This window comes from Synchiropus splendidus, chromosome 14 (genome assembly GCF_027744825.2).
Source record: "Synchiropus splendidus isolate RoL2022-P1 chromosome 14, RoL_Sspl_1.0, whole genome shotgun sequence".
Classification (NCBI taxonomy): Eukaryota; Metazoa; Chordata; class Actinopteri; order Syngnathiformes; family Callionymidae; genus Synchiropus; species Synchiropus splendidus.
In genome coordinates, this window is record NC_071347.1 from 6,344,981 (window position 1) to 6,417,069 (window position 72,089).

General features: G+C 43.5%; 1 protein-coding gene across 2 annotated transcripts; it reads left to right on the forward strand.

The window, feature by feature from the left end:
* The first annotated feature begins 555 nt into the window (after positions 1–555).
* Positions 556–53,412, forward strand: LOC128770687 (PDZ domain-containing RING finger protein 4-like). Of its 2 annotated transcripts, none has more exons than XM_053885466.1 (8): positions 556–859; positions 35,502–35,755; positions 37,721–37,823; positions 44,072–44,170; positions 46,392–46,454; positions 47,971–48,072; positions 49,270–49,398; positions 50,865–53,412. In XM_053885466.1, exons 1-8 carry the CDS (start codon positions 791–793, stop codon positions 52,320–52,322), a joined length of 2,277 nt encoding a protein of 758 aa, XP_053741441.1. In that variant the 5' UTR covers positions 556–790; the 3' UTR covers positions 52,323–53,412. The 2 variants fall into 2 exon arrangements, with proteins under 2 accessions (XP_053741441.1, XP_053741442.1); XM_053885467.1 differs by lacking the exon at positions 556–859 and adding an exon at positions 30,799–30,891.
* Positions 53,413–72,089: the final 18,677 nt, after the last annotated feature.

Sequence of the window (72,089 nt, forward strand, 5' to 3'; positions counted from 1 at the left end):
ACAGGTTGTCATGGGGATGGACAGCCGCCTACTTTCACTCCTATATTTGGAGTCTCAAATTTCATTCTCATCCATAAATGTAGTTTCATTTTTTACTGATTTCTCAGTCTGGAAAGCTTTCTGGATAGCTCTGTTTGGTGGAAACTACTAACTGATGTGCTGATGTTTAATTTCTAGTTTAGGTTTGTATATTAAAATTGACATTCTAATTTCAAATCCCTGCTGAGAGACCATCCTTTTCATCGTCCGCATGCCTGAGCATCGTAGCTGGAGCTCTTCACACAAAGGATGTTGTTGTGTAACTGCACCTCAGTGTCAGTGAGCTCTCTCTCGCACATACACACTCCTCCCTCTCCTCCTGCCTCCTCCCCTTCTCCCACCTTCCTCATGAATATCCCAGCGCTACGCTGCCACATTCATGAGCTGCTATCAGTGTGGTCATGTGCTCCACCACTCGGGAGTGAAAAGGGGGAGTGTCTCAGCGAGCGAGAGTCACAAATCCAGCGTGCAAGTGTGTGCATGTGCGAGTCTGTGAGAGCAGAGAGGCGGGAGAAGACTCACCGGCTGATGCTGAGGCTGATTCCAAATCTCAACACTCATCCCTTCGACTCCGTGGGAGCTCCAAAACTGGGCTGGTTGAGGTCTCTCTGGCTGCATGTGTGAACGGGACACCTGACAGAGATGCTTGCCCAAGAGTGACTGATGAGAACCAGTGCTCCAGTGTGGAGGGTGACCCTCTGTGTCCGCGCACCTACTCGGGGAGAATTGGACGCCTGGCACTTCCACAATAATGGGCTGCAATCTGTGCACTTTACAGAAGCGAGAGGAACACTACAAGCTGCTGTATGAGATTGCTCAGGTGAGCTGATGCCCGTCCTTGTTGCTGAATGTGACTCGGTGCTGTGTGATTCATGTGTGTGCAGTTTGCTGATGCAGCTGCTTCTTTGGAAAGGTGCATCATTCAACACAAATCTGATGAGGATCCTTCTTGTGTATATGTACCACACAGTCTCAGGCTGTGAGCTGTGTTTCTCTCATAAGATGCTTTAAAGCTCACAGGAGGGAGATTTGTGTGCAGTGGTGATCTGTGCTGAGAGTTTCTCAATGAAGGCTGTTGAAATGGCTGGAGCTGGATGAGAAGGTCTCCTGGGAAAGGTTTGCATTGGTTTCATCAGGGTGACAAGACTGCGTTCTGAGATCCAGCCTCAGGCTACTTTCTGATTTGAACTTGAACATGTTTACCCCCAAGTCAACACAGTCAAAGACTAAAGATGGTGTTTGTTGTTTTAGTTCCTGTCACAATACTATAAAAGATTATGTCTGCGATCGTAAAAGTGTTCATAGCTTGGTCTGGTGTTGTTTCCTTCATAGTGAAAGTCCTTTATAGCCTGTGTAGTTTTAATGCAAAATCAATGGCTATTGCTCCGTCTAATAAGAAGCACAAGCGGACGACCAAACATCCCATCACTTCAAACACTAGTCTGTGTGGTGTTGTGAACATACATTGTACCAGGAGCCAATAAAACGTCATGTCTCTTCATAGCACCTCACTGCACACTGACTACACTAGTACAACAAAGTAACTCTCTGGTCTTCAGAAAACCCTTGTATTTGCATGGCTTTATGTCTTTACATCAAATTCATGATCCTCAGAGCTGCAGTTTCGCTCCACGTACTGGCTAATGGACTGGAAACAAGACAGATGTTTGACAACACAGAACCAGTACGCCGTGATTTAAAGTCATGGTTTGCCTTTTCATTGTGTTCTTCCTCTCCAAATGATAGAATGGTCATCCATTTTTATTTATTTATTCTAATACTTTGCGATTTGAACATTGTGTCGAGGTTGTGTTCGAGAACTTTGGTCATGTTCAAATTATTGCTGGAATCCTATGTGACAGCAACGTAAGCATCACCGGGGGAACGATGGTTTGAGCTCGGTTCGTCTGTCATTGGGCTGGAGAAATAAGCGAGAGCCTCCACGGTCCGTGCCGCAGTTGGAGGGATTCCAGTGTGTGTGAAGTCAGAGAAGAAGAAGCCAGCAGGGGGACGCTGAAGTTGGTGGAGTAGTTTCCTGCCGTGATTTCTCTCTCAGAAGATAAATAAACACGATAAAACCCTCTCAGTGTGCTGAGGGGTCTCCACCGTTTCTCCTTTTGTAAATGAATATGGAAATGATCCAGTTAAATCACTAGGACACCAAATGTTTAATTTATCTTACCTTCCAATGGAGTTCAAGCCAGAAAAAACTAGTCCTTTCTAGTCCATCCACCGCTGGGAGACAAATATTTGTCTCTTGTTGCTAAGCGAGTGTCAGCTTCAGCCGAATATTAATTTGAAGATTAATTATTAGATAACGTGTGCACTCCAGTGCAAGAGTGGACTTTTAATCCTGACACGTAAACCTGATGCTGCTCCTCTGCAAATCACCCTCCTCTCCAACCCAATATCTGACACTCATTTCTCTTAATCCTCTCTCCACACCTACACGCACCGTCCACCGGGCGATAACAGCCGCTGTCACGCTGCTGTGATCACAGCCTCATTAGGCATTTTATACAACCACCCTGTGCATTAATTAGACGTACAATGTCTCTCTCTCCGCTTGTGAGACAACAGCAGAGACACAAGAAACTAGCTACCTTCCACCACAGCCTGCAGCTCAACCACAAGTTTAGCCACTGCAGAACTCCAGTCCAGATATGTGCAGCTGCACAGATGGTCAGAGGGGGCTTCTATATCTGCTATAAATTCTGACGCTCACACTTGCAAACACACAGAATGGCAGAGAGACCCGAAATGGTCCGGTAATTCACTCACGAGGAGCATAAAAATAGTGCCGTCTCTGTGCTTATCCTGGCTTTTTTGTCTCACTCTCGCTACACCAGTTGTTAGGAAATAGTGCCGACCACTTTTTCCTGTGGTTCAGTGAAAGGGATCAGTATCTTTCAAGTGGGCTCGTCTCCAGAGCACACTGGCTGTTGACAGGATCTCTCAGGCACGTCTGTCCACCCACTGATATACCAAGCTACTTGATATGGAAACCACAACATCAGCTCCGACTTTCTGAGCATCACTGTGGGAGCGCAGTCGGGCAGGATGTGGAGAATAGAGGATAAACACCAGGGTGGGAATTGGTGAGGCAGCAAGGTGAAAAGAGCAAAAGAGGGATTACACTTAAGGAGCGAACAGGTGGAATGGTCTGAGGGACATTCTGACCTTACAGCTGTAGTGGACACAGGATTAATGTGTGAAAAATGCTTCTCTACTTTATTGTTTGGTGGTATAACAAGTCATAGGTTTTGAATGAGAGAACTGTGAATTTGAGTTTGTCTACATGCTTCTAGATACAAGTGTCACAATCCCTGTTGACTAAAACACTTCATCATCTTGAAACAGTCTCTCCTAAGGTGTTTGGATGAGTAGCTCATGCCTAATATCTATACAACCTTTTTCATAATATGTGGGCGTCAGTTGGTACTGGAGTCGCTTATAGTGGACACTTTCTGTCATTGTTACTCAAGGATTCCACAGGAGGGCGCACTAGTGTGGGGTGGCTCACATCTATTAGTGTGCTTTTACTGTTGCCACACTGTATGATCGTGTGTTAAACTGTGAGGATTTTAAAAAATAGATTTTGTGGAAATCCTTTGTATATCCTCTGTTTAATCAGTCTTTTTCTTTTATTTATTTATTTTTACAGTGTGAAGCTTTATCTGACCGCCTCTCAATATGTGTCTGCACAAAAATTTACTTGCATTTATTCATTAATTTAGTTTAGTTTGTTTCTACCATTAAACACAGAACGTAAGGGTGTCACAAAAGGACCGGAGTAGACACAATGCGAAGTGGTGGAATTTTCGCTGGAAGCGTCTTTCACTGAGAGCAGCAGTGAAATGGTTTCTCTTCCCTCAGCTAGTCCTGTGGTGCGCAGGCAGGCTGCAGCGGTGTCACGGAGGTCTGATCTTGGTCTGAGCATATGTCATCTGATGGTCCTCACTGCTTCCCCCAAGATTCTATCATCGTTTTCATGTGTTTCTGACTTGCGTTTTAACGCACGCACCCACCACAATAGTGCCGAGTTGGCAAAAGTGTAAATGCAAATGAGGCAGAAGCGGTTTGCCGGTGTCACAGCATGACTGACCGGCCTTGCAGCAGGTTGATTTGAGGCGCAGAAGTCAGTCGCAGTGGTTGGTTAGCCTCCTCCGCTCCCCTTCTTTTCACACCCAGAAACAATTTTGACACTCTTGCCGTCACCCTGACCCCACGAGCTGTGGGAGATTTATGAGGAGCTGGCTTCTCTCCTCTCGGTTCTCACGGCCGTGGGTGTTCTGCATGGAAATGTGCTCACCTTCCTCAGCTGGCCCGCAAAGCTATCTCACAGCGCTGACATCTTTTATTTATTGTATCAGCCTTTGTGCCTGAACAACAAGACAGGAGGAATACTCCTCTGTAGCCTTTCCCCTTTTGTCACTTTCCAAACTCCCACTTTTTCCATTTTCCTTATTTTTCTGCTCTACCTCTCCTTTATTTCCCAACAATTCCTCTGACACTCCAATCTCCTGTACTGCAAGACTAGTATTGGATTCCACTCCAGTCAACTTTCCAATCACTGTCCAGGGTTTTTTTTTTTTTCCCCCCATCAAGAATGAAACTTGTTGACCTGACTAGCACTTGATTTTCACAGGCAGTGCGCCACTCGAGTCGCTTCACGGACAACAACACGCCGTAGTTGATTGTATGAACACAGCTCTGTCATTCCCATTGTGTCTGCGAGTCCCTCTTGTTGGTGTCACGCCGTCCCTGCGCCACTGACACCCACTGATGTGTGGCTTTTTGGGGACCAATTAGCAGGACGGCAGCTGTTGATGAGCGGAAGGAGCTCCGGATAATTCCTGCAGATTTCCCTGCAACGTGTTGATGTATTAATGCTCTCCTGTAAAGTGGACCACTAATCAGTCCCTGCAGGAATTCAGACTTTTTTGTTTTATTGTTGCGGCTAAAATGCCTGATTTTGCGGCCAAAAAATCGCAGTGAAAGTTGTGATGATTTATAGTCCAGCAAGGACAGGACTGGAAATAAAGACCTCTGTATATAAGCTTGGTTTTTAGCCTAAAAAGCTCCAGGCTGAAATGATTTCGTACAAATCTGCTTTACTTGCGGAAGCAATGAATATGTCAAGTGTAAAGAACACTGACTGTGTGCACTTGTTTTGTTATGGCACGCCTCACCAGGGCGGACACTGAGAGGTTAAGTAGAGAAATGTTTGTGGGTGTGTGTACCAGCATAAATACTGAAGTAGGAGCAGTTCTGTTTATACCATATTCAGGGTAGACGTCAGAGTCACCTGATGTGACCAGCTCCCTCCATGCAGTGATAGTATGGCAGATGGCAAGTGCAGTATCCTGAGATTGGTACTGTGTGAGTATTTTTGTGTCTTTAAAGTTCCATAATGCCTGAGAATAATATTTTTCTGCCTCATTTTAGAAAGCCATGGATAGCGGGCTCTTGGCTCAATGAGGTGCAGACAACTTGCTGAGCCGTGTGAATGAGAATGGGGCTCTAACAACATCCGCACTCCGATTTGCCTGGTGTTTTAACTGGAAATTCATGAATTGAAGAGTGCCTGAGCGCTCATTAGGCTAAACGTAATGAATTCTTTAGAGTCGGACGACGAAGGCAGCATTAGTGTCACCAGTTTGACGGCAGTGAAATGAGGCAGATATGGAATCCATTTTCACTCGGGGTGGGGGGGCAGGAATATCCTTCAGGGAGAGGGTTATTTGGTTCTTCCTCATACCACCTGAAACCAGCAGTGTGCAGTAGGTCTGCGGTGGACTTGGCAGACTTAATGCTGCTTCTGTGAGCCAGCTGACCATGTGTGAAATGGATATGCATTTAGTAAAAGGTTGAGCAGCTATCACGAGCGGCAGGTTTCTCTGGAACTCTCTGCATGGATCACGGCCTGCTGAAATGCTGCCCCTGACGGACGATGGTGCAGTGGCATTTTATTTGCTGCTTAGTTAGATAGCAGAGTCCTGAGTGATGTGGATACAAAGTGCAGAGAACAGTTACAATGTAATTCAAAATTCGGAGACATTTTCCCGTATTTTCTGCCATTCTCAGGTTCACGTTTAAAGATGGTCTAAACACGTCTTTCGACATACATTTTCAAAACCTATTTTTGAAAAAAAGATTGACAGGAAGCCTTTTTTGGTTGATATTCAAGGCACGATTTTCTTTCGCTTCTAGATGTGTAGGAAACTTATTTTCAAGGGGGAAATGTACTTGGTAATCTTCACCACCACTGTGACCAAGTGCTTCTGGCTGATGGTTTCATCGGCACATTAGGGCTGTTGAACCCTCTTTTCATCCCCCCCTCCTCTGCGTCCTCAGCCGGCCTGCACCTTCTTCAGACTGTTGGCTACAAATGTTCTCATCCATCTTCTTGTCCCATTATGTCTTTTGAAGGATGTCTCTCAGCCATTAGAATCGATAGGTGTGCAGCGAGGGGGCGAGGCGAGGAAGGAGAGAAGATTCATCTTGGCTTCACACCAGGAGAAATTAGCCCTGAATTTAATCTTGACTTTCAACGCTGCGCTCTGTCAATTCCAAAGGAATGCAAGCGTCCATCATTTTTGCAGCTCACTCAGGCAGGAAGATGGACATCGTGTTGAAAACACAAATAGATGACGTTTGCGACTGAACCAGGTTTATCATCAGCCCAGCCTTCACTGTGGCCCGGTGACAGCTAATCGGATTTGAATCCTAACTGAGCGTCCACAAGCGTCTCTCTCAGTCAGTTCATAGCTTCGTCTGTCTCAGTGCTGGGAGAGTGATACCTTCATGACACTATGACACGCAGGTAGTTTCACAATCATTCAGTCATCTGCATGACTTACAACTAGTGTTCGCACAAAACACCCGAGTCTCAACCACAGCACAGCGTAAAACAACACTAAAAGAGGAAGTAGACTTTCGTCTCGGTTTCTAAATTGAGAATAGAGTGGAATAATGTTATTTTCCTATCAGGGTTGCCACAGCTTGTCTTGCCTTTTCCTCATCTTAAAAATATGAATGGTCGTGAACGGTAAATATTCATTTATCCAGTCTCTGGCAGAGGATATTCATTTGTGTGAGTACATCCTCACTGACAAGAATTCTGCTGCGTTTGTTTCATCCTCTGCATCAAACGGTCCTTCCTTCCTCCTGAGAGTTGTCGCCGCGGTTGTTGTTGTGAATGTCAACCTTGTATTCCTGTGAAAAATATCATTATTTCACACTGAAAAATCCATAATTAAGTATATCCACTGCAGCGACTTCCATTCCTTGCATTCCTGTAACAGATTGATTCTGTTATGGGTGGGCCGCCTCTTGATCAGTTTAACTGGGAGTCAGAGAGGCAGAGATTATACGTTTCAAATGTGTGCACTGTTAAAATATGGAGTCGTAAGCGAGGTGTCCTCATATCACAAGGAAGGTGCACATACTGTATACTGCCTGGCCATAAAGGAAAGTCGCCACCCAGATTTAACTGGGCAAAGAGGCTATATGAGGTTAGAGTCCAGCAACATTTGGTGCAGATAGAAGACAAGGTCTTCACTGAACACAAAGATTCCATCTTGTGGCATTGCTGAAGCTTCAAACTTAAATCATCGATCTAATGGTCCCCATCTGTTACTGGCCTGTAGATCTTCCGGGAAACTGTTCAGGTTCATTTCCAGTCATCGTAACTGAGTTTATTGTTGAGAGTGATGCGCCTTACATGCAATAATGTGTATGTGACGGCGACCTCGTTTCATTAGCTGCGCTGAAGTCAGGAAAACTTAATTCAGCTGGTCGCCATGGTTTCATCGTCCGCCGCGTGGCATTCAAGCATCGTTTGATCTACCTCAGTGGTCGAGCAGTAGATTGCCATCGATGCAATGGACGCCCCTGGTTTAAGATGTCATTCCCTACAAAACAAAATAAGGTGGCAACCGAAATTCCCTCCTTCTGTCTCTCTATGCAGTGAATGAGGTGCTTGAAATGATAGTCATGTAGTGTGGTTTTTTTTTTCGGCCTGATGGACGGTGAACTCGTGGATCCCTCCGCAGCACTTGGCAGTCCAAAGGTGAACTCCGTGGATGAAGCCTCAGAAAAGAGCTGGAGTCAATGATTGTTATCAGTCAGTCCACTAATGCCGAGAGTGGAGGAGCAGAGGGGATTCCAGAGTGCTCTGATGAAGTGACCTTTTCCCTTTCATCTGGGCCTTATCTCAATAAGAACCAGCTGACCTTTCCAGCTGCATCAAATCTGCGTCTACTTACACTTCTTCAGTCATTTCAACAGGGCACTTCAAACTAGTTTTATCTACCACATCGGCTTCCTTTGGCTTCTTCCATGCGAGTCTCATAAGAACACATTCCTGCCCGTCTCACTGTGTAGGATTTATCTTGTTTGCCGCCGCTGATGTATTCACCAAGGTAATCATCTAATGCATGTGCTGCGAAAATGAAGCCAGTTTCCGAACCAAACAAGGTCTTTGAGGTTATGAAACTCATTCCCCTCCCCCCCTTTTCAATTTCTGCTACCTCATTAACTCATCAGGATCAGGGGAGTCTGACTTGGCCGTATCTCACCGTGGGGATCAGGATGACATCAGCGTGTCGTCATCTCTGAGTAACACCGAGGGGTTTATTGTCGTGAGCTCATCAAGATCAGTCAACTTGAGTCACACAAAGGGAGCGAAGGAGTAAATGAACTGCATGCCTGAGTGTTTCACCTCCAGTCTCTGGTGAAGCGGCTTGTCAGTCACACCAAGTCCAGCGAGATGACTCGGTTTTAAAACTTCAAAGAGACTTCAGGGGCTTCTCTGCTAAACTAGTCTGACTGACTAACTAGTGGGATTGAAAACTAGGGCTGGCTATCACCAGGTAACCCACGATACAATACTATCTCCCCCCCACTTGTACTGGCAAGAGTCACTCAGTAAATTGGGAACTTCACCCATTGATGGAGGGCCGACTTCACTGGGACCACTGGTATTCCAACTGCTTACTAAAGACTGCTCCTTTTAGGTTGTCTCCTCTCTGATATTCTCATGTGAAGGCAACTTGTGAGCTTCCCTTTGACTGACAGTCATACCACCATGACTTGTATTCTGCTTCTTTCACTTGTGATAAATGTTTCATGGTCATGAAAGCAACAGACAAATACTGGCTGTAAAAGGGATTGAGGCACATGAAGTTTTTCCACAAAAGACCGACACCATCCTACCGTAACGTTCTCAGCAAAAGGCAGCTACACGGAGGGAAATTAAACTTAAGAGAGCGCGAACATATCGACATCTACCAAAGTGATTTGCACTTTTAAAAATAGATTATTTCTCCTGCCAGTTCTGTTGGAAATATCAAAGAGGCGAGGCTGGCACTTCATTATTTTTAATTTAATACACACAGTAACAACACCTTCTGCACCCTCATGATGAATATAGGTACTTCTACAACCCAAAAAATATACTTTCAAACTGAACATCGCACCTGCCATTGTCACAAAGATAGCCGCTCACTTCATTTCACACTCTATTTATAGAAGCGTGTTTGAGAATCTCGGGTGTCTGTCTATACTGGTTTGCATCTGTGCTTGTTTACTGTAAACATGAATGTGTCTGTGGCCTGTTTTGTGGGAAAATCTGGACTGTTTTTGTTCCCAACTTGTGTCCGTAAGTGTGTGTTCCAGCGCGTGTGTGTGTGTGTGTGAGCGAGATGAGAGCAGGCGTGACAGCTTGTGCTCTTCACAACAAACGCTGGTGAAAATAAAGAGCTGGGGGTTTCACAGCAGGCCGTGCATCTGCATCCCGGCCGCCTCTGAGCTGATTATCTGTCTTTAAGCAAACATAAGGCTGCTCATTAATTCATTTCTACTCACCAGAACGAGATTCGCTGGCAACTAGAGAGGGAGGTGGTTTATTCCGGTCACCCTGCAGGGGATATTGATATTTCAAGTTGAAACAACTTGAATTGACTAGCCATCATTAAGTCACTCGGTTGAGTCATCCTCTTCAGCGGAGGCCACGTTGACAATGGAGATATTGTGATGTGCTGCTGTGAAGAGATGCTTGAAACCTTTACCACCAACAGACACACAAGTTGTTCAGACTGCGGCGGTTTCTTCTGAACCAAAGAATTGAAACTATTAAAAGCAACCGAAGGGATACAGAGATGTTCTCCTATCACTTCATCGCCACTTTGTTTCCTCTCTTCTTCCCTCATTCAAGATCGTTTTTCCTTTCTTCAGCCAAAGACAACAAACATTCTGATTAACTTGTGTAGCTTGAGGGGTCTCTGCCAAATGTCTGCGTGTTACTACCGCGAGACAAGGAGTGGGCAGAAAATGAGGGTTTAGTTTCGTTGCCTCTGCAGGATGACAGAAGGCCTGACAGGCGACACAGGCTTTCTCTTATCTGCACTATATACAATGTGTTTGGCGTCCACTTTCCCCGAGCCGTTAGATATCAGCTGCAACATCGCCACTGACATTTGGAGAAATGGGATGGTGTCAGCCGAGGTGCTGCCTGGGTGATCTATAGCTGATAAAAAGGGTGACAAAGCCTCGGGTTCATGCGTGCGGATGCTCCCAGCAAGGCTACTATTTCATACTCTCTTTTTTCAATCTTTCATTCTCCCGCGTGTCTTTTCTTACTTTCATTTTTTAAACTCGGTGTGTGTCTTGTGAACCCAGGAGGTGAGGTCTTCTCTGACAGGTGTGTGTGTTTGCTCATACTGATTCGGCTGAAGGTCGAAGGAGCTTTGAAGGTGTGGCGGCGTGAGAGGAGGGAGTGGGATGTCACACAGCCCCCTCAGGTGAGGTAGACACACCGGATGTTGCACCGCGGGTCAGCAGGCTCCCCCCACAGCTCCAGTGATGAGTCTGGCCTGACAGCAGTGTGATGGGGAGGGTGACAAACTCTCACATTAGAGCATCTCTGAAGACCAAAGTGAGGGGAAGCTCGCTGTTGTAGCTCCACTAAAGCCAACTCCAAATTTAAAACTGTACAAACATTGCATGGTGAATGTGTTTAATGAAAGAGGTGCAGTGTGGAGATCACATGGACAGCTTCATTGTTCCCACCAGTGCCTCACTGACACACTGACACAGTTCCGAAGGCTTCACTTATAATGAGCTGCTTTAGCAATGAGACTTTCCCCAACAGCTTCTGAAACCTCTGCCAGTGTGAGGTCGAGCACAGCAAGCAACCTAATCCAAGTGGATCCTCTGGCAAGATCCATTATGTCCATTGATTTACTTGTTCCTTCCAGGAAATAGTTTGATGAATTTTAAATTGCAACATGACTGTTGTTCATCGCAGTCAATCTCGAACGTGTCATCCTGGAAGACGTTTCAAGAGCATCAACGGGAGCTCAAGAGAGGAGCCAAACTATTTTTACAACACATCCCGTTGTGATACGCTCTCTAGCACAGTAGGAAATAGATTCAATCATTGTGAGGCGGCAGTGTTTTCTCCCCCGCAGCACCGTAGTCAACCCAGCACCTCCTACACAACCCAGATTCTCTCACAGTCTCAAATCTAGCAGACTGACATGCTGAGGAGGGGCACGTCTGCCTGCCTCATGGTGCTGACAAACAAGTTAAATTTGGGTTTGAAACGGGTAAAGACGTGAAAATGAGTTGATAATGGCTTCGGCTTCCAGTGAAGCTGAAGGTGGTGCTGAGGTTTGCATTAAAAATAAAAGCTACCTGAGAGCGTGTTTCTCATGAAGGATGGTTTCCCTTTTGTTCAGGTTAGAAAGATGAACTTTGGCAGTCAGAGTACATGTCCATGAGGGCGATGGTCGCCAGTAGAGGGCACTGTCTTAGCCATCAGTTTCAATCCGTTGTGTTGCATTCAATTTCAAATGTTTTGGACTTTGATGATCATTTTATATTGAAATTTATTCAGCACTTTTTTCTCTAGCGACGCACATTTCTCCGCAGATCTGCTTCAGAAGGTAAACAGGAGGTCAGTGCACCAACAGGCTGATTCATTAATACAAGTCAAGGCAAACTTGCATTCAAACACAAACACATGAAACCCTTGGAGGACTGCTGTTGTCTTGGGCAGTAGACAGCTGTTTTTAAACAGCTCAGAAAAGCAGGTTACCAGCAAGGTTAGCGCCTTAGTGAGGGCCTTCCAGACTTCTTGCTAAATAAGTTGGCTGTCATTGTCCCGTCTGCTACTTTGGTCCTTGATAAATGTTTTTATTCAAATTAATATTCATTGTTTAATCAGATTACTTTTTTTGAAATTCAACCTGTTTTTTTTTTTTTTTTTTATGGAGGCAGAGCCGTGAGAACAAAAGGAAGCCCAAACCTTTAATAAGGGTGTGAATATCTAACTAGTTCAGAAAGGTTACCACTTCTGGATTTATTTTTTTTTATATTCTGCTGACATTTATCAAAGGTTCCATGTCACACTCAGCTGGTGGATTGCTGTAGTAGCTTTCTTTTTGCACTCCACTGAAGTTCTTCTTCTTTTCCTCTCGGCTTCTCCCTTCAGCGGTGGCCACAGCGGATCATCTTCCTCCATCTCACCCTGTCCTCTGCTTCCTTTTCTCTCAAACCTACAGACCTCATGTCCTCCTTCACCACCTCCATAAATCTCCTCTTTGGCCTTCCTCTCCACCTTCTGCCTGGCAGTTCCAACCTCAACATCTTCCTACCAATGTACTGGCTCTCTCTCCTCTGTCCATGTCCAAACCATCTCCATCTAGCCTCTCTGACTTTGTCTCCTAAACACCTGAGCACATGTGCTGTCCCTCTGATCCTATCCATCCTGCTCACTCCCAGAGAGAAGCTCAGCATCTTCATCTCTGCTACCGCCAGCTATGCCTCCTGTATTTTCCTCAGTGCCACTGTTTCCAAACCATCAACGTTGCTTGCCTCACCACCGTTTTGTAGACTTTCCCTTTCATCTTTGCTGACACCCTTTTGTCACACATCACACCTGACACTTTTCTCCAATGATTCCATCCTGCCTGCACCTGCTTCTTGACTCTTCTCTGCTGCAGACATTTGAATGTTAATTCTGAGTGAAAAAAAAGCATCATATCATCTTATTTTCCCACCCCCTCTGACTTGTGTTGGATAAACACACAACCGTTACATAAATGCACTGCAATGTAAAATAAAAGCATTCCGTTTTTTTGTGGTTCATGGTGTGCATCGATTGAACTGTCCTGGAGTGAACAAATGGCGTGTGTGCCACTCCAAGTCAGAGACAGAGGAGGTAAACGGGTCACTGTCGGGGCAGTTCTGAGTCCATTACTGTCATTGGCCTGTCACTGACACTGACTCTCATTGGTCCATGTCTCATGTCAAAGATGGTGCGACATGGCTGTTAAAATGACTTGGCAGGCGAGTAAGTGTAAACAAGGTTGAGGATTCATGCAGGTTATACTAACTGTGAATGTTAACAAGAAAAACATCGACTTGGGACTGCCTCCTTTTTATAGTAGCTTGCGCAGATAAGCGCCTAAAGGATACAGAAATGAATCAATACCAGCGTATGTCTAGAGATATGTATGAGCAGAAATTATGAGGACATGTCCTTTGCTTGGATAGTCATCAGGACTTTAAAAGGATGGAGCTCCCAGCTTCCACTGCGTCTGTGCCGACATCTGTGTTTCCTCTTCTGGAGTGCTGTTTAGCCCTGTGTGTGCCTGTCGGTGTGTTTTCGCACCTGCACACATTAAAATGGTGTTCTCCACAAGATTTCCTCGCTTGAGGGAAGGAGTCGTATTTCAGGAAACATAGCCTGGCAATATTCCGGCTCCGTCGGGTGTATAAATATCTTGCTTGCTCTTCTCTGTGCACAATTGGATTTGACAGTCACAAACGCAGGGAGTTGCACCTTTTTCTCGCTCTGACACTCCGCCATCCACAACTCACAGATGGCCCCAGGTGCTTTCATGATACGAGGACTTGTTTGGCCTGAGAGGACTGGATGCCGCTTCCACGGGCTTGTATGTCGTGCATCAACCAAACCAGAGAAGTCTGAAGTCATATTTAAATTATATGTTCCTAAACATTCCTAACTCCAACATGTCCATCTCACCACCATCCAGTACTAATACCTGTGGTATGAATACTGGGATTACTACACCAGTACCTGGTGGGTTACAAGTCACGTCTTCGTTGGGTAAGAAAAGCGCTAAAGTGTCAGCTTTATAAATGACTATTTATCTTTACAATGAGCAGGTGGGTTCATTGCAAAGTCAATTTCCACTCGGACATTTCATCCTGGTATCAGCTCGCGAACATTCCTTTAAAGACTCGACACACTGCCCCTGCCAGGCCAATTACCATTTAATTTTCCTTCATGGTTTTGGAACTAGAGGGCAGACTGCTAAGAGTCTGAAAATATTCATGTAAGTGATGGTAATTTAATTAACATTTACTTCATCCTGAGTCTTTAACTCAAGTCACCTTTATGGGTGCAAGTACTCTGAAGTACTGCTGAAGTACTAGATGTCTTTTACTGCTTTTTCAAATCGGCGTGAAACAATCTGTTAAATCTAGGACGTACAAGCAAGATGCTGTCTGCTCAATGGTTTTTATTCACCTTAAGCAGAGAGCAAAATCCAGATGTGTCTCCGTCTATTTTAGAGCTACACAAATGTAACCTCACTTTACATTAGGAGTGTGACTCAATGGACTATCTGGTGTCAACCATTAGATCTTGCACACTGGAGAATGAGTATTTGGAGGACCTACAGTACATGCTACGCTGACAGAGAGAATGCCATGTTGGTGATAACGTCGTGGAGAATGTGATGGCCTTTCTTTCAACAAGAAGAGGAAAGATGTGGGTGATGTTCCAAAACCGTGAGGGTAAGCTGAACTGGACAGAGGGTGGGAAACGTAGAACCCTCACTTGCACGTTTATGTTTCACTACTGACATCACGAGCAAGGCTCACTTGGTAAATATAAAAAGTTAAGTCTGTGCTCAAGACTTGGATATGGGTAACAACTTACTTAAAGCCCTCATCTATAATGCATCATATAATGCATCAATTCAATCATCATCATAATGCATGTATGAGGGTTTATAGAAGATGCAATGAATGTTCATCATCACGTATCATAATTGATATAAAGTATTATAAGTTGTGGACTTAATCTAGCGATAAAGACCCAAGCACCCCTGACCATAACCACACTGTGTAATACTATTCCACATAACACTGTTCTCTGAAATTGTGTTCCCAGTAGTACCTTGTTACAAGTCACGCATTATTCTAAACATCCTTATAAATGCTTCTTGGTGTCTTTTAGATGTACCAGTAATAGGGATATATATGGAGTGGAACTGAAGTTTGTTTGAATGTAGAATTTGAATGATCATACACACATGTTGATATTGTGTAGTCAACAGTGAAAACAGGCCCTCCATGATCACTGGGATTATGGAACACTAAACTGGTTTCAGCATGGAGATGGAGTTGCCACCAAACAAACAAATTCATGTCTGAAAGCTTGGAAGATGAGGGCTCAACTGTCTACCAAAATCAGCGGTTGAAACTGTTCCAGGATCAGCCTTCATAGCAGTGTGTGAAAGGTTGGATGAACAAGACTAGGATCTTTTATTTTTTCTTAATTAAAATGACTTGTGTTGGTGCCAGCCCGTGTAGAGACGGACATCTGTGACCATCATCTGAGGAGATATCATCGAATGCTAAATGTTTGTTTGTTAGAAAGCGCCAGATGTTAGCAAGCTTGAACCAGTTGGTGCTCCTGTTGCTTGGGACTCATTATCCTGTTCACTTCCAACTTTAAATGCTCGCTGACAGTATTTCATCTTAACTCACTCTAGTCATAATAACGTTTTATTATTCAGACTAATAGTCTCCATCTAACTCTGCGTGTGCTCACTACTTCTAATCATCAGAAAATCGCAGAGGAACAGACGCTTTGCTCCTAAGCTCTTTCGCTCATCTAATTATAAAACACTAGGTGAATGTTGAGCAGATGCCATCCATCAATGCACCACCTTCCAACCAGAGAGCCATTTGGTCTCAGCCTAGTGTTACATTGGCTCCACATGCAGCGCCGATCCCTGCCAAGCGACTGCATGGATGAACCTCATGTCTTGAAACACTGCTGGATCAGAACAAAAGGGAACTTCCACTTTTGCTGGGTTAGATGTCTTTTGACTCCATGAAAAGGTGTTTTTAGAAAATGTTTCCGCCTCCTCTGGTTACAATATGTCATAATCAGATTGTCATTGTAGCTATAACAGAAGTGAGTGCTCTGAACAAACAGTGGAGGAAGGCAGGGAGGAGCTATGAAGCAGTAGATATACAGTCAAGAGTCGCCGGCATCTATTCAACCATTTCCCAGCAAAGAAAGTCGTGGTTATATCGGTGACAATTGGAGGGGCTTGTCGACAGTTTTTGAGAAAGAACAGCAGGTTCATGTAAACAAAGGACTAAGGATTCAAACCGCGTCATCGTAAAAGTGGCGACTCACGCTTGTGAGAGGATGAGTATCAGATGGTGGACGATCAGAGACAGACGATTCTGGAACAATGAACAGTGATATAAAGATTAAAGGTTGAATTGAAGTGGATGTCATGATCTCTTAAGAAGGATCGGCAGTACACAGGATGTAAACAGAGGGACTTTTTTCCGGGCGAGTTTGACGCCTTCTCGCTGCTGTTTTGATTGGTTGGTGTCATTGCTTGCGTTTGTTTACATTTGAAAACCATGGGCATTTGCAGTCGGCTTTAGAACCTGTTTTAGGTGAATTTGATTCACTTACTAATAGTTTTACGCTTATTTAGCGTTGTACTTCAACAGAATCCAGGGGACGTCAGTGTCTCTTGAACCATCACCACAGCATTCCATTTGTAAACAAACCAATAATCTACTTATTCGTACTTGTATTTTGTTTGTTTATTACATTGGTTTCACATTATTTTGAAAGGAACGTTTACCCTCAGTTGCAAGCAGCTTTCACCATTGAGGCTGCCAGCTCAGGTGCTGCACATGCTTCAGACGGACTTGCAGAAGGACTTGTGCTTGTTTAGAATCCATTATGTCACGTGGGCTAAACATGCACAACACCAACCTGATCAACAGTGTTAGGTCCCTTTTGGATTGTCCTCTTAATTGTAACTACTTTACATCTGAATGTTAATTACACAATACATAAAGTACAGAACATGATCAATACAAGGAAAAAAAGAGTGTTAGCACCTTACGTCCATGTGACACGGAACGCCTGTCAACCAAGTCAGAAGCTGGAAGTTTGTAATGTAGTCGTCTTTCATCAAGGAACAAAAAATAAAGTAAAACAATAAAAATGACTACAATATAAATCATATATCAATAAATAAATACATTTTCTCTGACTAAATGAAAGACGAATGGTTAACAAACTGCTATAATGCTCATATCATGGCCATATTTGATGCAGCTGTGATCACTGTCAGTACCATTTAACTGCTCCAACACAAACATGTTTGCTGAAAGACATGTCCTTGATAGTTGCTGTGCAACGGTGACACTCCTGAGCTGTATTGTATAGGGGAAAGTGAAGAGACTCGGTTGTAGTACAACTATTACAACAAGGAAGGTTATGAAGCAAAAACAGTCTGTAAGCGAACAGTCAGCTGTAGATGTGTCCGGGTGCCTAGATGTGGTCTGGTCCATGATGGCCGGCGATGTCATGTTTGGTCATAATTCCTGCCCAACAAATGGGTATTGAAAGGAACACCATGCTAAACACACGGTTGACAGTTGAAATACACAAGTACCCACAGTCTCATGCGTGTCTACTGACTGGTACTACTGGTAGCTTCATCACACAAGCGTGTTTCTTATAGCATGTTTATAACTGCAGGATTGCAGTTAACTGCTAGTCACTGGCTGAGTGACCATCGTCTACCTCCCGACAGGTTTCAGCTCTAAAAAAGGTTGCTCAGTGGAGCAAAAGCATAGCGTGTAAAAGCAAGGACATCTAAACTAATCTCACCCTAGTCCTGTTTTTATTACTGTAGTTAATAAACAAGGACATTTCTAAAGTGTCTCGGACTCCATTTCCACCGGCTTTTATTAATGAATGAGATCTATTGCTTTGATTCCCGATGTAATTGAAAAGAAAGACGGTTTACAGCGCAGTATAATTTTACCGCGTATCCTCCCACGACAGTGTTTACATCCTCTGCCTGGCTCCGCTGACCGTCCAACCGTGCTCTCTGTGCTGGGGAGCCAGAGCAGCTGTCCTTCCTGCCTGGCAGTCCTCCGCAATCCTCTGAAGCCACAAGTGACCAACTACAGAGCCAAGCTGCGTGACTGCAGCCAGCACAGTCAAGTGTAGACGCTGACTAAACACATCACCGCGGCCAGACGACGCTTGACTCGATTTTAATCTCGGCCTCTCAGGTAGCTGGGAAAAGCCTTATAAAATTACACGCATGTTGTGTGGGAACAATAACATGCAGGAGAGCCTCCATATCAATCTATCAGGGTATTAACTGGTGAGCACAGGCAGATTGCCGTGGTGGTCCCCCAGCGCTCTCCAGAATGAGAATAAATGAACAGACCTTGGCATGGACAATGCTTTATTAGAGCCATTAGCTGAAGAAGCCAGAGCCTTACAAAGCAGGAGACCCCGAACACAGCAACCCAGTCGCCACATACATGGCCCACTTATGGTTCCCATGACAGTGCGAAGAACACCCCCACCCTCAGACATGAAGACATGAATACCATTACCACATTACGCACCAGCCCAGATCTTCCGGCTGCTCTCTGCTGTCAGTGATGTGGTGCTGTCGCCTGTCTATTCCCGCTCATGCCAAAACATTGGGAGCGAATAAGTGCTGCGCTGGACACACTCCACAAGCTCAATATGTTCATCAACACATTTTTTTTTTTTTTTCACTTTCTCATGGAGAAACTTCCAAGTCACCGCTGAATCCTTCATCAGGAAGTTCATCGCTTTGTAAATCATTTCCTCTCGCCACTTGAAGCTCTCGACTCCAGAACAGCTGTTCATCAAAAGCTCTTGTTTCCTCTTGCATACATTAACACCGCCAGGTGGAGTGTTTCTCTATTAATGTATTCTCTATCAAAAGTGATGTAATGCTACGGCTCATTTCGTGTGCAACACCTCGGGTCACAGCGACATGTTTTGACAGGTATTTCATTACTTTCTCAGTTAAGGGCGCTGTGTTTCTGCTGCAGGTTACTAAGAGCCTCTGTCGAAGTGCAGTTTTTACCGTTGTACTAAAAAGGTGGCGTACAGGAAAATGAGAACAGGCGTGACTCAGCAGCGACACAACACCACTGCCGACATGCACGGTTGAGCCTGAGTGCTCCAGAGATCGATCATTTCTGACAGAATCCCAGCTCCGCTGAGCTTTTGTTCCATCTCTGCGTCATACAAACCGAAGACAGACGAGTTTCATCTCTTCTGATGCACGCCAGTCGCGTAATTGTCAAGTATCTACAGCAGCCCTCACTTTCCTAACAGTGTAATCAGGACACAGTGGGAATCAGTCAATAGCATCCAATTTTCCCCGCTTCCCTTTGTTTATTGACTGCGGGACGCAGTGATGAGCCGAGACTGGAGTGGGTTCAGGAGGAAACCACGGCAGCCGCCCTTCTAACCTCTGGCTGGCACTTTCCCCGTGCCACAGCGGGGACTCTTGAAGGAGATTGATTACACATGCGATGACTCCTGGAAGATAATGTCCTTCCGTTTCATCGTGCTTTGTGCCGCCGCTCTTTACAAGGATGAGATTATCATCAGCAACTTCATCAATGTCTCATTGTCAATGCAGTCGTAATTGGACAGCACCGCGTTCATTCCAAGTTTTAGCCTCTGTGACTGATGTGTGTCCTCCACGGTGGAAAAAACAAGACACTTCCGAATATTACGCTGGTTATTGAATTCATCTAGACATGCACTAGATAAGTGTTTCCGTGTCACATCGAACTATAAACACTACCTAGAAGTAATATGACAAACTGGGACCTGCCTAACATCCTGAAGTTTTCTAGCTCGCTGAAGTTGGCTGTAAATGTGAAGGAAGTATTGCCACTCACAAGGTCTTTGCCGTGAACAATGGTAGTGTTTGCTGCTGGTGTCATCTGTTCCCACTCTCCAATAAGAGTCAAACACAAAGAAGTGAAATTCTAAAACATATTTGATGAAAAATGAATAGAAGTTTTGGTTCTCCGTGACTGGATGTTAATAGCCAACTTGAAGGTTGCTGACTCCATCCGAAAGCTGCTTGTACCGTTCAGGTCAAATGAAAAGAAGAGACGGTCGACTAAGAAATTAGGAAAAATATTTGGTTACTTTGATTCTCAGCAAAATTGAGGCCAAGTGTTAGAAGCTGTACTTTGAAAGTACAGAGCAATTGATTCTTTCCCCTATTTGACCAAACCCACTTGGAAAGATATATTTCATGTACACAGAATACAAATGATGATTTCAAATCTGAAGTCATCAAACGGTAGGTGACAGCAGACCACAGCGAACACATTAGCACTTAGTTGTTTGCCTTTTATGGCAACAAGCACTTCCCGCTGGTGAATTACTAGTGAATGCCAAGCTTCATGGTCACTAGATAGTAGTAAGCACAGACTGAATTACACTCACCAATGTAAACACACTGTAGTAAAACCTCACGTGAAACCCACATAAAATGTGAGTTAGCATGGTGTTCCGTACCCCAGGCCCAAGACATCTAAGTACTGATAAATCTAATGTTAGTGAGAACAGCTGCATTAGTTTTTTCAATATAAATATGTTTTTACTAACTGCTGTGTGCAATCTGTTCCTGTTCAAACCATTTCTCTAAATTCCTATAGAGCTTCTGTGTTCCATGACACCACCACCTGACCTCTCTCACAGTTAATGAGTCGCAGGCAGCTCACTGGCCAACCGCTGTGGGTCCTAACCAACCTTTCAAATCCTGCTTTATTATTTGCGCTGGCACAGCTCCCGTCGACACCTGACCCCCGCTCTCATCCCATCCAGCCAAGGCGCGACAGCTCGAGCAGACAAAGAGCTGGTCGGAGTGAGAGAGAGAGAGCGAGAGAGAAGTGGGGTAGAGAGATGGGAGGCCTTTGTTGTGATGGGCCGAGCGTCTGGATTTATGTAAATAGTGCTTATCCACTGTTAATTGCCTCTGCAGCTAGGATGAGCGTATTAAACGTGAAGGAAGTCATTTGCTGCTCACAAAGTCTTTGTGGACCACAGAGAACAAGGCTGGTGTTTGTTGTTGGTGCCACCTGCTCCCAATCTCATCGAGTCAAACACAGTGATATTCTGAAATGTATTTAGTGAGAGACAAATAACAGTGACAGTCAGCAGTTATTTTGGAAAATCTTTCCATTAAACAAAAGTTGAACAATGCTTCATAGAATATTGTTTTATAATTCGATTAGATTGCCTTTATTCTTCACTCAATGGGGGAATTTTGCTTGTCGGGCAGCATAGTGACCAAAAAAACAATACAACAATCATGTGCTGAATGGCCAAACAATGGCAACGAGTCCAGTCCAAGTCCACCATTGTGCAGCACGACAGCAGTGGGCAGGAAGAAACTGCCCCCCTGTGCAGCGAGGGTTTTACTGTCTATGTTGAGTCCAAGTCCACATAAAAAACACAAACAGGAAAAACACAATAGCTGCCTCTTGCACGGGGGCTTTTCTTCTTATAATAATATCACACTGTAAAGTCCTTAAAAAGTCTTTTACACCACATACATCCAACTCAAGGCCTGGGGACCAAAGCTGACCCACCAAGTCATTTGTTGAGACTGGCAAGAGCTTTAATACATGACCTTTGTATTTCACTAATGCACTTAAACTTGTTGGAGCCATGCCTGACTGGGTTCGACACCCCTGCTTTTCTATTGCCTTGATACAGTGATGCACTCATTTTCTTGTTTAAAACAGTCGCCCATTTAGCCGCTCTCTGACCACATTTTTGTGAGACGTGAACAATCATGACGCGGAACATGAGCAAGACCAAGAGAAATGGAGCAGGCGAGATGAAGACACTCGCTCGTAACTCTAATATTATGTGCTTTTGCTGCCACTGATTCTCTTAGCTGATGAAAGAGTGAGCTGTGTTTTAAATACCTTGACAAATGTAATCCAGACAGCACTTTGTTGTGACATTGCTTTGTGAAATTTTAGCGATGCACAACCCCATGTAAACTTCTTGAATAAACTACACCGTACCACTGTTGCTCACATTTAACAAAGTAACGTGTTTAAAGTATTTGCCACTCAAACCTTCCATCAAAATACTTACAGAAGGAACTTTCTTCTGCAATATCGGCTCAGGAAGCCGTGAAAGCAGCCACCTGATTTCTCCTCCGTCAGCATACGAACGGCACCATTACTCCTCCGGATGTCTCTTCACGCCAGCTCGTCTGTTTTGCTGATCTGCAGAGCACGTATAGCCTCCTGCAGCTCCCCCCACAGCTCCTGCCCCTCATACCAATTACCAGTTATCACCGAAGGGAAGGCTGTTCATCCATTAGTTATTCATCCACCCAAGTGCCGAGTTCACTCTAATTCGATTTCCTTCCGTCTATTTTGCATTAAAACCCAGTCCTGTGACGCTGGATTTTAAAAGTTAAGCACAGAGATTAACTGTGCATCTCTAAATCTCCTCGACAAATACACCCTGCATGTACCATTAACCTTGAACAAGCTTATTAACTAAGCACTTACTTTCCTCCACCAGTCCCCGATCACATTTAGAATCTGTTGTGGAATTTCACAATCCTGCCAAAACGGCAGCGTACAATTATCTTGCATTCAGCCATAATCTGATGGTTATGAAGACGGAACACTGAACTGATCTCATTTCACGCAAATGTGATTTTTATACAGGACAGGGAGCCGTGTGGAAGTGAAGAGTGAATGTACACCTCAGATAAAGAAATTCCTCTCTGTCCAAGAGTGGACACAGGAGCTGTCCGGGGTACGGTTGCCTGAGACGGACGCAGCTTCTGCTGCACAAATCATCACCATGGATTGATGGTGGACTCGCTGAATGAGTTGATGCCAACAAATAACTTTGTTCCAGAGTTAATCCTCACTGCGTGCGCATCATTTCCACCGACTCATCAAAAGAGAAGGAAATCCTGGCGACATATTCAGTTTCCTCTACATGGTACACTTCTTGCTTCATTCAAATTAGGTCACTTTTTGTTTAAAAAAACAAAACAAAAAAAAACACTCCGTTCGCCACATCAGTCAGGTGTCGCTGGTAGCATTGGAGGATGTCTTGCAAAAAATCATACTTTGTGTCCTTATTTAAAACTTACCAATGTATCCCATCATGGGGCTGGATTGGATCATTAAATTATTGATGTGAGTAATAAGAAAATAGCTGACTATTATCTTGCAAGTCACTGAAGTGATATAATGTACAGCTTTGACAGAATTACGATACTCAACTCTTTTATGACTCTTTGTTGAAGTTTGGCTGTGGGTGGGAGGCACCAGCTGGCTGACAGCTTGCTCATGAAAATGTGTGATAGCTTAATATAAGTGATAGCAGAAATGATGTTTTGGGGGGAAGAAAGCCGCATGATACAGGCCCAGAAAATGTCCAATCTTCAATCTTTGGGGCCATTTACCATCCATGGAATCTCATAATGTTGGTATAACATTTATAGTTTGCTCATCTTTAGAGTCACCTGAAGCTCCAACATACGGCGATTTAACAGTCTAGCACACAAGTATTTATAGTGCACTCACATTTATGTGACCAAAAACATATTTCTCCCCTGGAGGGAGACTTTCTCTCTGACAGAGGAATGGCACCACAGATTCCTCTGGAATTCTTTTAAAGAGAGCCTTTCGATGGGAAATGGTAATGTCAAGATGTCCGATCTTTATTTCATAAATAAGATCAGACATTAGTATTTTCAGCCATACCTGTCTACAAGGTGTGTGAGGACATCAGCTTGTGCAACGTGCTTCTGTTTTAGCATTCAAGTTTATGATTTGGGTTGACTGGGCATAGAATCATTGCGTGACACAAACTTAGCCACTGCTTGTCATGTCATCTCTTCTTTTTTTGCCAGGTACTTCCAATTCAACCATCTGGCCTTCCTTTAATTTGTGTCCTAAGTTTTCTACACAAGTCGCCCTTCAGATATACTCCTCCCTAATCTGGTCCTTCATTTGTCCAACACAGGCATTCGAAGGGACATAAAAAACAAAATAAGTTGTGTTTTTCTGGCTGAGCAACACTGTCAAAGATACAGTGTGTGAAAAATGTTGAAGAAAGTGTTGCAGGGCTGGTCAGTAACTGAAAGGTGTTGCACCATAAAGGAAGCCCTCCACACAAGATTGGTGTTCAGAGAAGAAAATTGGCAGAATTCATCAAATGTTCCGCGAATATAAAACCCCCTGCAGCAGCGTGCCGAGCCTTTAATGTGAAAAAGAACCCATGGGCCTCGTGGAGTGTGTGTTTTATATGGTTGCAGGGGTTAACAGAGGCCTGCACATTGGTTCATGCAGAGATGTTGAGGGGATTGTCAGATTTCCCCGGTGGCCCGCGCGCTTTCTCTCTTAGTTTCATGTCATTGGAGCGTTTGAGTCGCACAGACAGTAGCGCCGACCTGTCGAAGAGTGATTTATGCCGTCATAAGGGCTGTACTGTAGCGGACTTCAGCCCGTATTTTATCCTGACACCTATTATTGAAATGAGACATTTGGGGTGGTGGGAGGAATCCATACAGCTCTCACCCAACTGAAGGAAGAAGCCCAGCTAGCAGCAGCGTCTACGCTAGTGTTTAACCTGCTGCTCCATAATAGTTTGCTGGAATGCAAATGAAGACGTTTGTTTAAGGATGTTTCTGTTGCTGTTGTGTAGATGACGACCGTCAACAAGTCTGATCATATTTTCCAAGTCACAGTGAAATATGTGGAAACATCCATACTTTGAAATGTCATGACTATTGGACTAAAAACTATTGCAGAGATGTGCACCTCAGTTACAGCGAGGGGACTGGAAGGTGGGTCAGGGGAGCAGTATGGATGAAAGGAGAAGGAAATCAGAGAGGGAGTCTTTGAAATAGAAAAGGAGGACGTGAGCGTCTGTCATGCCTTTTTTGAATGTATTAAAATAGTGTATTTGCTTCTCTCACAACGTTAACATTTCTAACATCACAAAGTCGGAGCGCAGTGGTGGCGGAGCAGTTGATCTTCCGGGATCAGTGGTCCATGATGAATGTGTTCATTGTTCAAAGCACAATACCTGAGGTGGCGGGTGGAACAGTCAAACAGAAGTAGCCATGGAAAGGAGTCATTTATAAAGATGGATCGCTCCTTTGTTATGTTGTAAATGTTTCATTCAGAATCCTCAGCTGCTCGTCTGTCTGCTTTCATGTCACAGCTGCGTTCAGAAATAATAATCTCATTCCTTTACAGTCATTGTATGCAACCCTTCTCAAATGGTCCAATTCGGTCATGAGCTTTATGGAACGTGAGCGATGACTTGTGTGTCAGTGTGTATATTCTGAAGCGCTGTCACCATGAAATATGGCTGTTTATAAATGCATGTTTGCTTTGGAAGAATGCGGTGTCAAAGTTAAGAAAACAGCTTATTTAAGAAAAGCTACTAATTCATGTTGATGGTGGAGCCGGGGCTGAGAGACCACCTCATGATATCACTGTCCTTCTCTGCTGTCATGTCTGCAGAATAAACCAGAAGCCGCTGTGATTTATGTGCAAATGGGCTAATTAGCAGCATATAAAGCGTCTTTTATGGTTGTTTGTGGGAGTGGTCATTAGAATTGATGCTGTGCATGTGCTCACCATGACACGCTCGGCTGGAGTAAAGGAGCCACAGCCGGGCGTACAACTGTCCAGTGTGTGATGGTGAGTGGAGGTGTCCCCTATGTCCATAGTTTTAGACGGATAATGGTCTTATTTGGCAGCGCAATACAAGATGTGACACTTTCGATCAGGGCTCATATATTACACTAAATAAACTCCTTATTGGTATGTGTATTAGCACATATTAGCCTGCAGTTATTCATTCTTACAGTAAGTCCGTAATGTTGTCTTTTTAAGCCCAACTACATTTTATCCAGGATCGAACGTGGTCACAAGTCCCCGCCTTGTTTGCAAGTGACTACCCATGACAGTGAGCTGTTACATGGATTATTGTCAATGTTTGTGGAGGTTTTTCCACCTTCTTCGCTGCCACAGATGAATGGGGTCAGAAGTTGGATTGTATCAGGAGACCATTGTTAGTATTCACACAGTGTTTGATGACTGGAGCAGTGTGTGACAAAAGAGACCAGTGAGGGATATGGATGGGGTTGCGTAACAATGACTGATAGGTGAGGTGCAAGCGTACTCTTCTGGTTCAGGTGAAGGAATGCGAGGGAGCACAGTCACTAAATGCCTCATCTAGATTCCCCTTTGTCTGGAGACTTTTCCCTTGGAGGAGTAGGGTTCAAGAACTGGACTTCTCTTTCTATGTGATGATGCAGTGTCCCTCAAATACACACATATTGGCGCGCAGCCCAATACAAGTAACATCCGACTTACATCCACCCGTACTTACGACCATGGCCAGCAGGTGCTGATTTTTTTATTTTTTTCAATTCAATGTCTGGCACTGCAGCAGTTACAGCAGCACAGTATCCCAGCATCTCACTCTCACACAGCGATCTACCACTACAGTAGTACCTAGACCCCTATAATGGCATTCGACTTACAGCCAATCCGACTTTCGACTGGTTGGTCGGATGTTACTTGTATAAGTAAATATGAAATCCACAACCATCGTTGTAAACTTGCACAGGAAAAGTAAGGCACTGATGTGGTTGACAAATACATGCTGACTCCCTCTTAGTAGCTTCAGTGGCAGGAGTTGAACCTCTTCTATCTGCGGTGGACAGCTGTGCTGCCTGTCCACTCTTGCTCCTCTGCTATCAGCACGTCAGTGTCCGGCTGCAACATCTAAGGCTCCACACATTTGGGGGTCTTCGAGTCGTATCCCAAAAGGTGAAACGATAAAGCAGGCGTGTAATCAGTGGTAGTAAGTGCTGCACTCCTGTGGCTGACTGACCTACATGTTAAGTCTTCCTCCATCTGCCTGCATACACTGAACCCCCTGCAGGCCGCCACTCAAACCAGCAGCAGGTCAACCCGCGCGGGGAGTTAGGGACCGTGTTTGCAATGTTCAAGTGAAGATGCTAAGCAGACCTCTCAAGGTTACACAGCCTGGTTGCAGCTGATGCTCTCATTGATGCAGCTGAAAGCGGTGTTTATAGCTGAAGCAGGAAAACTCCGCTCTGTTTGAGTTTGCGATGAGTCAAGTGAGAGCACAGTAAAATATCAAAGAAAAACAATTCATTAGGATTCAAAGCGCCACTTGTGTGTTAGTAAGCAATATATGCAGTTAATTTGAGAGCATAAAAAAAGCTAATGGACTATTAGAGTCGTACGCCTGCAGCTACCTTTACTCCTGCTACGACATCAATCACTTCCATCAGTAATAAACGACACGCTGCTGGCTCTGTCTGGGCGTCTTGGAAGAAAAGGCGCTCGCTGATGTGGCACGCACATGAACGGATGAACCGGCCCGCCACGATTCTTTGTCACATTCATGCCTTCAAGGGTATTGATGTTTGTCAGTCGTGTTTGAGACAAAAGCACTGAGAGAGTGAGCGCCCGAGGAGAAGCGGACACCTGCGGGATGAGTCAGAAAACAGGACTCAGATGTGAGTGTTGCCTCTGGCTTTAGGCTACATACTTGCTTTTAGCCTCCTTCAGACAGACATGCCCATCTTCACCAGGTCATACGATCAAACAAAGTCAGAGCCGTGGAGGGAAGACTGCAACCTTTGGCTCTGGCAAAGACTCCCCTGGTCCCAGTCAGTGGCTTCTGGTCAGACTACCTCTTTGATGCCTTCCATGTGAGGTGTTGCTGGCATGTACAGCTGTGAATAAACCCTGGAACAAGCCCAGGACACACTGGAGACCCTTGCAATTTCCCTCTGTCCTCTGAGATCTTCCTCTGAGGTTTCTAGAGAGTGAGAAAGCTGGATGTACTGAGACTCCAATGCACATTCTGCGACCTTTTTCTGTCTTCAGATCCATGAGCTATGAATCATGTATCATCTGGACATTTTAATTAAAATCACATTTCAGTTGTTTAATATTTGATCCATGGAAAATAAATGATGGTCATCTCAGGAACTTGCTAACAATTAGCCGTCTTGGTAGGACGACATTTGTGAGCTTGGCAACCATCTTTGAATCTGCACTGCTGGGTCACTGACAAGTGCGAATTTTCAGCAAGCGTTGTACAAGTTTTCAAAACTCTGTTCAGCTACTGGGTGTGTGTGTGTTTGCTGGAACAGCTCAGACTAGCCCAAAGTGATGGGTGATATTTACTGGTGCTGAGGCACAAAGCACTCAGCTGTGTCACTAGTACACAATATGCGCCTGTGTTTGTCAATATGGGACTCTGCACCAGAGAATCCCAAAGAAAGAAAAGAGGTTCCATCCTTTCGCTACACTCCACTAAGCTGGTTTAGTGCATTTGTTGTGAGGAAAGCTGGTGATCGTCTGGGGGGCTTTGAATGAAAACACATTTCTCTTCTGGCTACAGCTGCTGCACACCCATGAGCAAACAGGCAGCAGATGGGTCTTGGTCCAGCTCCTCCATTCCAAGATTCTGTTCTTTTCCAACTCCACATTTACCTGATCATCCGCTCTCCAACCCCATTTCTCATGCAAATGATCCTTTCTGAATAATCACCTTTGTTCTGTTCCTGAACTGGTGTAGACTCTCCGTGGAGCATGTTGGTGCTGACACACTTCACTAACAATGATTTGTCCTGAACATGCTTTGTTCATCCACATGACTATTTAGCTAACGCACATGGCCGCTGTGTGACTACATTAAACAATATATATGAATTTAACCAGGCCACGCTAAGGCCTAGTGGTGAGTGCTTTTGCATTGCAGAAAGAAAGATGCTGGTTCGACTTTCTTGGGGTTAAGGTGGGAATTTGGGGTTCAGGTTCATTGAGCACTCTAAATTGCCAATAGGTGTGAATATAAACAGTGGTTGTTAGTCTACATGTGTGTTACCTTGTGATGAACTGGTGACTTTTCTCGAGCGTCTCCTGCCTATCGCCCTATGCGGAGATTGGCACAGGTCCCGTAGTGACTCTCCTCCGGCGGACCAAGTGCAAAAGAAGATATATATGTATGTATATATTCAACCAGAAAGGTTGTCAAGCAATTGTGGTTGTAAATGAAATCCATTTTGAGAACAACTGGGTGCTTCAATTTGTTTGTAGGTAAGAAGGTATTTGTACTTGCTCTTAGTTACTGTGAGAAATGTTATTGAACTTGTATGAGATCCAGAGGTGTCATGTTTAGGAGGTCTGATAAACCAGGGGTTCTGACCCTTTTTGATCTTGGGACCTTTCCCGCAACAAGTAGGCCCGGCGCCGGTTCAAGTAATGGAACTGATCCATGACTCTTGATTTCATTTGTGATCAATAACCATATTTAATCTACTTGCACGGAAACAAGCCAAAACCTTGTGAAATGGCATTGAAACCATGTGCGTCATTGCCAAGATATTTATTTGTCATCAAAAAGTCCAACCAGCAGCAGAACCAGGTGCAAGTCATATTCATTACACTTGCTAAAGAAAAAAAAATACAAATTTGAGTCAAGCTGTTGAGAAAATTGGGAAAACTGAATAAATAAAACCATGTCTAAATATCCTTAAAAAATGTATATTTTATTTAAAACTCAAGAGAAGATATTAGGAAAGGAAACTATTGCCGCAAAACTGCTTTGCCAGGTTCTTTCATGAACAGTTTTTACTGTTGGGGTGGCATCACTTCCTATCATTTTTTTCTTTTCAAGAACTTCTCCAAAGTTGTTAACTGTCACAGATTTGCAGCTGTAAGTCAATTCAGTGACACACTACTACCACCATACGTGACTAATGTATTAAAACTGAGGTGCACGCGGCCCAACCATGGACCCCCCGCCCTTTGGTTAAGAATCACTGCAATAAACAACTCAAAATACTAAAGATAAGTGGACACTTTAAAAAGCTATTTTGTCTCAAAGACATCCGTCACTACTGAATAATTTGCTGGTGCGTATTTTTTTCCCGGACTTAATAATTCACAATCCTAGAAATAAAAATAAAACATAATATGTAACCTCATTCGTTTCCGCAGCTTGCTGTGCAATAAGCTACAGCAGATTTAAGAATGTCAACCGGCAGGTACTTGATGCTGTCACACTCATTGTTTTTGGCATGTGGGCTTGTTATGAAGCGACTGTTTTCAGTATAACTGTCACACGCACACACACACACACACACACACAGACTCTCGGAGACAGGCCCAATGGCAAACCTTCAGAGTGATGATATCCTGGAAGCCCACAGACAGAAAACATTCCCATCTGTCACATGAGGCTCAGACAACAGGCTCAAGCTGGACAGACACCAGCCAAGAGCACACCGCCGGGTCCCTCGATCACGAGTTAACACCACTCTATATTCCTGTGTTGACTGGAGATTAATTGTTCCATCTGGCTCTCGTGAAAACCAGTCACGAGGATAAAAAACACTGCCGCCTTTCTTTCCTGACATGTTTACTCCTGGTTCATTATAATCTGGGAGTATGGCGGCGTGGTTTGGAGGCGGAGCTTCTGGACAGCCTCTCCTGAGGGAGAGCAGGGAAATTTGATCATTTTTCAGCCGGACTGTCATTGAGCATAGACGCTCTCATTTGTCTGAGCCAGCTCCTTTGTTTCCTCCAGGATCAGGCTGCAGAGCCGCAGAGGTACAGGAACAACACAAGCAAGTGAGCTAATGACTTTAGTGTCTCATGTTTCTTAAGTACAGCGCTCAAGTCTAATGGACACGGCGGAGCACTTAATAAGTGCTGAGTGTGTAAAAAAACAACTGAATACAGGTTAAGTAAGCTGAGGGATGCTGCGATTTTTTTGTCCCTTTAAATTGCTATGCAGTTGCACGGCAGCCGTGTTGACCCAGTTTATCGCCTGCTCAGGTGATTAATGCAACATGGCGACAAACAAAGGTCACACGAGGAGGCGCTGGAGTCGGCCGGAGCGCAACAAGAGCCCAGGGATTTTACATGGGCAGCGTTATTGCCCAGGAAATGTGTTGTTTGCTTCCCAGGATCCCCAGAGCCGCGTGTTAGATATGTGAATAAAGAAGCGCTCCAGCAAACACACGAGACGTAACGGCATGAGAATGGGTTTTTCCAAACAGGTTTTTAAACCACTTCTTTTGTGCTTCGCTTCGACAGTAATTTGAATGAACTCCCTGTGCTGCACAATACTGCTCAAAGTGCGACAGTACGCTAGGAATGTCCACAGTTTTAGAATGGTGGAGGAAATAGATGAATATTGCGCTCCGGGGATGTTTTCTTTCATGCTGAGAGCACCAAAAATATGCTCTCAAACCCAGCAATACTGGCTGAAGTGTTTCCCATTTAAATGACTGAATGAAACGAATAGTTCATACAAACAAGTCACTTATTTTATTTAATTTTATTTGATATTTCTGTATTAATTAACAACTTTTTTTTTTACCATTCCATCTTTATGTCCAGTTTATGGACCAGTTCAGAGTTGGACAGTGTTCTTGGGTTTTACAAAAATGAATTTAATGAATTTATCTCACCTATGGTCACGAGCTTTGGGTAATGACCGAAAGGATGAGATCGCGGATACAAGCGGCTGAGATGAGCTTCCTCTGCAGGGTGGCTGGGCGCACCCTTAGAGATAGGGTGAGGAGTTCGGTCATCCGGGAGGAGCTCGGGGTGGAGCCGCTGCTCCTCCACATCGAGAGGAACCAGTTGAGGTGGCTCGGGCATCTGATCCGGATGCCCCCTGGACGCCTCCCTGGGGAGGTGTTCCAGGCATGTCCTACCGGGAGGAGACCCCGGGGAAGACCCAGGACTCGCTGGAGAGATTATGTCTCCGGTCTGGCCTGGGAACGCCTCGGGATCCCCCGGGAGGAGCTGGAGGAGGTTTGTGCGGACCGGGAAGTTTGGGCTTCCTTGCTCCGAATGCTGCCTCCGCGACCCGACCCCGGCAGAAGAAGGAAGGAAGGAAGGAAGGAAAGGAATTTATCTCATGAGGTCAGGTGAAATTTCTAGATCACTGGTGGGACACAATGTTGATGATCAGGTCAGATCAAGTCTTAGAATTAACATGGCACCTTATGACATTACATGCATTGACAGTTTTTTTTTTTTCATCTTCATGAGTTATAGATTAAAAAATAATCTTTGGAAAATCCTTTTGTGTGTAGCCCGCTGAAGCCATCAATGCGTTACAGTCCATTGCATGTCATGGCTCAGTCGATCAGAGGACAGTGACAAGCAGTTGTGTCTCTAGAAACACATCTATTTGCTGTAAAAGTTAGAAATGTGTTCAATGACATAAATAAGTCAGTTTATTCAAGAATAAAGAAACAGATTTTACTTGTGTTCTTACCATCAAAGGAACTCCCCTGAGCTTCTTCGCCAACTCGGTACATATTCCACACGTCCTGTTGGTTGAAGAGCTTCACGCTGGAAATATTGTAAAAGGATTTAAAATCCACTCCACTCATAGCCGAAACAATATCACCAGGCTTTTTCCTCTCCTGCTGATCCTCTATTGTAGCATTCAAATTGAGGCACCATGATTTTTCAGCAGCACGGCGGGACGTTTTTAAAGGACACCATCTGTCCGGCCGTATATATCTGAGATAAGGCATGTATGCAGGCAGGCACTTTAACGAGACTAAATAAAACATCCACACTGAGCCAGAAGTTCCGAAGGATTTAGTGCTCAGGTCCCATTTGCCTCACTGCTTCTCCAAACATGCTGAACTGTCTCAGAAAATGTGACAAATTTGCTAAGAATCAGCAGCCGGCGGTGAAATATCTGCCGCTGAGAATAGAAACTCTCTGCTTGAGTTCTCCAGTGGTTCCACGTCTTTAGTGTTCATTTAGAGGCTCTTCACACGGACTCTTAACTCTCACCCGCACCTGAAGATGCTCCTATGGTGCGAGGAGGAAGTTAATGTCTTCAACTGTTGCTTCTTCATTTTTTTTTGCTTGGTTCTAGTTTTCTGTATCAGGTGTTGATAAATAACTAAGCAAAAAGAGAACTTATAATAGAACACGCACAACAGGGGCCAATATGTATTTCTATCATTTTCCTTCTTTTTGTTTTCAATGCATCATATGTCATGTCACATACAGCACTGGGTTGGTCAGGGGCTTGTTCTTATTTTTTTATCCATCATCCAGGTTCCACCACCGGGACTGATATGGAAAAATCGGAGGCTGTAAGTTATGGTTCAGTAAAAACTAGTGATTGGAACCACAGCTGCTTTTAAAATATGTATCGGCTTGTCGTAATAGAAATGAACAAAATCTTCTCATCTTCATGGCTAGAGGTCAAGCTCAGTCACATTTAATATTTTATTTTTATGTATTTTGTTGCACTTGATATATATTTTAGAGCTGCAACTATCGACATTTTGAAGGTCAACTGGTCGCCGACTATCCTAAAAATTAGTCGACCAGTCAGTGTATGATGTGTACGACTTAATAAACATGCCTGATTGCAGTGTTAAATATTTGACTTTTTATTGCACTTTTAATAATGCAAAAATGTCATTACAGTAACAAAAAAAAAAGAAAACTCTCATCCTACACTGATTTAATTTTGAGTGTGTTTGGGTCCTTGCTACAGTAGGAACTGTTAAAATATGTCAGACAAGGTAACAATTATTCTTTACACAAAAAAATGCATGAAATGTTAGTCAGCACATAATGTCCAACAACTGTTTTGCTGTTGTTAAAGCTTTTGGGGGTTAAATTGTCTGAGGGAGTGACATCGCTCTGCAGCAACAGTGAGTAGCTGCACTCCACTCAGGTCGCAGCAGAGCTGTGGAAGACACATATTGTACAACTTCTCTGATCCATGGTTTCAAACAGCTCTGTTTGAAACCATGGATCATCTGTTGGAAGCCATGAACCTGCATCCAGATATATGGACAAAGTGTATCTGGCAGACTTAGGCTGAAATAAACACTTTCACAACCCCATCTGGCCATTGTTTACGTGCTATATCACCAAGCAGCATTTGGAATCTGCTTCCCCTCGTTCTCTGGCATGCATTTCAAATGATCATGTATAAACGACATACTGTCATGGCAGTGCACCATTTGTTTTTGCAAATGGTGCATTTAACTTTGGTTAGATGGTGAGATGTTCCCATACGTAGGATGTTTTGGGTCGCAATGGTCACAGAGCATCAGTCATTTCCTCGCTACCTGCCCGCTTGAGCATGCGTGCAAAACAGAACAATGACATCAAAGTCCGTCTTCATTTAGTTGTTTTAGTTTTCTGTGTTTAAGAGCTAAAGCTGGACATTGTTACTTTTGTAATGTGCATTGAACTATGACGCTATGTCAACTTCACTTTATCATTTTTCTCCCCTGCCACTTCTTGTCTGTCTATGTTCTTTCTGAGTCATTCCTAAAGTAAACGGCCAGACAGTTTGCAGAAAATAGGTAGTTCACAATAGTGAAGCAGAATATATCCACTATTCATATTTTCCTGATACCACTATGAATACAATTTTGCAGTGCAAGCACAAAGTCTACATAAAACATATTTAAATTCAAGAGCAGAAGCAATTATTCCACATATTTTCTTTTCTCTTACTTTTTATCTTTATCTAAATTATAATCTCCGATTCTCATATGCAAGTATATCCTCAGAGGTATTCCACTGCCACAGGGTTTGGCAGGAGAAATTACTGGTGCTAAATGAAGCAATGATTTTCTTTTATATGAGCCAGCTGTAGCGCAAATGGTTTTCAAGCTGCTCGGAAATTCACTTCACTGTGTGGAGGCCAATCCGACGCCTTGATGCAACATTAAGATAACATTGCAGCAACGATTTTGGCGACTAGCGTGTTCATCTGCTTGATCATGTCATGACCAAACTTGCAGAAGAAAATTTCCAAGCCATCTTTCTTTTAAACGCATTCCTGTTGGCGCTGTCTGCAACTCTTGGCGTTACATATGAGTATGAGATGGGGTTTAGGTTCTCAGTCATTGGGATTTTGCGGTTTGTTTCAGGTAGAAGTAACACTCTAAGGCAGTGCCTTGTGTCACGTTGGTTATATCCCTCATATTTGCCCTGCTACACCATCAATGCACTTTACTTTTACCTTTCCACTCATGTTTCTTCCCCAGAAGGGCTCTATTCTTGTCTCCACAAAACACAGAGAAGGAACTCTGTTCTCTTCTCCCTTGACAGATGAGCTCAGAAGGGTTTCCTTGGAATGTTTTGAAGTAAAAGGTTGACAGCGTGGCCTCAATCTGGCTCCTCTTTTCAAGCCGTCCTGCTAAAAGTCACTCTTTTGCTTTTCTGTTCAGGTGAATGGAAAAGAACTGTCCAAGTCCAGCCATGACGAGACAATGGAAAGTTTTCGCCCGGCTAAGGATCCCGTGGTGGTTCAAGTCATCAGACGGACTCCCAGTGGCAGACCGCATGGCCCCCCTCAGGAAATCCATGTGGTTGATGTGTGCACTCAGACCGACATCACTTTCGAACACATCATGGCGCTGGCAAAGCTGCGGCCTTCAACTCCTCCTGTGCCTGATGTCTGTCCGTTCCTGCTCTCAGACAGGTGAGTTCAACTCCTCCGTTGACTGAACATAAACAGCATGACGCTGCTGCCAAGACCCCTAAACTTCCACAGACTTTAATGGCAGTCGCCAGCTTTGTCTGCCAGTTAGGAAGGGTCCCTCATTGTTATTTATGTTATTATATTATAACTCCTCTCCTGCTCCATTGCTGTTGAGTACCTTGATGATTTTGAATCTCACCCCATCCCAGTACCTCCAAGATGACCTCCTAATACTGACCCATCCTCCACCCATCTAGTCCATAAAACCTTGTGGGATATTTATTTGCTGGCCTTGAACAAAAATAAAAATCTAATTTAAATTCATTGAATATTTGATTTATTTATTTTACCATCAAGGGCTTCAAATTCTAAATAATAACTTGCGTGGAGGAGGAGTTCAGGTAGGTGTCGCTGAGAAAATGTCTTCTTAAAAGAGATGTTCAATGTCAGCTATTCAAATTCAGAACATTTTCTTTAGTGAGCTTCGGGTTTGTTATCAGAAGATTTCACATAAATGAGCTGAAATGTAGGCAGACCGTCACGCAGCTCACTGGGACCAGAGGCACGGCCATATCTCAAATAGATACTTTTACTGCTTTTGTTGAAAGGAATCTTAAAAATGTGTTGCAGACAATCTTGGGAATTGAAAGCATCAACAAGAGGTTTTCCAGGAAAACAACAAACGGAAAAAAAGGCTTCATTATTTCCACATCTGACATTTTAGTTTATATTGGGTTCATCTCAAAGGAGGAGTAAACTGTGAGGGGGAAGGATATCTAGGTTTCGGCTCCGGGGATTGAAACAAACAAGAAAAACATTAAGTCATGCTGGAATTTTTATACTTTTCATTTTCAAACTTTGGGAGAATTTGATCTCAGACACTTTGACGGAACAAAAACAAGTCTTTTCTTAGTCCATTCCAGTTTACCAGTGTTTGTCAGGCAAACAGTAAACGGTGCCAGTTTAATATGCTGTTGCGCTAAACTGCAGGCACCTTATTACCGCGTTCCGGTTAAAATCACTGATATGAATGTTGGAGTTGAACATCCCCATCTATCTCGCTTTTATTACTGCTTGGCATAAATGAATGTTAATATCAATAATGTCTGTTATAATCTACTTTTATGCGTTTGGGGCTGTGAGGGAGCCATCTACATTTTTTCTCTTTAAAGCCAATAACAAGTGTAAATATGGTAAACATCGCCTCTGGTACAAGTAAAACTGCTCGCAAACGTATCTCGCGAATGGTTTACAAGAGGATTAAAGTCAATGGGCCAATAAAAAAAGGGAGGCAACACCATGAACGGGCAACCGACAGCCGCAGGGTGAGATGAAACTTAATCAATGTATCTCATAAAAGTCTCATTTTCAGCTCTTCATCTGAGATCAGGTGCACGATTCAACACGCAGCAACTTTAATGTTTCTCTCTTCTCGCCTGTAAATGCGTAATTGTGTTCCTTGCGTTCTTCTCATGAATCAATAACGTATTGTGACATTTACCAGTCTGCTTTTGTCGGTGAAAGATTGTTTGGGGAGGCGTTAACAGTCTTCAGACTCCCCCTGAAGTACAACAGGTTTCTGTTCTCCTCGCCTGCTGCCATTATCTTGTGTGGTACAGATTCAGCTTTATCTCAGAAGACGCTGCAACGCTGCATCCCCCAGATTGAGTGAGCCACAATGGAAGGGCGCAGTACAATGTGGGTGGGTTTTTCTCTGTCAAGCGCAGGAGGCAAAAACGATGCGGCCGTGTTGTTATTAACAAGGGTCCTCCCTTTTATCGCACACACTCCAGCTGCGCTGAAAAGCCCTTGACAAATCCTTTATTCAACAGATTCCAGTCAAGACAAAGGCGAGCAAATCCTGTCACTTTGAAGTATTGAACGCATTTGAAAGACAATTATAAGTGTCTTACTTACGCCCAATTTTGTGTCTCTGCCTCCCCGTCTCCTGCCCTCCCCTGACAGCTGTCATTCTCTTCACACAATGAACCAGGACTACTACGAAGGGACCGACTACCTCTCTCCTGTGCCAGCTGATGGGGACAGAGCAGAAGAGCTGGAGTACGAGGTAGGAAGCTTGACACCACTCATGTGTGCGGGTTAATTTGACTCAAATGCTGTCTTTCCTGAGCTATCTCATTTGAGAAATATTATTTGGATACTCCTTTTCATGTCTGAGCAAAACAGAAATTCAGTACAGCGATAAGAACAGTGTCACTAGCAAGAACTTGAACCATCTTTGAACCAATTTTCAAGAGGATTTTTGTGTCCACTGTTGACACTGCAGTTAAGTCTTTTGTGTTGCATGTTGACAGAGGCGTTTCATTGGAGTCAAATATGTCCTCTCCCTTGTGATGTCCCAAAACAAGGGGTTGGCGTTACGACACGCGTAGTCAAGGTGCCTCCACGCAGCTATTGTCAGTGGTACATATGGCAGCTCATTTGAGGAGCGCCACCACCCTACAGTTAAACCCTATCCCCAGCTTTGTTTTATGCACGACACTTCCCACAGTGTTGAAAGCCAAATGCTTCAAGCTGCAACGCGGAAGGCTGATTTGGGCGTCAGTCTGGGACGCAAAAGTCCATTTGACAATAGTATTTTATGCACTAGGGAAGATAACTTGCAAGAAAATAATCTTGGTTAAAACAACACATACAGTAGCGACGCATATCAGAAAGATAGTCACATGAGGGTGGAAAACAACACATTATAAGGTGCGGGTGAAATAGATTTTTTTTTTAATGAACTCATTTCATTGTGGCTGTATGTTGCCTTTTCAGTATGACAGTAATAACAAGTGCTCCAGTATGTTTACAATGTATTTCAGAACATTAGAGCATCAGAACTAGCTCTACTGAGCCACTTACAATGATGTTGTGGAAAAGTAAGATTGGCTGCTCACTTATGTCAGCGCTGGCTCGTGCTGCCTCAGCCACAGCAGACGCTCGATAATGACGACAGTATTGTGGCTTATTCCTTCACTGTGCCAGAGATGGACAATATCAGCAAACCTCCAAATGAGCTCATTATTTCTTCATGTCCAAACACATAGAGGTGAATACAGTCATTCTGACTCTACTCTGGTACAGAGATGTTTCCAATTGCTGGGCTTGTGTGGCCCACAAGTTTGGTCGTCTCCTGCATAACTTAAGGAGTTTGGAGTATTGTGGAAACAATGGAAGCGTATCGGAAAGGGACCAAATGCTGATTTACTCCACACCACTTGTAAAGAACAAGGATGTCATGTGTTTGTCAGAGCTAATAAACGGTGCAACAATAAAAGAATAATGGGAACAAACAAAGTTGCACCTGATTTTAAGAGGCGGTCAACACACCGTTTCCCCTCATCTCTTCTGTCTAATGTTCTCTACTTCCGAGTTGCTTGATGTTGGCGACGACGATTGTTGGCGCCCCTTTGCTCTCTCATTTAATTTGGAATTGTTTTCAAATGCGTGCGCTCAACGATTCTGATTCCACACGTTGAAAAGATTTGTGCGCCCATGTGGATCAGACATCGCCAATGTCAAATGAGAACAAATGCGATTTATTAAATTTTCCCTCTATGCATCATTGCAATTCACAAAAACAGTTTTACTGCCTTCGCCTTGTTGCCTACTCTGCCTCTGTATTTCATGCTTGCTGAACTGAACAAAGATGGAGTCCAAACACACTCTTTCCTGCTGGTTACATCAAGTTTCTTTTATTTGTGATGAAGTATCAGAACAAAGTCAGTCTGAATTGTAGAGTGTGTTCGCAAAGATTAATGGCTCTGTGGACAGCTCTTCCAATATTTTATATTTCACTCTCAGATAAAGGAGTTGGAAGAAAGGTTGGAAAGCATGGCACAGGCCTGAAGTAGAGAAGAGACTTGATACAGTGGGGAGAAGAGAGTTTCATGACGATGAGGTACATGGTTTGATCGACCAGTGTGTATCAGTAATCCAATGCAAAAATCAAAGTATCACAATTTAAAATCTGCTTTAAATGTGAATGTCACTTCTTTGCATTACATTACATTGCATCTGATACACTACATATAACGTAGGAAAGATTTCATTTTAGAGCAAATAAAAACAGTCTAGAATAGTTGTCCCCCTATGTTTCTCCTTCTAAATCTAAAACTGTGAAGTGCGGAATTTCCACGAGTAGTTGTGAAAGAAAGAGCCATGGGTTTTTGAGGTTGGGGTTCAGGACAAGTCAGAAAAGACAAAAAAATTAAAATGTAATTTTAGATTTTATTCATTCGATGCCCACTCATTCATTTTAGGGCCATGCATGATTGGATAGTGAAGGAGCTGTTCACCATGACTATTATAGGCAGTGTTTCCTACATACCGCTCAATTTAGCGACATTGCGAATCCACCTGCTGACTTTTATTTTGAAAACGACAAATTTGGCAACTTCTTAGCAGTGGCTATTGCCACCTTCAGCAGGCGGTGGCTCCCGCTGTGAACCCCTCCCACGTCACAAACCTCGCACAGATATCAGTCCAAGTGTCATAGCGAAGCTCCTTCTGCAGTCAGAGACTGGGCTACATGGCACCGATCCAACTATAGGCGGTAAACGTTACGTAAACATTATTCTGGATCATCGGTGAGCAAACCGGAGAAAGACCCACTGTCAAACCAGCAAAGCACACAGCTTCACCGATTGAGTCTTCCAAACACTGCCGTCAGTTTAATGTCAGTCTGGTGCTGCTTGTGTCACCTGACACCTCATTGGTTAAAGGGCGAGTGCTTGATGGGTTGGAACCGAAACCTGCGGCACCCCGGGCCCTTTATGGGTCTGGTTGCCCACCCCTCAGTCAGATGACTGACAGAGGCTTAACACCTTCTTGAAATCCATTGTCCAGAGTGTTATGAGCATTGCAAAGCTCATGCTCCTAAACAAACCCATAATGCAATTCGTGTTGCTCAGTATATTGATAGGCAAGAAATGAACATTTTCCTCTCGGTCTCAAACATCTCTGATATTTGATGTCATGAATCTCCAAGGATCATAGCAGGAGTTCCTCACCACCGCCATCATATATTGGATCCCTTGATGTTGATGTGGGCACGCCAGCCTGTTAGCTACCATGTCCTCGAATTAGTTCCAGAGTTTTGGCGAAATGGAGTGTTTCCAGCTCAGATAGTCTGTCGTCTCTTCCTGCCACATGCAGCCAACCACCCACTTGTGACTGCATTTTCAATTACCGCTAATCAAAAGAGGCGATTATTATCACAGCAACCCATGTGCTTTGATCGGGGGGGGGCAGCAGTCCCTCCCCGAAACCACTGCATCGCAGTCATTCAGTCACTGTCATCTTCCATACAACGCGACTGCCTTGCCGTAGAGGAGGAGAGCCCATCTTTGAAAGAGGAAATGTTTTTGCGTTCAGTGTGTTTCACGTGACTCGCTGTTTAGAAGCCTCCAGCTCTATGTCTAATAATCAGAGGAAACTTGAAACAGCATCAGCTTGCGCCTCAATCCGAGCGCTTTATTTTCCGATGTGGCACATGCAGCCGTTGCAGGTGATTACAATATATCCCACCACTTCTGACACCAAATTGGTAAGCTAAGTGTGTCTGGCCTCTGTGGGCGCCATTACCTCCGCGACTGCTCGGTTGCATCAGGATACGTGTCGCGTTAATGATATCTCTACCAACCAAAGCCGTCATTGCTCATTGGGAACATTTTTAACTGAGCTAATGCTTGGATTTTCCTCCCGCTCACAGCCCTCACACACTAATCTTCCAGGATTTGATGCTGCTTCTCAGAAAGTTGATTAAAAACCTGACTCTGCTGAGGTGGAGGCAGCTGGAAAGTAGAGACTGGCAGAGATGAGATGATGCTATCTTTGTGCATTGCGCCAATGAGAGTCATGGCGGTGCACAGTCAACAGCCTGTGAAACCGTGTCATCACTGCAGATTTCCTTTAGTGTCACATACATTCAGGTAAAGGTCTCATGTCTCAGACAAAAAGTTGGTACATTTCCACAATGCGACACATTTGGCATTCATGTTGTCCCAGATCTTGCATGAGGCGGCCTCAGACCAGAACGTACAACAGACATGTGCTTGGTAAATGACCTGCCTGTCAAATGTCGGCCTTCACTCATATAAACAGTTTGCACGAAGTTGCATGAGTCCCATTGAATTTTTGATTTGATGCTTCATTTAATCATTAAAAAGTCTTCACAATTCACAGCACAACCGTTCCTGGAAGCACCACTCGTCCATATAGTACTTGATCAGTCAAAACCAAATTATCTACCCGCCAGCTACATTCTGAATTCAGCAGGTGTTAATGATGAGGACAAATGGATTGTGATGTGTCAATATTGTGCCAGCATATGTGCGGCTCTGACCTGCTGCATTAGTCCTTTTGTTCTTCACATCCCTGAGAAAAACTGAAATAGAATAACGGAAGCGCCAGGCAGTAGACGGTCGGTTGTACCGTCCCTTTCCATATCCCATCCCGCGCCCCTCCATGCTCTCACTTCCCTCCCAGCCTTGCAATATCTGACAAGTGTAACCAGCCAACCAACATATGTCAGAGGGGAAATGAATCTCTCTGTTTGTGCGTCAGCCCCCTCTAAACCCCAGCAGAGCTCTTGCTGTGGTCTCGTCTCTCTGCCCCTCTGTCCTCCTCTCCACTCAACCAGCTCGCTCCTGCTGCCGAGAGTCGCTGTGTTTCTGCTCTAATGAAGACCTTGGGAGGAGAGGCCATTTCACGCTTGATTTCCTCCAATACCCTTGATACGCTTCACTATTTGGGGATGGAGCCCAGACTGGGCAGCAGTTTTTGGCACGGCCATGTCTTTTTCTGTGTTGTGATTTCAGAAATATTAAGTTCATGTTTGATCTTCATCCAAATGGCTTTGAACATTTGTGCAATTTTGGAACAATTGAAGCATCAGTGAATTTCAGTAGATTTTACTATACTACTGAATTTTGATGTGCTTCTGGGATCATTTAGTTATAGTAGTTCAAGACAGGAGGATAAACAGATCAGGTCAGGCCTTCTGTCAGTTACCGTGACGCTCACTTCCAGTAGCACATCCCTGTCTCAGAAGGCGTCCCGTCGCCTTCTTGTACTTAAAAACAAGGGGTGGTGATGGGGTTACTTATGAGGCCATTATTCCAAGAGAGAAACAGGTGGAATGACCTCAAGTGAAGTTCCAGTATAGTGGCATCCCATTCATGAGAAAGGGAATAGACGGAAATTGATCTGAAAGTCTGAGCTGAAGCCGCCACTCAACAAATGTTCATTCAAACAGGGAACAAGGAAGTAGTGGTTAACCTTGTTGAAACATGTCACTTCACATGGAAGCTTGGATTTCTAGTTTTTTTTTTCTGCACCGCAAAACCTGTCATGTGATTGGCTGTTTAATAATATATGATGCTGTTGTAGAGGTTCCTGTTGAGACATTTATTTGCATTGAAGACTCTGTGTGAAAATGTGCGTTGGGATTTTAGAATTGCTTATTTGTTAGTCAGTCGGGTGTGTTGATGTTTGCTCTGGGGACACCATGGAAGCGCACGATTCATGTGTTTACTTGGTAGCATTAGCATATTTTGAGGTTATTTATAGCCCAATATTCTACGCACTTGGCAATAGCTCGAAAGAAAACAACTCGAGGTCCTCTGACATTTATCAAAAGCCCACTGATGGAGAGCTGCAAGCAGCGGAATTACTTTCATCATTAAACACTTTCTGAACTTCAGAAAAAGTTTGGAAATTCTCGCTTAATGGCTGTTCAAGATCTGCATTCCACAGAGGAACTGAAGCTGGGAAAAAAATAACTTCATATCACCTTTATGTCATCAGAAAAACATGATACAATACGAGCTGGACTCACATCTGGACCTCCCTCACTCAGCGCGGAGGAAGCATTAATAACTCTTTCTACTGATGCTGGCTCTCCTCCAGTATCCTCAGATATTCACTGGAAAGTACAGTTAGCTCTTTCAAAGAGGACTTGCTTGCACCTTCCTTCAGGGGTTTACACTGCTAAATGAAGTGGTTCATGGAGGATATAACTTTTCTTACCTCTAGGGCAAATAACAGCGACCTAGTTTTGTCAGTCAATGTCTAGTTCATGTTTACCTGACTGAAGGTAGACTACGTATAGAGTATGCCTGATAACTATAGCTGTATAGGTACGAAAGGCTTATTGGTTCATTAATATGACTTTACTTTCATCACCCATGTCTTTGATGATCAAAGATCTCTAAAGGAAACTCATCGTCAACAGACTTTGTGGTTTGCAACTGTTATGTAAATTCACTACATTGTCCTTTTTTAAATGTTGTCTCTTTCTGTTGGAAGGAGGTGGAATTGTGTCGACTCGGCAGCCAAGAAAAGTTGGGGTTGACTCTGTGCTATCGGACGGATGAAGAAGAAGACGTGGCCATATATGTGAGCGAGGTGAGTTGGTGTCCTTGATTCTCAACCAGAGGTTTGAGACTTAAAAATGCTTGGCAAAACTGCATTGCAATTGTTTTTAATAAAACAAAACATGTCCATTGACTTGGGTCACAGCTTGTCATTTAGTGGTGACGATGATTCCACAAGCTGGATCCTTGCAGGACCGATGACAAAAACTCAGTTTAATTCAAGGAAAAAAAGTGTTTCAAAACAACTTCTGTTCTCCAGCGTATTTTCCAACTAAAGTAAAATGTGTTTTCTGCTCTATTTTAAACATGTTTAAATGCATGTGCTACATTATGAGAGCACTCCTAACTGAGATGAATAATGAAGAAGCAATCGATCCATTTCATGTTGAACTTTTTATACAAGGTGACGCAACACCAGGCGTTTGATGTTGTTGATATGAGAAAAACAAACAGCCAACCCCTACAATCCATGTAGAATCTATTGATCCTTATACCACAGACCAGAAAGAGAGATAATATTTATATTTACTTCTCTGAAAATGTGTATTTTAATAAGGCTTAATAAATAAAAATAAGGGTGAAGTGAGGACATATGTGACAATAAGGTTTGAGAATGCTGTGCTGTCCTAACAACAGTTTCCTGGAGGCTACAAAGACATTTTATGCATATAAGTTTTGAAATACGTTGTTTGTTCTCGATGTCAAAGACATGAAAAGCAAGAATATTCTCATTTGTGAGGGGTCGATGTGAAGGGCAACTCCATCTGAATGCAACAATAAATAGTTTATTATGCTCTCAGGATGTTGCTATGGAAACATTGAGTGAATTGAGTGAAAAATGGAAACATAAGCAGCAATACCTTAACAAAATGTTTATCTTTGTTGGGAGACACTGACATTGTAATACAGTTTGTGAAGATTGGTGATGCAGGACCGACGTGCTTGAGCCATGACACCAGATGAAGGCGCTCTAATGTACATGGACAGCATCCTACTTTACTGCCATGAATGTGATTCAACTGGAAATGTTTCATTCAACTCTAAAACACTTAATGTGTTCTTACAAAGTACTTCATTACTCATCCAAGCTAAAGCGTGTTCAATGTGGGAATATTTTCTTCACATCAGTAAAACATTTTTATTATGCCTGCAACCGTGTGTTACATCACACCACGGTCAGTGGAATTTATTCACAAAAAAGAAGCCGCTCCTCTGCCTTTCACTCGTTGCAAGCGTAGAAAATTCTCTGCTCGACCTGCTCTCACATTCGTTTGAAGACGGCTGAGGCCCTGAAAGGTGCTTCTTTTTTTTTTAAGACCAGAGCTGAATATAAATCTGAGGTGTGTGGCTCTTTTAAAGAGTTTGCTGCGCAAAGAAGGATCCGGAGGAGTGTGCGGCATTGAAATGAGGCTGCTGGATGTCACTGTACACAGGAAGTGAGATGCGAGGTAACACAGGCTCTGATCCTGCAGGAGAATAGACACATTGAGTCAAGTACGTAGAAGGTCAAAGTCAAACAGATTCTTCATCTGATAGCTACTTGATGGATATTAAACTTTGTCAGAAAGCCACTGGATATTTGGTGCCCACAGTAACCTTTTTTGATGCATCATTCAAGGTAGATAGAGTATTTTTATTCACTCAATGGAGTTACAACTGTGATTTTTAGTGGGGAGTTTAAAGAGGTTATCACCACGGCAGCAATATTATCATGAAGCGCAGATTTTAAAAACCTGCCCAGCTGACCTGCTCTCATTTCACGTCCTGTCTTTAGGTCCAGACAGCGTTGATGATATAGCACCACAGTTCCCCACCGTCCCCCGATGCCCAGGCTTTATAGGAGAGGCTGAGTAGATGAAAGATTGACCTGCCAAACTTGAACCATTCACAGTGATAGCAAGTATATCATGTGCTCAGAGGCAGAGATATGATGATGCTATACTGGAGTAACTAATGTGAGGTGCATGAGGACCACACCACTCAATTTGTTCTAAATAAAGGGTTCAAATAGAACCAAACTTAAATCTGAGGAAATTAAAGCATTCTACTAATGCAGAAAAAGGTTTAACTATTCAAGGTCACGTCGGGCGGCAGGCTTCTGTGTGCTTTAAAAAAACCTAAGGTTTACTGTGTCCTTGGGTTCAAGTGATTTAACTAAAGGTAAATGGGAGATCAGAGGTATTTGTGCTTCACCTCCTCTAAACATTTGTCTTGACTTACATTATTCTAATGCTGCTCTTTCCTCCCTGCAGGTCTGTCCCAACAGCATAGCGGCCAAAGATGGACGAATCCGAGAGGGAGATCGCATTCTGCAGGTATGCTAGAGGATCCCTCAAGAACATCTCACTCGCCAAGTGAATTCTTTTATTTCGTCACCATGAACCTTAGCCTCGCAGCACGAGGGGGCATCTATTTTTAATGGCCACATATTAAAGGGGGAACTTGCCCCTGCTGTGCCTGCTGGAGGGGGAGAGAAATGCCCCCCTGGCAGTGCTAATAGTTACAGACTCAGCACTCGCAGGGGTCTTTCAAGAGCTCCACAAGAAGATGTTTCAGGCTCTCAGCCTTCTTCTGCAACAATAGCTTTTTTTCTCTTTCATGAACACATGAATTCGAGTAAAAAACCTAAATGTGCGTCCCAACTGTGTCACCGTGTTACGATGTTACACAGCTGCTGTATTGTTTTCGGCTTACCTGAGTATATGTGTAGGGAAACGTTGACACAATTTAGTGTCTTTCACGACATTAGAATGTAAGAATGTAAAATGTGCAGCTGTCTTTTATAGTATTTAAGTGGCACATTGAACATTTCATCTTATAACAAAAGATGAACCTCCTTTTTCAAAGTATAATGGACCCGGTCAGTATTCAGTTACAGTATTGGTATCACCATACTTTTCCAAATGTGGGTTTGAAAACCCATGAAAACCAGCAGCAACAAGACTGATGGTGATAGTTCCCATCTTATATCCCTGACTCCATACTGTAATTTACTTACCAGTGATTTATGTGAATGGGCAAAAAAGATCAATAACAGATTTACAGAAAAGTTCTTCTCATGGTAGCATCACCAAACTTGTGACTTATGTTGATGTACTACGGGCACACTGCACGGCAATGACAAGTATTTCTGATAAACAAGACCACATGTTGACATTCACACAATCTGAGTGACAGGTGAAGTACAAGGAGACTTCTCATGGTAACTGAAGCAACAACATAATCCTGTGGGCAAAAGGGACTTAACATGCAGGAGTAGGCGAACTGCAATGGTTTGTATCCCAGCACGAGCTTCAGGTTCAATTGCACCTAAAACAGCAAACATTTTTCAACCCACCCGACCGCAGTTCCAAAAAAAAAAGAAGTTAATAGATAAAATGAAATAAACAAATGGATGGCAGCAAAACGCACCATGGCTTTAATTGCCAGCCAACATGGAGCATGTGTTGCGGATTACAGTGTATGTGTGAGTTTTGGAGGCAGACCAGTACTGTAGCGCTATTATCCGCCGGTGACAGGGCCATTACTCTGCCGGCAAAAAGATGGACGCTCCCTGTCACGGGGCAGTTAATTGTACGGCTGGATGTATGTACATAGTGGTATACTTTGGTCAACACAACAGCAGCGTCTGCCCACAGCCAGCGGGACCATTTATAACCAGTGCTGGGTCCTGCCTTGTGTTAGATAGGCGCACACAGTGCAAACAATTACCCGTGAGGAAGCACCACCATCACCCAAACTGCATTTTAAAGGTTTTGTAAGCGTCTCAGTTTGTTGAGAAAACTGTTCTCACACAATAATAACTGAGTCATTTATGCGTGTCTTCTTTAGATTAATGGCCAAGATGTGCAGGACAGAGAGGAGGCGATGGCTGTGCTGTCCAACGAAGAGTGCCGGACCATCGTCCTGCTGGTGGCCAGACCTGAGATGCAGGTGAGAAGTGACGTGAAGCCTCATGGCTCACTGGATAACTCCAGCTGGGAAAGATGAGTTACCTATATCAGCCTACAGTGCCTGCACTCTCACCACTGAGGCGTCATCGTGCTTTATCTTTATGTATTGCCGCTGTAATTGACTTCCAACAGTCAGCCATAAAAGCTAATGGCATGCTAATGCGGAGTGAGTTCAGGCCCAAGGCCGAGATAAGTTAAGGGACTCTGCCGCAGTGCAGATGAGCCAGGAGCAATAGTCGTCTCGCTGTAATTAAATGTGCGTCTCTGTTGTAAATCTGAAGTCCAGAGATATGGATTCCATTTAGCTCCCATCGAGCCCACCAAGAGATGACGAATGGTGCGGAGCGAGTGGGTCAAAGGTGGCAGCCTTTGCCTATTCAAGTATATTGGCTTGATTTTTATGATCAGGGAGACATGTTTTAAAGATGAGGTACAGTCGCTTGTTGTGACTCCGATACGGCATCCGAAACACATCATCATAAAAGAGTGCTGAAGGTCAACATTCAGGACGTCGGTGCGGCTGAGTGTAACGGACGATTTTTCTCAATTACGAGACTATCTATCAGGATTCACACATTTATTCAACACACGAGCCAGAAAGCCGAAAACACGGAGCGTAGCGGAATGGAAAATTACTTCTGAAATTATCTGTACAGTCTGAGCGTACGGACTCCCAAAAATGGTTTGTTAGTTTTCGGTTTGAAATTAGCTACCGATCACATGAAGTGACTATGAATTTGTAATCAAAATGATGATAACTTCTGTGTACATGATGTGAAAAAATGAACCATAAAATAATTTTTATTCAGACACGTTTTCCTATACCTCTTCAAGGAGGAAAAAAATGGGAAAACTTTGCTGTATGCTGCAACTTTTAATTCTGATGTGAGACGTCGCAGTTTGGTGAAGCTCTAGAGACTTTGCTTTGTCGGTGACATATTTACATACTGGCCGCTTGTAGCGCGACTCCGAAACAGAGAGCTCTGCATTCATCAAAGTTTCCACTCCGGACGCTTTCAACAAACTGTGTGACCATTTTGGTCCGTCAGTCTTTCCCTTGCACCGAAGCTCCTCAACAGGGCGTCATCTGAAGACACCCTGAGGAACAGCTGAATGCCTTCTCTTGGCGGAGTTTCCTGTTTTCTAAATCTATATGGTTTCTTTTGAACTGGTCTAGCTGGAGGAAGCGTGGCTGGATGATGAGCACAGCGAATTCTTGGAACAGCTGAAGATGGAAATGCTGGAGGAGCAGCAGCGAGAGGAGATGGAGCTGGCAGCTCTGCAGGAGGAGCAGGAGCACGAACAGGTCAGACGGCAGAGCAAAGCAAGTGGGTGACTGGATTGATGGGGAGATGAGCAACACGTGAACTTTCACTGACAGACAGGAACAGATTATTAGTATTATTCACAGTCAATATTAACCTTTTTTGAGAACAGAAAACAGACTTGCTACCGGCAAAGAAGGAGCCCAACTTTTCTGATCTGACCTTGAGTGGGAAATATTCACAACAAGGGAGAAGATCGACAATTTCCATTCCAAATATTAATAGTCAAAACAGTTAAAAATTCTCTTTAGTGGGAAGATTGTTGGCCAACAGAAACACATATTAATTCAACTTCAAAGACTCCAAAGCAAAGAAGAGCAATCCCAAATGTCATCATGCCGTAAAGAAGAGTTCCGCACAAAAACATCCATAACTGAAGCTGCAGATTGTTTGAAGTTGATGAATAGTAAACAGTGACTTGCTTGTTGTTTCCCAAACCTGAAGGATTTAAAATTTGATAGTGGGGAGCCTGGAGACAAAGGATTGTGAGGCAATGGTGCTAATAAAATATTTAACACACAATATCCCCCCTAATGAAGCAGACGCTATTATTCACTTTATATGCTGTCCCTGAACAATCATCCGCAGCCAGCTGCAACCGTATCGCCGTGCTTTGCACAGATTGAAAGATGTTCTCAATAAAATTCGGCTCCAAGTTCTTGGGCTTGTCATTAAGTTTGGTAACAACAAACTATTGATCAGTCTTCTCTTAACTTTGACGCACTTTGAAAGCACAGCTTTGGCTTTTAGAAGTTTAATAGTGCCGGGACACGGTGTAACATAAATCTGGACGTTATAATGCTGACTTTAACATGTATTTTGAGTTCAAGTGGTTGTTACTATGAGATAAGGGGAAGCATTTCCCTCATCAAAGCAAAACTAAAATGTGCCATACGTTTACAGTCAACCGTCTGCAGGACATCTTTCCAGCTGTCTTTCTTGCCTGGTTATCTTTTTAACTTCTAATTCATCCTTCACTTTTAACCATGACTCAGATGTAAACAGCCAGTTCAGATGAATTCTGATGTTGAAATCAGCAATTCAACTTTCTTTGACCACGAAAATTTACACATCTAAAACCTACACAGCGGTTGCATCAGCCATTTTGACTCTGAAGAACAAAGGTGCGGCACTCAGAAGCGCATCCACGAGTTAAAAATTGAATTCAACCAAAAAAGAGAATTTTTTAAAAGAGTGTTACAGTCCGACTATTTCAACCTGACAGCAACCACACGTTGCTCTGCCCTCATAATCATCTCTGCTCCTGCAGCCTCTCAATTTTGCATCTTGATCAAGGGTCAATGTATTAACACATGCACGATTTGACGGCTTTGCACTTCAAGTTGGGTAGTTGTAGTGTTTGAATACAGATTCTCTTGACTGCTCGCTCAGCAGTGCACCAGCAACCCAGCATGAAATAAATAATAGTCTCTCTGCTCCATCACAGAGATCGGAAGATGACAAGCCCACCTGCTCCACACTCCACAAGTATCGGGACAATGGACTCAACTTGAGGGAAAGAATGGAGAACTCTGAGAATAACGTCCTGGCCCAGATCCAGAGACGCCTGTCTCAGTGCCTGAGAGACAATAGGGACACTCATCGAGGCATCGGCTCAACGCGGTTGGAGGAGGATGAAGAAGAGGCGGAGGGGGATGGTTTTCAGCAACTCTTAGAGCTGAAATGTCAAATTCGTAACAGCGGCGAATACGACCTGTTCTACAGCCGGCGCAGCACCATCGAGTGCAGCGTGGGGGAGCAGGGGGGAGTCCAGCATGAGCTGCGGATGCTCAACGAGGAGCTGAGGAGTATCGAGCTTGAATGTCAAAATATCATGCAAGCGCACAAACTTCGAAAGGGCAAGCAGTCGCCCTCAAAAGGCTGCTCTGCCCCCAAAACCCAAAGCCTTCACCGGAGTGACTTGACGAGAGGCAAGCTCGGGGACATCAATGAAAGGCTGGAAAAATCGGACAAAGACAGTTCCAGTGCCTACAACACTGCGGAGAGCTCCAGGAGTACCCCTCTGGCAATGGATCGATCCCCCGAGCACTCGATGCAGAGGATGGTGAGCCTCACAAACCAGAGGAACCTCTGCAGTGGCCTTGCCACTGGTCACTCGCTCAGCCTGAGCCCCATACCTGGATGTCGCCCGCCCCTTGCGGGCAAAAGTAGCAGCCCTGACCACAGCAACCCTTCCGAGTCAGACCAAACAACTCTACCTGAAGAAGAGCGACGGAAAAAGTTAAAACCTTTAGTTTCTCAAATTCCGTACTTCTCTCCATCACACAGTGCCCAGCAAAGACAGGCCAACATCCCGGCTCACGCCCGACACTACCAGAGCTACATGCAGCTGATTCAGCAGCGCTCAGCTGTCGAGTACGCGCAGAGCCAGCTCAGCCTTCTCAGCGTCTGCAAGGAACCCCAGAGACCCATTAATGAGCCCAAGATGGAGTGGAAGGTCAAGATCCGCAGCGACGGCACACGTTACATCACCAAGAGACCTGTGAGAGACAAGATCCTGAGGGAGCGGGCCCTAAAGATTAAAGAGGAGCGCAGCGGGGGAATGACCACGGATGACGACGCCATGAGCGAAATGAAAATGGGGCGATACTGGAGCAAAGAGGAGAGGAAGCAGCACCTTGTCCGGGCCAAGGAGCAGAGGAAGAGGCGAGAGTTCATGCAGCGCAGTCGCCTGGAAAGCTTGAGGGAGAATCCTCAGAGCAGCGGCGAGGGAGGTCGCAAGGAGGTCAGCATCATCGAGCTCAGCCACAAGAAGATGAACAAGAAGCGCAACAAAAAGATTCTGGACAATTGGATGACGATCCAGGAGCTGATGACTCACGGTACCAAAGCTCCGGAAGGGGCCAAAGTACACAACGCCTTCCTCTCTGTCACTACTGTGTAAGATAAACACTCTCTACCTGAGAGGTAGAATATACTTGCCTCGTTCAATGTGGCGTTTTTATGAGGACAACAGGAATATTTTTCACATTTGTAACCCAAGGAAAGCATTTTGTACAGAGTTTGTCAGTGGTATTGCAGCATTTAACTCATTTTCAACTTTCTTATTTCCCATGACACAATACTGCAAAAGGTTTTCTACGGGATCTTACAATCAATATTATTTTGGTACTTCATATCTTTATTTATTTTGTCCCATATTTCACAGCAGGCATCATAAAGCATAATCATTTTTTGTATCTTAATGCATTTGCATTGATGACAGTGTAGCTACGGTATCCCCCGAAACTGAGTCACACCCTTTTACCTTCCTTTTTTTTTCTGTGCAAGGCAAGATACCGGCCGCCTCTCATTAAGATGAGAAAAGTTCTGTTGCTCTCTGACTATGACTCACTGGGAGACGCTGAAGACAATGAATTCCACTGCAATTTGGTTTTCCCTTTCGTTTCCTTTCCAGTTACTTTGAGTTTTACTGAGTAACAAAGGGCCAAAGCAAAGCTGGGAATTAAGCTTCAAATTATTCTCGAATGTAGCAGAATCAAACTCTGTCACTAAAGAATGATGTGTTATTTGTTTGTACCAAAAGTGCTAAAAAGAGATGAGTGAAAATTGAGGGCTTCTGAGTAAACAAGTCGGATTGTAAATAGGCTGGAAATTGGTCGGATGGTGTGTCCAATTACAGATGGTAACATTAGCAGATCCGTTTAGCTCAGCTGAGTTGAGTTTTATCCCTCCGCTTTTCATGTTTGGTTTCGCAGGAATTTGAATGTGAATCGCTGACAAAAGAAAGTGCCGCCACACACATGACGACTCCATCTTTTCTGCATTATTCAAATGTCAGGATTATTGCCACTGAGCAGGACTCAGCCAGTGAAGGTTTCATTTCACTCTCCGGCCTCATTGAAAACTCTTGAATTTTAACTGGGTATTGTATATTTGACATTTTAAACAAATTCCTGTATTTGTTTTGGGTCAATGTCGAATTTTGAGTAATGAGTAGTTGAAAAATTTGTATCCGGTTGAAATGTGTTCTAATGGTGGAAAGAAATCCTAATAAATTATTGGTTTTTGGTACAACATGGGGTTGTTTGCGTTATTCCAACATTACGTAGCATTTGAGAGCAAAAAAAAAAAAACCTGATCAGCCTGAACAGCTGAGTATTTAAGCCCCGTTAAGATAAAACATAATAATATTTTTTTTTTTAAATCACTCAATTCCACCCACCCAATTTTTTTTTGCCATGCCCACTGCTTCTGACTCGTGACACTAGCCCCATTGCGTCAGTGCATCATGATCTACAGTATTTATCCTGTTCGATTTGCACAGGTTGTAGTTTCTAGTATCGTGAGAAGAGCTGCACACAACCCTGTACCACACAGCTAATAGCAGAGGGACTCTGTGTGACCAGGTTTCCCACAGAACAAGCGAGACTCGAGCTCCCTCCACTAGCTTGCTTGCTAATTAAGCCGAACCTGAGCCTCTCAAACACCCGGTCAGGTATAATTAAAGCTGAGGCAGTGACAGCCGTGGCATTTGTCTCCATCGCCCCACAGTTCAAATACCAGTAGTGACAGAAATGTCAGCCAGATAGCAGCTCATCTCCCCTCGCTCAAATCCAGGAGCCCAACATCACCTCAGTTATGACTGTTTTCTGATAACCTTTCACACTCCTTCAACAGCTTAACTTCACATTTCCTGCAGGCTTGCTGTTGGCAAGCTGAGCGACTTGACACATGGCGGAATACAGTGATGGGTACAGCTAAATTCTCTTCTCATTTTAAAGGAGGTTTATAGCAACTCAAGCAGTCTTCAGTTATTTCGGCATCAATCGTCTGCTCAGAAACCAAGAGCCAGGACCATTAAGGCTCCACCCTTGACCGAGATCCAAACTGAACCCACACAGCTGATGCTTGCGACAGGCTTAGTCCAGATGTGGATTGCCGGATGAGTGTAGCGGTATCCTTGTTGCCTCTCACGTGGTTTGCTATGAGAGTGCCAAACAGGTGGTGATTCAGCGAGGCAGGCGTTACTTCGGTCATCAGGACTTCATGCTAACAGCGACAATGAGGATGCAAGTGAGGCATCACCATCTAGATCTTCTTCAGGTAAATAATACAGCCGTATTGGTTCAAATATTCTGCACTATTCCTGGGTACCTGTTTGCCAGGAACCAATAGAGTTTTTGTGTTTGATCTACTGGTTTCATTACATTCTGGCCTCACAAATGAAAGCTTGACTCTGTCAGGTGAGACGCCCTAAATGTCCGAGCATTAGCGTCTGTATAATGCGCTACTCATTGTGTCATCACACTGGTTTCTGTCCGGTCATTTTGCAGAATATAATCGAAATTCGCGGACTGTCAACCCTTTTGCAGCCGTAGCTTGTCCGCCTCTGCGTTTATGAAAGTTCGCACTCAAGACGTTGGCAAAAGTTTCAGATTCAGGGGGCTAAAGAATGCTGCATCCAACACAAAACGGCACTGATGGCTTTTAACATGCTTCCCTACACAGCAGTTTCCCATGCGTGTGCTGCACGGTGCAAACTTTACATGATAGACTGAAAAAAAACCCTACACAGCAGACATGCTGCCGCCCAGCGAGTCGGGAGGTTGGGAGGGAGGCGGGAGCAGACGCGTGACAACCTGCGTGTGGTGCTTCATCAAAGCACCGACTGTCACACGTGATCACCTAAAATAAAAAATAAAAAAATTTCAATCATTGTTTATTCAGTCTTTAACCTCCACATGCCTTTGATAAGTAGTTATTTTTCCCTTAGTTTGTGCAAGTGCATGTGTGTAGTTGAATGCTTGGCTATATTGAATCTAGAGGTTCTGGTTAAGTCTCTAACCTTCTTTCCAGATCGAAGCTCCAACTGAGGAGTTTCAAAGTCCTAGCTAAAACCCTGTCTGGCAAGACCTCACCAGCCATTTTCAGAAGCCACTAAGGGTAGTTTGCTCAGCAAGACGCTATAAATGTATGGTACATTAAATGAACAGTTCACCACACTGTGTCAACCACGGGGGCATGCAGGGCAAAAAGAGTGGGCAGGAAGCAGCCTGACTCTGTGCACCGCAAAAACAAATGACCAAGGTGACAGTGATGCGTGTTCAGTCGACTGTGTCAAATCAGTGTTGTGTACAAATGCGACATCTGACGTTCACCCTCTGGATGAATCACATTAAGATTCCTGCAAAGTTACCACTCGGAGCTGCAGGTCAGTGCGTCTGATGGAAGTCTCTAACATGATTTGCTCTGGTCTCACAAAGGAATTAATGAATTGTGGTCCGTTGCAGTCAGTACACAATGCCGGTGCTACATTTATGACACAATGAAACGCTGATTTCCTCCCACTTTGCTGTTTCTTTATCACCGGTGTAGTGGTGAATGTTGATGAGGCTTTTTTATGAGTCACGGTGGGCTCATCAGTTCAGCAGTCGCGAGTATTTCATCAGGCAGCAACCAGGAAAAACTCATCGCTCGGCTCAGGTACTCCTCTGTCTAGTTGTTTACATTTCGCATTAAAACTTCAGAGTGAAGTAATTCTGCAGTGGTACATTAAGTTCAGCGCCCAACTGCTGCACATGGGGTGAGTTGCATTCTGGGTAATTGAACACCTGCACAGTGGATAATGAGAATCTTGCCAGGAGGCTTAACTGGTCAGAGATCAGCTCCCCAGTGCTCCCAGGCTTTTCTGCAGGTGAGTGAACCTGAAGCGCAGAACGCTTACAGAGCCTGGTGAGTAATGACTCTGCCATAATGGGACTTCTGTAGGGATCATTCAGTCGTCGCAAATGCTGCTTCTAAAACTAGGTTTCATTTACAGCCATTGTACAAGTTGTTGCCTCTGAACAGTGTCCAACCATAAGAGTCTTTTAGCCTATGTTATCTTCAATGGCTCCCAGATACAACCGGCCTCCCCAGGTCGCTCAACTCTCCTGGAAGTTTTGCAGACAAGCCGCTCCGCCCCCGCCTCCGATTCCCATCACTGACTCTTCACCCTTGTCTTCAACGCCTTCTTTGGCCCCCACTGTGCCTCCCTCCCTCTCAGCGCAGAAAAATGGCGGCGCCTGAATGGCAGCGGCTTCCCTCATCCGCACTGGGAATCCTCCCATCCCAACTGCCTCCCCCCTCCGAGAGTGCGGTCCTTGAGTTCTGTTGTTGTGTCATGTGCTGAGGTGCTTTTTTCCGATACCCACACTGCGCCCCCACTCACAGGAGCCTAGCTTGGGAGTTGCTTTTTTTTCTCCCTCCTCCTGCCTCGTGTTCTCTATTCTTACTGTGATCACTACCTCTGTCCTCCCTGTTATGTCTTGTTATGTCTTGTCGGACGGGAGTTCAATTTCGTTGTTACTACTTGTGGTACAATGACAGTAGAGGCTATTCCACTCCATCAACATCTGGGCGCCTAAAAAATGTTGGTTTTATGAAGACACTTTTTTACGTTATTTTTCAAGACCACTTGCCGAACTCACTATTTTTTTTACTATTGCCGCCAAAAGATCACAGATCTAAGACAAAGAGAGGAGGCAGGGAAAGACCAATCCAGTTCAGGATTTATATACTCTTTTTCTTGTAAATCTGGGTTTCATCTTTATCAACCAACGTTTTCTGAGAGGAGAAAATCTGTTGTTAATTGTTAAACCATACTCCAGTACCATTCTGCCGGTCTCCATCTTGTGATCATGATGTAAACTGAAAATTATATATATATATATATATATATATATATATATATATATATATATATATATATATATATATATATATATATAATTTTTTTGACCACATTGATTAGCTATTGTTCACCAAGTAGACACGAACAACAGCAGTGGACACTGAAGTGGTCAACTGCACAGCAGCCTCCTGCTCAGACACCGACCTTGAGACTGAAAGTGTGCTGTTAGACTTTATTACCGAAGGTAACTCGAGTCTGAGGAGGCTTTATGATTCATAGCGACAGATTTCGTACCACTTTGCAGACCGTTTGACAGCACTGGGTTTGGTAATGAAAAAAGAAAGTCTGCGGTGGAGGCGTGAAGTCGTGGAGGTTACTGCTTTTGTTTCAAATAGCCTTCGGGGTCAGGAAGAAAAGTTTGGGGTGACTTGATATTGTCAGCACCGACACACACACACACACACACACACACACACTACACCGGTGCGTTCCCTCTCTGGCTCTCTTCGCCTCATTAGCGACAAAGTTGCGGTTATAAATGTACCGGCTGATAATTCACAGGTTATATTTCATGAGAGTTCAGATCGACATACATCAAAAGTTCCATTTAAGAGGGAGCCTATTAGAAGTAATAACTCACTTTAGCTTTCAGAGGCAGAGCGAGGGGGAAAGCAGACTGTCTTATAGGGGCCACACACATCACTACACACACATTTGATCTTCTACAAGGGAAGCTCAGCACACTCGAAGGCATCTGTGACTTTTACAGTCAAGACGACGACGACAAACAACAATGGCGTACTGCGACTTAAACCTGTCTGTCGGGAGAAACGTGTTGACAAATGTGAAGCCTGTAAACAATTGTGGCTCATTTTTAATTCACGGACTAAAAACTTGCTTTACTTTGTAAACAAGCGGCACCCTGGGTTGTGGCGATTACATGAGATCCAGTGATTCTGTCCGGAGGGTGGGTGATGCTGCACACTTTATCAGTACCTTCAACCGAACTGTGAGATTACTGGACATATAGGGGAGAACACTGACTCAGGAAAAGGTTACTTGGCATGTCTGAGATGAGCATGTCCTGTATCAGACTTCTTCCATGTTATTCTGTGCCTTTAATATTGTTCATTTATTTTCACCATTATTATTATCTGTATATTATTTACATTAAAGAGCTCAATAGGCCATCCATGAGTACGATATTCCCATCACTTCGTGCACCTGCTCATGTGCGCTGGACACAGCAGTTGTGACTGGCGTCCCGGCTGCTGCAACAAACAGTTAGATCACTGCAGTGAGTGTTTTTTTTATATCACTGGAGACCAGACCCCTTTTTCAAAACTTCTTTTGTGCATTTTAAGACAGTACACAGAAACCCTTGACCTTTCCAGGTGGTTATGAGGAGTATATCTATGACTGATGACAAGTGTGAAGCATCAAGTGAAGTTCAACATTCGACTATATGAACTGATCATTCTTGACTGGCACTTTCTTTCTTCTTTTAGCAGTGCAAACCAGCAGCACATACCATGAAAACGATGTTGGAGTTATTACCTTTGATGTCTTGGAAGGTGAGCTTCAGTCAGCCAGAGACTCGGGGTGGAGTTGCTTTTAATCCATATAGAGTAGGGCAAGTGCTTCATGGGCCCAGTGAGATGGCCGTGTTGCTATTGGCAGTTTCACCAGCAAAGACCATAAAAGTCACTGAAGGAAGTGTCACCTAAAAAACAGATACACAATTAAAGAGCAGCTAGAGAGAACGTCTTTCTACACAATATGAGAATCAGCTCGGCTGTGTCACATTCCGCTGCTGCAGTAGTTCACCGAGTAATATTCAGGGAAGCACTTGAGGTCAGAAGCCCTGAGGGGTGCCCTGCTCTCCCTTCTCTATTAAGCACATGGGGATATGAGGGCACAGAGAACAAAGCAATCCCATAAAAAAATGGAAAATTAGGAGCGTGCGCTGCACGTATCAATGGAAAATGCTCCTGGCTAAAGGTATAAGACATATTTAAATGAGATTTGCTGGATTACACCGGTACAAGTTATTAAACATGGGGGAGAGGTGGCTTTGCATGAAGACAAAATGTAGACGTCGCCAGCTGAATTTGGAGGATTTTCTTCTTTTTTAACCCAGTTTAATGCCACAGTTAGGCAACAAAACTAAACATTCATCACCAATTAAATAGAAGCACTGAGCTTTTTCTTAGTTCTAAATTGTCTTGACTAAAAATCTAACATTAATTCAAGCCCAGACTCAGCCCAGTCAGTTGGAATTTTAGGTTGAAGGTTATTTTATGTAGTTTAGGTTTGGAATGGAATCTAATCAAATACAGGAACTTTTAAAGCTTGTATTTATGAATACAATACGTCTTGAAAACATTTTATTCATTTCGTTTTTGTTTTTTTTTTGAAGATAATTTTTACACTTCTGTTTAATTCATGAATCTCCTGTCCCAAATGTTACTCATTTGAATATTCCAATAGGAGAGAGTCTTCTTCCTCACTAGGTTCCAGTCAGGATTTGTAGATTTCTTTGAAATTTGGCAGCAGCCTCCCACCCTCCCGCTCATTTTCACTTCAACAGCTCGTTCATCGTAGCACAGTCACTGCCACAGCCGCAGGAAGGAAGTTTAAAACGGAGGGATCCAGATTTCTGCCAACAGGTATATGACTCATTAAAAAAGTCACAACACATCTGGTGCTCCAGATCCCCAGTACACGTCATTCTGACTCCCCTTTCTGGTGAACAGGCGCAGAATGTACTTAAGCTCGCACCAGAACCTGAAACGATCATCTCTCATCTATGAGAGTCTCCGCCTCTGTTTTGGAACAGAACACTAAAATTAGAATGAGCTGAGTTTCCCAGACAACTGCGTGAGTCTGGGTGTATGCTGACTCCAAACCAGAAGACTTCATGAGACCTCATCTGCAAGGCCACTCAGAGCTTTCACCGAAAACCAAACAATCCATTTGAAAACAAATTTATTTTGCTATAAGGATGAGCAAAAACGTTTCAATGCATTTTAACAGTCTTCCCTCTTATTCACATGCGATCGACTCTCAGTAGTCATTTCTTCCTTACCTTCAGTCTGGGAAAATCGACTGCACCTCTGCAAACAGCAATTTCACTTTAAACAAATGTAAATCTTTTTTACATTTAATGAATCCATCAGGCATCAATCATGAGGTCGCTTTACAAAGACCAGACAGAAGTGTGTGTCACTGCAGGATTTATAGCCGCCGCCGTCTGTGTTCCTCATTCAACATCCCATTATTTGATAAAGTAAGCCTTTTCGGGGTTGTATTGTAGGGTGCACATGAATGGTCGCCTTCTCTAATACCCTTTTTTTTCCTCCAACTACGGTCGTATCTCATCCCCGCACGTGCACATGCTCACCTCATATTATTATAAAAAAGGTCTTGTAGGCACATTATAAATTGGATTTCATTCAACAGTGGCGGCTGAATAGCTCGGCTAATATTTCTTTTGATGATCGGAAACACAGTGGGACCTGATAGCCGTTCATGTGTGTTCGCATTGTTGGGCGTTGCATTAATTCCACCGATGATCCAAAGGGCTCAATACTTCTTTCAAATATGAGCGTCCTGTTTAATTTCCTATGTTTGCCGGTTTCTGATGAGAATCAAAGAAAAGCACAGACGTGAAATTTCAACACACACACAGGTTCCGGTCAGGAGAACATATTGATGCCAGTATCAAAGAAAAGGGCACCGGAACATATGAAATTGTAGTTATTATTACACTTGGAATCTGCACTGGATTTTATTAAAGCCTTCACTGTTCACCAACTCCAACCACCGAATGCTTTTTTTTTTTTTTCCTATTCGGAAAGGAAGAGCAGAATGAAGATGAGTCACTGAGATGAAAAACACTGAACCATAAAAATGAAATGCTGATCTACAAACATATAGCTGTGAACAAGAAATATACATCCTCAGGTCTCTGCATAATTCTTGAACAAGACACTCCTAAATATAAATGACACAAAGTGTTATAGAACAAGGGTTCTTAACCTTTTTGATCTTGGGGCCCAATCTTTCCCAGAACAAATGGGCCCCGGGGCCCATTCAATAGAATTGATTCATTACTCTTGAATATGAATCAATAACCATATTTTATATACTTACACGTAAACAAACCAAAACCTTGTGAAATGACATGAAACCATGTGATCATCGCCAAGATATTTATTTGTCATTGAAAAGTCCAACCAGCAGCAGAACCAGATGTAAGTCATATTCATCAAATTTACTAAGAAAAAAAGAAAGAAATGCAAATGCAAACTGAAAAAACTGAAAATTGGAAAAACTGAAAACTGAATAAAATAAAGAAAATAAAACCATGTCTAAATATCTTAATAAAAATATATTTTATTTAAACTCCAAAGAAGATATAAGTAAAGCATCATTTTTTCTTTTCAAGAATTTCTCCATAGTTGATAACTATCACAGACTTGCAGCAGTCAAGTCAATTCAGTGACACACTACTGCCACCATACGTGACTAATGTATTAAAACTGAGTGTCTCGCGGCCCACACGGCACAAAGGTGTAAAACAAAAAAACTTTCAGCAGCCCTCAAGGAGGCGCTCGCGGCCCGACTATGGACCCTGGGCCTATGGTTAAGAATCACTGTGATCGGAAATAAAACTCGACTTGTATCTACGCTTCATTATACACATGACAGGCTATTGAATGCCAAGTTTTACTTTTAAGTTCAAGTAGTGCACATATGTTCAACTAGATTTCCTTTTCGACATAAACATACACACATTCGGACATGAGTACCGAAATTCTTGATGCAGGGCTGCAGTGCTACAACACTATTCCACTGATCTGCCCATAACAGTTTCTGTTTTTTATTAATATAATAAGGTAGTATGCATTCAGATACAGTCAAATTCAGTATTTCCCCCCCACTTATTCCTCTGACTGAGCCAGGAGCAGCAGAACAGAGCTGAAGGCAGCAATAGGTCATGTGAAATGTTTCCGTATCTAAAAGGATTTTACATTTGCTATAGGGGGGAATAGCTTACTAAACATTGAAAAAGGACAAACACAAGTCGAGTCCAACAGCTGACTATTGAGGGACTGCAAGGCCGACTCGAATAATCATTTCAAAATAATCATTTCACAGATGCTCAAGTGTTAAATCCTGGAAAATACTCCTGGCGCATGTCATTAAATATGCACTACACATGACTATCATGAGCTTGTTATGAATGCAAAACAACTGTTCAAATGAGAGATCAAAAGGTCAGGTCAAGCTATGAATTCACACCACTCACGCTGAAATCACAACTTTATTTTTTAATAAAAATTATAATGATGATAACTGATTTGAAAATGAGTGTTTCTTGCATTAAATGAATCATAAAGAAATTAGCTTATGTTTATCATCATATAACCAACAGCACATGCACTCATTCAGTTGATATTTCACTCCTTCTCCACACCTTCCTGTTCTCCTCCAAACACATTTTTGGACAGCTGGAAAGCCAGATTTCAGTGCCTGTCCTTATGTACAAAGAACGACCACATCATTTATGGGCAATATCCTTCGAGCCATAAACCTGTCAAATACACGCTGTATCTTATGACAAACAGAGCGATATCTATTCTAATGTGAATGCACAGCACAGTGAAAGAAAAACGCACAAAGCTGGTTATTCCCGGCTGGAGAGGAGCATCTTACGATGGCAATATGTCGGAAGGGGTTTGTGTGTGCGATAAGAGCTTAAAGCAGAGCAGGCTACTGTGGAGTTATTTAGCTACAAGGTCATCAGATAAACATAAGCCACAACTTGACATCCATTTGGATTTTGGCGGTGCACTCACAGCAATAAAAGTAATGGGACCAACCAGTAAGGTCGGACGGATCAGTCATGATATATTTTCAAATGTAAAAATTTGTTAATATTGTTTAACAACCTTTAAATCTGAGCGGACACATACACCATGTCTTAACTTGACATGAGAAACGGACTGTGTTGACAGTTTAAATGTTAAGTGAATATTTGAACAGTGGCGTTTACTGTATGTACAAAGGTCTCTCCACGATGGTGTTGGACAGGGGCCAAATAGATCAATGTCGATCGACCCGAAGATCACAAAGGAAGCTCTGGTAAATCCTGAGACTGAACAAACTTACGTGTTCAATGAACGTCTTCCTTCTCTCATGGCTTCGATCAGAGGCAAGTAACAGCAATTCACTGAAAAATGGAGTCGATATCTATGGTACAGTAATTTTATAACACACTCAATTGCCCGTAACGCATGGTTACTGGTAGTGTAAAAGCAAAACTGCACAAACTGCTGAAACATACCAATAATATTGCAGTTTTTATTTGTTGTTTTTAAGACATTGAAAAGTGTAGTGCGAAAAACAGAGGGAGGACAATAAAAACAACTTTTAAAATCCGACATCATCTAGTTGCGACAAGTCTCAAAATCAAGTCAGCCTCACTTCTCGCTAGGGAAGTCCTGATACAGATACCAACATCGGTACTCACATCATACTGGCCTATTTCGCTATACTCGTACTCATCAAATACTCGCCCATGATGGCACCCGATAACTACTAGAGAGTTACCTTGCTACATGGCGTTTCACCACCATTTATTACAGGACTGTCAACTTGCACACAAATGTGGGTGGTGGCAGTTATGCATGACAGGCAGGTAGATACTCCCTAATGTGCCACATGGGGGCGGGTCTCCCCTCCGCTTCAAATCGGTGAGGGTTCTATTCTATTCTATCTTCTGCACGCTGCATGCCATCAAGGATTGTTAAATCACCCGAGAAAGTGAGGTGGATCCGGGTAAATTTCATGACGCACTGTTACAACGTTATTCGCATTTTACTGTAAGAGCAACTGGCACATAATGACATGGTCTGCAGCTTGAGTGTGCTAGAGTTTATGATCATAGTTTTTTTGCTCTTTTAACATAAGAAACTCAACAGTTCACACAGATGATTTGACTTGCTAACCTAGTTGTACGCTATGGTGCTGCTACTTCTCTGGTAGCATGTCTCAGAATGTACCAGGCTAAACTTGAGAATCTAAACGTGAAATTTGCTGTAGTAGTGTCATTTTCGTAAAAAAAAAAAAAAAAAAAGCACTCATATTCGGTCGGCAAAAATGTGGTATCAGAACGTCCTAATTCACACACAAACTCATACCTTCTGTGCTGTAAAACCGACTCATACCAAGTCGGTTTTACAGCACAGAAAAAAAGATCAAAACACTGTTTAGTAAAGGCACTACATGCTAACTAGTTTTCAAGAATTTCTTTTTTATTGCCATTGACATTCTCCTTTCCTTCACCATTTTAGCTTATTCCTCTAATTGGAAGAAACCAATTTCTACAGGATCATATCCAAATGCTATAATAAACCAAGAGAAGTGATGGCGTCTTTTTCAACAATGGTTGTGACTTTGATCAAAAACTTGTATCATTGTAATCTTGTATCATTGTATTATTGAAATCAACCGTGGAGAACTGCAAAATGGCAGCATAAATCCATGCAACACTCGGCATAGGACCAGACATTGGACCAAGGTCCTGTAGTCATCGCTCAACAGAGACTGGAGACTCTTGCTTCAATAACTCTCACTCTCACTCTCTGCCCCGCTACGTCTTTGCTGAGAGCTTTATGGGCTTCAGGAAATGAAGTGTGTTCAGCAAATATAAGGAAACAATTTCATCCGGCATTGTGACTATGAAAGCGTCTCACATGATGAACATTCTTCTGCACCGCTGACTGACCTTCAGCGACACTGAGACTAGGCCTGAGAGATCCATGCATCAGCTGCCGTCAACAGATATTTACATTTGGCTTCATGCTCAAATGCCAGCGACGCTGGGAAATCTTGATGGCTTACCATCCACCAGATCCCGCCATCAGGAATTACAACATCTGCAGAGTAGGCTGCTGGTTCATCTGTGAGACTGCGCAAGCAAATGATCCCGATGTGCACTGTTGCCGCTTACATAATTCTTTACAGGACCCTTGACTGCATCCATCCAGACAAATGTTTTTCTAAAGTCAACAGTTAACTTTGGTTTGTTTATCATTTCCTAGGTGCACAGCAGTCTGTCCTCACCGTGGTGACCAATCTGAACACTCCAAAGGGAAGCGTAAACAGCATAAACGCTCCGAGAACGACAACAAGCACAGGCTCTCCAGTTCTATCAACACAAAGCAAACCTTGCCCTGATCCTCATGATCCCTCCTTGGGGTATTTGATGGAAAGACATAAAATATTAATTGTACAACAGCTGTCTGGAGCTCTCCCTTATTTGACATGGGCTGTCAGCCTTCTAATAATCTTGCTGGGTTTGGTCTCATTTGTGTGTCCCCATTGAGGTGCCTGTAATCTCCTTCATTATTAATCTCACGGAGCAGAAATGTCACGCCGCCAGCCGAGGAGCACACAAGGCAGCATTTAATTCTTGTTTACCACTTTTCCTCTTTTGGCATCAGGAAGCCGCCTGGTGCTTCCACAGCAGTGTGTAACCCCCAGAAGAACCGTCTTCTGCCAGGAGGCGGAGCATTGGCATTGAGATGTGTCATATTTTTTCCTGAGACACACTCTTTTTATTGGCTCAAACTGTGATCCTGTGCGTTTGTTGCGAGGTACCTCCAAACCCTCTTCTAACATGTCCTAGTTCCAGCACCCCCAATCTCTTTTCCAGATCCCCAGACTCTTGCAGCTTTAATGGGACATCACATGGTTATGCACCTGGCCAAGACCTCAAGTCGAGCAGGTGATTTGTCTAGAGTGGATTAAGGCTGAGAGAAAGTGGAGCACAAGTGGCAAGTAGAGGAAAATGGTTTTAACAGGCGAGGCCATTCGAATGAGGGCAGCTTTGATTAATTAGCAGGAACATTGAGCAAGGTTCATTTCCTACGCTGCTAGTCGGCGCATGTAGGAGTGGAGTGAGCATTGCCTGCAGTGGGGACAGGTAAAAGTAGATCCAGTTGAGATGCTCGCAGGAATAAATCCAGATACTCATTTGGGGTCATGTACAAAAACATCCATCCCTGACTTTTCAGTCTCAACTTGCGTCCTGCAGTGTGGCGCATTCTAAAAAGCTGAACGCATCAAACTAAGTATTTCCTGCGCAACAGAGCCTGCAAACTAAATCCACTTCATATTGACACCATCGTGGAAAACAAATTACAGTCATGTTTCATCGAGGCTGATGATATCCAGTAAGAGATTGGGTTGCAGAAAATTCGCATGTATGCAGCTTCCCTACTTGACAGTTGTGTTTCTAGTACAACAATAACCAGATGTTGCCACTATCAACTTCATTAGTTTTGTTAGTGACACTTATGATTGACACTTATGATGATGATATTTCCAGTTTTGATGATGAGATAGCTAAATTATATTTTGTTCAGATTTGAACACATTGTTTTTTGTTGACTTTCACACAGATGATGTTGAGAATTGACATATTGAAACTTTTTGAAAAGTTCATATTGAAGAGTTTTGTTGGCCTCTCTTAGAAAAAAAGAACGAATAAATTGTATCGTAAAGTCATTTGTATTTGTTTGCATCTGGAGTATGCAGACACATTTGTGAAACACAAAAAATGATTTTTCTACGATTTGACAACAACCTGACAACACTATCTACCAACAGGCACAAATATTAAAATAGACTATATAAATAAATTTGTGTGACAAGTTAGTTGAGACAGGCTTGAGACTTGATCTTGGGTTGAACTTCCATCAGCGAGATGTGTCTGCTAAACTGCTAAACTGCTGTAAAAAAAAAAAAAAAAGCAATAACAGCACAGAGATATACAGTGAGCAAGTCAAAAATTAATTGTCAAAAATAGTCACTTAGTTTGCGATGGTGTACTACGTTTTCAATACCTCAGAGAATCTGTCTTCACTGCACCTATATAGCTGCATTTATGATGATTTCCTGCGAAGGAACATTTGAAAGACAAAGATTATGATCAAATAAGTTGCAAAAGATAACTCTTCTGACAGAATGAAGTCATAACCTCATACTGCCTTTAATATTATGGCAGTATAAAATATTTTGAATTTCATTACTTAAGTCATGAAACGGATTTTTAACAGTGTCGAGAGACATAATAAAGAATAAGACAATGGGGGAAATAAACGCAATAGCAGGGAAAACGTATGGACTTTGGTTCTTATTTCATCAAACCATCGTGCAAAACGCAGAATAACAGAAGACCTTAACTTAATCACGCCCTTACTCAAAAGAATGGCCCCTGCGAGAATCTGCCTTCACCAACTTAAATAATTATGAAGACATGAAGTGTAGCTCCTAGCGTATCATTTTGAAAACCTCCTACAATAAGAAGAACAGAAGGAATACTTGACCTATTTTTTTTACTCTGTATGTGCAGCTGATCAGTTTCCAGATGATAACCACAAAAAGTCAGATCGATCTCCACCAGCCAAAACCCTGCCCATGAAAATCTCATCTCGCAAACAACCAATAAATGGCACTGCAGATGAAGCCTTCTGGACGCAGGTGGTTCTGGTATGAACCAGGCTTTAGAATTGAGACAGAAAGTCTGTCAGGTCCTCCCAGAGGGGACCCAATCCGAGGATGACCGTGTCCCCGTACCACAGAGCGGAGGCCCTGCCAGTTCGTGGAGCCCGTGTTTCAGCTCCCACCAGCTGTTCCTATATGCATACTCCCTCATTGTTTGCACACAGGCTCATTGGCAGCTGCGTGAGGGATGGGAAAAGGCACCTGTCGAAATTAAACAAGTGTCCTCCCCAGCTCAACAAACAACCTCACCGCAGATTGGGAGCAATGGAAAATATACAAATGCGTATTTTGACATTCATTTCGCTGCACATGCAGAAGCAGCAGCAGAGGGAAAGAAAAGTGTAAAATCAAATGGCACAAGAAACACAAACAAGGAATGAAGTGATGAAAAATCACCCATCCTATGAACATTGAGAAAGGTTTGCACCCCAATGTATATAGCTCAATGTTCACCTCAGATGTTCAAGAAGAGAGGTGCGACTGGCTCCAGCTGAAAAGCAGACTGGACAGCAACAGTAAGTCAAATGACATTATGTTACAACCGTGATCCGCACAGCAACATCGCTAAACACCAAATGTTTTGTGGCAAATGGCTAGTGAAGCCTAAGATCACACTTGGTGTCACTTCAATCTGCAATGACCAGGGGACAACAGAAAAAGTGCGTGGTGCTATGATGAGAATCGATTTGGAGGCTCAGGCCAGAATTCCACTCAAACAACACGAAGCAGTGCATCTATTATGCTTCCATCTGATGCAGATGGCGCCATAATGATGTGGGGAATGTGCTCTCACTCTACTTGAGTCAAACAGCACCAACAGGACGCTGGTTCACGCCAGAGAACTTTATGGCAATTCTCAGTTGGACTCTCTAACAGGACTACCGTGTATCACAGCCTGAATTGTCACCAGAGCTGGACAATATAACCGGGTTCTAATGGATTGGGAGACTGAAATCTGGGTCAACAATGACAGTTTCACTTAGTTGACTAGGAAGCTCCAATTCTTCCACAGTTTAGAACTCACTTATGCTCTGCAAGGCTGTATTCTCAGGCACATGTAGTCATGTTCTGAAGCAGGTGCCATTCCTCAGTAGTGCAGCACCACAGAGAAATAAGAGAGTGGCATGACAACCAGTTATTAGAAACCATCAGCAGCTTCATCCCTAGAATAAGTTTTCGCACAAGTAATTATGTGTTGGTGACGCAGGCATCATTGACTTCCCAAATTGAATTTGGTGGTTACTGCTTTCTATGTTGCTGCACGGAGGGCGAATTCACCTCACTAGACCACAGTCAAATCTCTTTTCCATATTTCAGTGGCACTGAGGAGATTGTCACAGGAATTTTTAAATAGAATCTCGGGTATTTGATTGTAGGCTCGACTGAATTTTAAAAATATGCTACTCGGCATGATAATAGAGAACGTCTTCCACAACATCAAAAGACAGAGTATTAGTATTCATGCATAGCAATTCACTGTGAGGAAGGATGTTGGAACAGCAACTTGTTACCCAGACAACTTTAACCTTCCTAGCAGATAGCGCTTTTGGGACAAACAGTGATAGATGGAGAGACAGATAGTTTTTAACTAAAGCAGAATAAGAGTAACATCAAGGAGACCTGGAGGATCGTGAGCAGAATATGTGCAAACAAAAAAGGTACAACTATCAAAATGACTAAGATCAAAGAGAAACAGGGCAATATGGAGGAATTTAATCAGTCCATCCAGGAAAACCCAATGTTGTGTTTCTTTTTTTTTTTAATCTGCTGCAAAATCGGGATTTTTTTGCTCCAAAAACAATTTTTAAAAGTCTGTGAAATCCTGGAGGGACTGCTTAATTTATTATTTTATTTTTTTTAAATGACTCACACTCACTAGGCAACTGCAGATAGAACATAATGGGCGAGTAGAAACCTGGAGTAGTACAAGTCGGAGCCTCAGATCCATAATCATGGGAGGAAATTCAGGATATGGCATCAAGTTTTGAGAACAAGGGGCATCAGCATGTGCATTGTAAAACTATAGATTGCATCTGTGAGCCTTTGACATCTGTACAGATGTACCTGTCTCATTACACATCAAAATTCCGGAAAGAATGAAGCATAACTTCAGTAATTACAGAGCAGTGTCACTATTTCTACTACTTCAATTCTCCAAAATGCTGGAAAAAACGGTTCAAAAATAATCTACTGAATGATAAACAGTGTGGATTCAGGAGTGGGAGATCAACCACTGTGTCACTGATGAGACTAACACATGACCTAACAGCAGCAGCTGAGCAGTATTATATTCCATTGACCATGATATGTTGGTTTCAAAAACTGGAAGGATAAGGGATCAGACGCCTCACAAGGTCCTGAAAGGCTTGAGAAAAAGCTAGGAAGCAACAGTACATGGAGGTTGATGTTAAATCAAGAGAGAGAGAAAATGTAGAACATAGAGTGTGTTATCTTCCTCCATCTCCCCCTGTCCTCTGCTTCCTCTTCTCTCAAACCTACAAACCTCATGTCCTCCTTCACCACCTCCATCAATCTCCTCTTTGGCCTTCCTCTCCACCTTCTGCCTGGCAGTTCCAGCCTCAACATCTTCCTACCAATGTACTGACTATCTCTCCTCTGTACATGTCCAAACCATCTCCATCTAGCCTCTCTGACTTTGTCTCCTAAACACCTGAGCACATGTGCTGTCCCTCTGATCCTATCCATCCTGCTCACTCCCAGAGAGAAGCTCAGCATCTTCATCTCTGCTACCTCCAGCTCTGCCTCCTGTCTTTTCCTCAGTGCCACTGTTTCCAAACCATACAACGTTGCTTGCCTCACCACCGTTTTGTAGACTTTCCCTTTCATCCTTGCCGACACCCTTTTGTCACACATCACACCTGACACTTTTCTCCAATGATTCCATCCTGCCTGCACCCACTTCTTCACCTCTTTCTCACACTCTCCATCGCCCTGGACAGTTGAGCCTCAGTACTTCAAATCCTCCACCTTCTTTATCTCTACATCCTGTAACTTCAGCTGTCCACTCGGCTCCTTCTCATTCACACACATGTATTCCGCCTTACTGTGGTTAACCTTAGTTTCTCTCCTTTCTAAGGTGTAAGGCAAATATAAAGGCTCCATAAAGACGTAAATAAAGACGAAATAAATTTTATTTCAGACCACTGAGTGTTCAACCCCAATATTTCTCTCAAGTCTTTAGCTCTTCAAAGCCACTCAATCTTCTTTTGTTGCATCTCTTCAAAAGACAAAACAGTCCAGCAGAGCATTTATTAAAATGGGAATAAGAGTTCAAAGACTGTATTTAAAATGGAGCTAGACATCGACATTAACAACATCTTCAGTTCAATTAGAGCTTGTCTGCCGCACAGCAGATCTGTGATCATGTTTTCTCTTATTCATGTTAGGAGCAGTCATAAGTGTCACTAACAAAGGGAGGATGATTCTGTACATTAGTACATGTACAAACTATGTATTAATGTCTGTCCCTCAATTCATCTTTGGCTCCAACAAAAGAGAACAGAACATCAATAAGTGTCTCATCTGGAGCTAAGATTTCAGGACAGCTGAAGGCCAAACATTTGGCGTCACCTCACGTCTTCCTTTAAGGAAAGCAACATGAGGGAAATTCTAGATCAATGTCCTTGCTTGCTAGTTCACTGATCATACAAGAGTGCACTTGCAACCACCTATAGTTTACATGTCAGATTTTCCACTACAGTATTTTTTTTGTTTTTTTGCTTTGCTCTGATTCTTCTTGAATTTTGAACCTTCCAAACATTGAAAGTCCACAAAAGATCTGGTGACCCTCAAGCTGGGAGACTGGCTCCAGCAGATCCCAGGAACAACATCTGAAGCCTCAGTCCAGAACAGCGCAGTTCGAGGAACCTCTACTGTAAGATACTGTGCAGAATCCTCAACCTCCCAGATCTTGAGAGAGATAATGATGTACAATTACAACCTTATAAGGGCGAGAGAGACATGTATTTTCTTGAAACATGATTCAAGAAGTGAATGTGTAGGAGACCTCGGGAGAACGCCTCGGGAGGAGCTGGAGGAGGTTTGTGTGGACCGGGAAGTTTGGGCTTCCCTGCTCCGAATGCTGCCGAACTAGGCCTTTTCAAAAACAGTAATAAAAACAATAAGGTGAGGAGATTTTTTTATACCAAATGACCTCAGCTTCCTGAGGTGGTATTGTCTCTGGGGGAATCTCCTCAATACTGGTGGAAACGGTCAGATCTTAAAGATTGTGCCCAGGTACCTGCATTTCCCAGCACCTCCACAAATGCATCAGTCATTTAAAACGCTTTGCGTGGTTATAATAGGAGTGTCAAAGCTTTGAAAAGTCTAGCTACTAAGATAGTGCGCTAAACAGTTGAAGTTGAACTCCTATTCCCAGGCAACATTGAGCAAAGCCGAAATTTTAAGATTAAAGTTTCCACTTCAAAAATGAACCGT

What these genes read in the sequence shown, in the direction of transcription:
- LOC128770687 (XM_053885466.1), top strand. Translation starts at nt 791, where the DNA reads ATGGGCTGCAATCTGTGCACTTTACAGAAGCGAGAGGAACACTACAAG. An exon ending in TGGCCATATATGTGAGCGAG is followed by an intron (nt 44,171 to 46,391) that starts GTGAGTTGGTGT and finishes TCCTCCCTGCAG; the next exon opens with GTCTGTCCCAACAGCATAGC. An exon ending in TGGCCAGACCTGAGATGCAG is followed by an intron (nt 48,073 to 49,269) that starts GTGAGAAGTGAC and finishes GAACTGGTCTAG; the next exon opens with CTGGAGGAAGCGTGGCTGGA.